Below are 60,948 nucleotides of genomic sequence, written 5' to 3'. Positions count from 1 at the left end.
CTGGGCCCTAAATGATAGAAATTTCAAAATTCGTAAAGAAAATTGTTACTGTGCAATTTTTTTCCAAAACTGAGTTTGATTTTGCTTATTTTAAGTTCTCATACAAAATGTCTATAACTGAAAAAATTAAAACTATTCATTTTTTTATTATTCTGGTTTTATTATAAACATCACAAGTTTGCAAAACACGAATTTTCAAAATGCATTATTAACAAAGCACAATCGTGCTATGCCATTTGTGGTTAACAATCATAAAAATAAACAAAATTTAAATATCTGTAACACAAAAAAATGGAAGTCGCAAAACAGGGCAACATTTATTAACTACGTTTGTGATTTAAAAAAAAACAATAATGTTGTTAACTGTTAAATCGTCTTCTAAATGACTGACTTTATAAACATGTTTAGAGAAAAAATATTATATCAAGATAATACATAAATTGTCTTTTAATGGAAGGATGTTACTTTTTCAATTGTACATAACTTAAAAAACAACACTGCATTATCCAGTGCATGGTTCAAAATAGCTATAGACTATGCAAGTAAAGAACATTATTATTTTTATTTAAAAAAAACTGAAAAGTAAAAATGTTTGTACAGCTTTGATTTTCCAGGTAATGAGTCATATGATTATAGAAATGTGCTTTAAATTCAGAGAAATTCATTATGTTTTACTTCCCTTGTATCATAGTTTATTATACAAAACATAAAATACTTAAACAGATTTTTATAAAGCCAGTTTGAAACAATAAAACAACATTTATTCAACAATGTAAAACCAGGACTGCATTAAATACATGTTATGAAGAAATGGGTTCTTTACCAATACATATGCATGGCAACATCTGAAACACCACTTACTCAGTCCTTACACTTCGAGTAATTATATTCTTCTTGTACATTTCTTGCAAATTACACTCGATGATAAATTTGGAGAACGTTCAACGCCTTCGTTTTTTTACACTTTCGTTCGTTCTTTTATTTGGGATAACTCTGTCCATGACCGAGAACTTCTTCACTTTCTGTCTCTCTTGAATTTTGTGTCGAAGGATGAGCAATGTCGAAGGACTGGCACCTGCTCCAAATTTCACGTGCTTCCTAGTCAGGACTCGAAACGATTGTTTTACAGCAGAATAGTTCATCTTCTCGTGATCCCCACGAGCATTTTCTTGTACGTGACTGAAGCGATCCAGGGTTGTATACCGTTGCGTGTTGGTAGGTAAGTAAGACACAGGATAGGCGCCTTTTGCTTCAAATGGTGTTCTTGTGAATGCTGTTGCTGAGCTACCTAGGTGTTTTTCTAAGACTTCTCGATCGTGAGACATTTCAGCGAAATGATCGTAAACGTTCCACGGATTGATAGCTGACGTAAGTTCGTGCAAACCTTTTAAACAGATATCTCTATCATTCAGCGTTTCTTTGGAGAACAGTGGCGATTCGTGTATTGGTAACGAATTAGAAATACCAGAGGAAAGTAGATTATGCAAGTTCGATGTCACTGAATCACGTTGTTCCCCTATTGTTTTTAAAACTACAGGCAAAGTTGCTAATGGTTTAGAAGGTAAATGCACTTCTTTGCTGAGAAAAAGTTTACGTTTATCTGAATGTCCCAAACAAGTTGGACTTTGTTTTTGCACTAATTCACTGGTGGTGGTGTCGTCATAGGAGTGACAGAAATTTTTAAGACTGTTGAAATTTCCCAAATTTTCTGATGTCATTTTAAAAATGTTCTTTACGCCTTCAACTGTTTTATTAACAGAAAGATCTTCTGCGGACATATTCACTTCCAAAGACTCTTCATCATTTCGCCAGTTTTCAAAGTGCAACGAATCATCAGCTGAACCAAGAAAAGATTTTTTTGCTTCTCTGTGATGCAAACCCGAAGAGGATTGGGAACTGGAGTCTCTTCTGCTGAATGAAGCTTTATTAGAAAAATTAGATGTGTTTTCTAAAACACTCGAATTTCTCTTACTAATTAGTGCATGGAACCTTGAATCACAAAAACAGGCAACGCGCATCTTTGAAGAAGTTTGGCAGTCGCATTTTTTTTCTTTAACGCAACTCCTTGCACTTAGTTTATCGACACACCAATCTTCAGTTTCGGTTATATAGTTTCTAATCGAAGATAGGTTCTGTGCAATGTTATAAACGGAGCTCAGAAGCGGAACGAGACACACCTGCCCATCAGAAAGTTCCATTAGAGAGAAATGTTCTTCGATACCATCAGACGCAATAGAATACTTATCAAAATGAGTAGTGTTGTGCATGGCAAAAGGAATGATTGAAAATTCCATTTGTTTTTTGTTGACCCTCGAATCGACTAAAATACAAGCTTTTCCGATTTCTCGAGACGAGAGTAGAGAAGACGAAGGTACAAAGCAAAAATTATCATGACTCATTTTTTCTTTATCTTCGTCCAATAGCTCAAAGTCTTCGATATTCCTAACTTGTTTCCCTTTTTCTAAGAAGTTGTCTGTGTTTCTAAGGCATCTTGTTCCACTCGTCTTTTCCATAATAGCTGCAGGAGGTTTGATACTTAAATCCATAGGTCCATTCTCCTCTCGGTTAGAAAAATCACTTTCTTTTTCCATCGTCTCTTGGTTCTACTAGTGACGAAACTTTGTACTGTGCAGATGACACATTAACCATGCTGTGTAATAATTTATATACCTCATCTTGGAACGACAGCCAATGAAAATTACTAATTTCCCTAACAAAAAAAATCTTATTAATGACCTCTTGTTGCCCAGGTTTTAGGTCTGGAGTTGAACGTGACAAATGAAAATATTTCGCCTACAAGAGCTAAAACAAGTCTTGTGTTCATACTCGAGACAGAACAGGTAACTTCGAAACACTTGTTGCAAACCTACTTTTTCCTGATCTTCAACATTTTAGTTTTTGGTTTTCACTGTCAGCGAACTCTCCAAGGTCACCCTAACGGATGTTAAGTTGGGAACAAAACTCGTGGCATGTACTGACAGAACAGGATGGGAACTAACACGACCAATTTTAACATATCTGATAAAGAAATGAATAAAGGAAACAAGTTATCCGTTTGATAATTTCTAAAGCTGTTAGTCATAAGAACCAGATGTTTTTTTTACATTCAGTCTGACCTGTTTGTGGCCACACCCTTTGTAATTCAGATAATCTGTAATAGAAGAATAAAACCAGCGTTTCTCACACTCAAGTTTAATTGAAAATTAACCAGTTTTAATGTCGCTTAATTTTTCACACGCACTTAATTTTGAAAAAAAAACAAAACATTTATTTGTTTTATTCCTATCTCGAAAATGAAACAAATATTGTAACCCAGAAACATTTTGACGAAAGAAATAACATATTTTCAGAGTGAAGATTCCGTTTCCATAATAAACACAACTGCAACACCTGAAAAAAAACAAAAAAAAACACGATGAAACCTATTCATTACACATATTTAACAAGAAAACAGTAAACAAAAACCAATAGAATGAAACAAAAACATTAAACAGTTTCACACCAAAAAATTAACGTCGTGACTCAAACCTCCAGTAATCTGAAACATCGTGAGTAATATCAGTTTTATTTGTGATATGTTACATATTATTACGTTGTTACATACCTTAAAATATTATGTAATATAACAGAACCACGAAAGGCAGCTGTTTTGAAAACCTTTTAGGAACCTAAAACATTTAGTTTGATTTACATTACATATTAAACTGTTTTGTTCTGTTTATTTATGAGTTTAAACGTAAAGGTACAAAATGGGTTATCTTCGCTTAGCCTTCTCTCCCTCTTCAAGTGTGTCAAAACTCTTTTTTTTTTAGAATGTAAGCCACAAATTTTAGATTTCTCTTACATGTGTCTCTCTATCGTAAAAAAAAACTTATTATTTCAAGTGCTATTTGTCTCTTTTTTTTTTCCTATCAATTTCAGATTTGTTATCAAATATTAAAACTTCCTTGTGTTTTAATGGTAAGGTGCAGAGATTATAGCACTAAATTTTGAGATTCGATTTCTTCGGTAATTACAGCACAGATAGCCCATTGTGCAAGTTTCTAAATCATAACAAATAAACAAAACTTTTTTGTGTTTATGGCAAAGTTATTAAGTATATCTGCCGCCTTTCCTAATTTTCAATTATTGAACGGAGTCAATCACAAACATCCTACCCATTAAATGGATTGAACAAACTATTATAACATAAACACAGATCATATTTCGGGGAATATTTTGTGGTATCGTACGGATTCGAACCCAGATCAGTAGCCTCTAATTCGTACCAGAAGTTCCACTAAACAACAAAAGAATATATTTTGTTTGAAATTCGCACAATGTTACTCGAGGGATCTTTGCGTTAGCCGTCCCTAATTTAGCAGGTAATCAATATCTACCATATCCAACTTTATGATCATTCTTTTACCTGCGAATAGTAGGATTCATCTTCACATTATAACGCTCCCACCCTGAAATGGTTAGTATGTTGGATAATGAAGGTTCGAACCTGCGAGTAGCAGACTACGAGTCGAGTGTTCTAACAAACAGGCTACGTCATTTCACAAAAGTTACAAAGTGTTTATCAAAATATAGAAAAGTATGTTTATTAGCTTAAAAAATGTAAAAAAATGTTTGAAATCTAACTGAAAGATAATGCAATACGACAACTCTCAATTTTCGGTAATTTTTTTTTTTTTTTTATGTGCAAGCCAAGAAACAAAACAAAAACCAACAATTAAATGACCGAAAAGTAAAATAATGGTACTAAGTCTAGCAAATACATACTTTTGTCAAATATTAAACAAGTTAAGGTATCATTAAACATATAATAGAATATTCAAATAGACGTTATGTTTCACGGTGCAGTGCTTTTACATGAAGATCATCAGGTTCGTTTATTATGTTTAATCTTTTCTAAAATTTTACGTCAAACACCACTCATACGAAGAAGAAATTAGAAGACATGTCTACAGAAGTAGGCTACGAGGAGTAATGAGAATACGTTGTCTATCATATTCAATGTAACTTCGTGAGTATCACAAGTGAAATAAGTTTGTTTCTTGTTTGTTTGTTTTGGAATTTCGTACTATCTGTGCTAGCCGACCCTAATTTAGCATTGTAAGACTAGAGGGAAGGCAGCTAGTCATCACCACCCACCGCCAACTCTTGGGCTACTCTTTTACCAACGAATAGTGGGATTGACCGTCACATTATAACGCCCCCACGGCTGGAAGGGTGAGCATGTTTGGCGCGACCGGGATGCGAACCCGCGACCCTCAGATTACGAGTCGTACGCCTTAACACGCTTGGCTATGCAGGGCCTTGTGAAATTAGTAAAAGAATTATTATCAACAGGCATGGCTGTTTAAACCCACAACATACCATATCTATAACACTATTCTTCACTCTCTTTAGATAATTCTTGAAACGTTGTTGTTCCTCATAAAAATAATAAAACAGAAAATGCCACTTCAGGTGGCAAACAAAACATAACTCCTGAAATTATTTTTATTGCTAGAAAAAGCCAAATGCTTGTTTGAACGGTATAATAAAACCCAAGATAAACTAGGTCAGAGTAATCTCTTTCTTACTGGTAAGGGCCCGGCATGGCCAAGCATGCTAAGGCGTTCGACTCGTAATCAGAGGGTCGCGGATTCGAATCTCAGTCGCACCAAACATGCTCGCCCTTTCAACCGTGAGGGCGTTATAATGTGACGGTCAATCCCACTATTCCTTGGTAAAAGAGTAGCCCAAGAGTTGGCGGTGGGTGGTGATGACTAGCTGCCTTCCCTCTAGTCTTACACTGCTAAATTAGGGGCGGCTAGCACAGATAGCCTTCAAATAGCTTTGTGCGAAATTCAAAAAACAAACAAACAATCTTACTGGCAAATATTCTCTAATAGTTTGTGCTCAGTTGTATACAAAATATTAAATAATTACTTGTTTAACACATTTGCAGCACTTTAGTAAACGCACCAAAGGTTAAATGGAAAAGAACACGCTATGTTTTATATAACCTATGATGTGATAGTTTTATAACAGCAACCATTAACTTTCTGTTCAGACCATATTAGCTGAAATCCGTTCTAACTAACCCTACTTAGAAGATATGCATAAGAAATAACTTAATCTGTTATATACAGAAGAATGAAAGAAATTACGCAAAGATAATGTAATGTTGTTGGTTATTAAGTGAAATGCATGAGTTATTACAGTCATGACTCTTACATTTTAAAAATTACTTCCTTTACACTGACACAGAATAAAAATAATTAATGGCTGTGATTAACTCTTTGTGACCATAACTTACACATCTAATTTTAAAGTGCGTACAAAAAGTAATTACTTTAATGAAACGTCAAAATATTTACAGATTTGTGCTTCAGTTAGTTAAATGTTTACTATTATTGTTCAGTTAGATGTGACCAATTAATACGACACGTAGCTAATGATATAATAAGGTAATAGGTTTATCTAAAACTAACTTTCAACATTTTCAGATTGAACCTATAATCTGCGCCTTCTGTAACTTAAGATAGTAACTGTTTGTTTGTTTGTTTTGAATTTTCGCGCAAAGCTACACGAGGGCTATCTGCGATAGCCATCCCTAATTTAGACTAGAGGGAAGGCAGCTAGTCATCACCATCCACTCTTGGGCTACTCTTTTTAATCAACGAGTAGTGGGATTCGCCGTAACATTATAACGCCCCCACGGCTGAAAGGACGAACATGTTTGGTGTGACGGGGATTCGAAAATAGTAACTGTCTCACAAGTCTTTCTTTACTATCTCTCCCGTGTAAGACAACGGCACATATATGAATTTGCAACGTTACAATTCGGCGGACACAGCAGATAGTCCGATGCGAAGAAAAATGCACTTTGTTTAGTGTAGCTTTAAGTTTTATTTAATGTTATTGAAATACTAATAGTTGTACAGCGTGCGTGTCAGAACAATACTAAAAAGTACCATAAAGCATGTATTACGTTATCATTGAGTGTAATAACGTCTTATAGTGAGTCTCAATGGTTAGCCCTTCTTAGGACTGAATAACATTCTTGTAATTTACCCATACACTCTCAAATAAGGTCGTATCTGTTACACTTAACATACATGACAGTCCAGTTGCTCTTTAAACAGTTTAGACCTTACTTGGAAATGTTTATATGTTTAATTCAGTAAATTTTATGCACAGACGATTAGAAAAGAACATTTGTTGGTCCGAGCTGTCTTATTACGCCAACGGGTTTTCCTCTTCAATCGTATGTACATAATTCTATGCACCATTCCAGAGAGCGTGCCTTTTTAAGGTATCTTATGCCTAACCACGTGGTATTCGGAACGTCATTACAGTTCTTCAATTAGCACGTTCTTTTTTTATATATTTTTATTGAACCAGTTGATGATCGTTCCAGCATGACACGTTTGTTTAGTCAGAAAAGCACAAACAAGGCGTAATCATGTACAATGTACGATGCTCCAATCATCTTATCTCGTCTAATTTGGTACAAGCATCACATAAAAGAAACAACAGTTTTTCAACAAAGTTCATTTGTAAGCTTTAAATGTATATCAATTTGTATTATAAATCTAATAATAAGAAATGTACTGAATAATACTTATAAATCTGTAACATGATTTAAATACGAGGTTATACGATTTTTATTATTATTTTACATTTACTTTATTAATTAATACAAAGGTTTTAATTGGCTTATATGTCTAGGACGTCATATAAAGGTTGAATGGCTTTTAACCAGTTATTAATGATAACTCAAAATCCACATGAAAATGATGTGGTCCCCTTTGAAAGACAAGAATGGCTCTCAACCAGTTATTAATGATAACTCAAAACCCACATGAAAATGTTGTGGTCCCCTTTGGAAGACATGAATGGCTCTCAACCAGTTATTGATGATAACTCAAAACCCACATGAAAATGTTGTGATTCCCTTTGAAAGACAAGAATGGCTCTCAACCAGTTATTGATGATAACTCAAAACCCACATGAAAATTCTGTGGTCCCCTTTGGAAGACACTTATAGAATATAAAGAAATTATAAAGTATAGTCTTTATTTTACTATAGTCAAATTAAAGACAACTATTTTAAAACGTCTAGCAGCTTCGTATGTTTCAGCTTACTAATATTGTAATAAATGGAATGTGATCTCTGTGTGTGTTTTCCTTATAGCACAGCCACATCAGGTTATCTGGTGTGTCCATCAAGGGGAGTCGAATCCCTGATTTTAGCGTTGTAAATCCATAGACTCACCGTTATTCCAGCGGGGGGCAGGAAGACGATATATAATACGTTAGTATTTTTTATATTTTGTATTAGCTTAAGAGACTTAATGTGCAATATTTATTAAGACAGTGAGAACTTAGAAAAATAATACATCTTGTACAAGCATTTACTGATTCACTATAACTTGAAATTTCATGGTATTTAAAATCTTGCAGTACGTTAGATTATCTTAAGACGTATAGATTGAAATTTTAGAGTACAATACTTGTTTATAAAGAGATTTGTTGTGAAGGAGAATACAATGCCAGATTTGTTAAAAACAGAAATAAAAACCGGTTTCCGTTTCTATTTTTGCAATCAAATTCAAGAATAAATTTTACATACATATAAGATCAAAATTGTGACTGCTACTGTTCCATGGCGTTTGGTGAAAATTTGTAGGGCACTGTCCATAATTTCTATAAAGGCACAGTGTTAGCATAGTTAGAGTTGTTTTAGGTAATTTAACAGTTAATGAAATAAACATTAAAATGGTTTTGAAACGCAACATTACAAGTTTTATCTGTTCAACTGTCCTTAAAACCTATTTTTTACGAGGGTAGAACGACCTTTATGTTGTGACTTTCGACAGAACATTTTAATCCTAAGTTTTCCAACATCCATAAGGTACATCAATATTTGGTTCATATAACTGACAGACAAACGATATTTGAAATGTTTTTGTTTTAACTGCTGATTCATAAGAACTCCCATTGCTCCTATATTTTAAACTGCTTGTCTTTCATTAATTATCTTAAATGCTTGTCATTCATTAATTATCTTAAGCTGCTTGTCTTTCATTAATTATCTTAAACTGCTTGTCATTCATTAATAAATTCACAATTTTTTCCTGATCTTTTTCTTTGAAATAAATTAAACTGTCACAGCCTGTAACCACATAAAATACTGGTGGTAAATTACACATCTGACGACTAAGGTGTTAGGATATAGCGTGTATTAGTGAGTATCATGGACTTTTATCTTAATTGCTGTTCTAAAACTATTCTAGTTCCATTACGACCTGTTGACATACTACGTATGCCTAAGATTATGGCATTACTGCCTGTGAAAATGAATTATTACATTTCAGTCTAAAACCCTATATACTGTTGTTGTTTGAAGCATCATACAATGAGTGGAGTGTATACTGTTCATGGACGACTTTTACATTTTCTTTCGTCACCATATCCTCCTGATAACACCACAAACTGTTTTTTTTTTTAAATACTTTCGTGAAAATAATTCACCATTTCGATGGAGCCAAAGTTATTGCAAATGTTTTTATTTTAGGAACTTAAGAGGGAGACATAAACCCTTCAAGCTTCCAATATTTCAAAGAGCTTTTATTATCCTATCTATCATTAACTGTATGAATACGGTCACCTTCACTATGGATATCTACATGACATCCAAGTACTGTTCTCGTACTTATAATTATCGATAAAGTAATTGTGCTCGAAAATGTTACATTTTACAATCATTGATAAACATAAACAAAGTTACATATTCAACTTTTTTTTCCTGGTTCATTTTTTTTTGCACTAAAGCTGAGAACAATAGTGTGTTTTTATCCGAAATGCATCAGTTAACTTTTTCAATGATGTACACATCTTATACTCAATATAAAAACAAAATATCTACAAGATATGATAAATGCATTTCTGCTACACCACATTTTCAAGAAAGAAAAGATGTTGAATTAAGGGTTACAAAAACAAAAGCATATATTGCAATCCCGATAATTAGCCGATCATCACACCTCGATTTTTGTAGAGCATCAGTGGCGCCCCATAGTGGCACAGCTTATTCTGCGAACTTGTTACAAGAAGCCGGGTTTCGATACCCAAGGTATTTATAACACAGATAGCCCCTTGTGTAGCTTTGTGTTTAAGAACAAACAAGAACAGAATCAGTGGCGTACAACAGCGACATCTGAAGACTTATTTGGTTACTTAATAAAATGTTCATTATTTTTTTTGGAAGCTAATAATATTTACTTTTATCTATACCAACAGGTTCAAGTTTTCAAGTTACTAGCTGTTAATAAGATTTGTCGTCACAGCCTTACCGGATGTACACTTTGTTTGTCAAATGCTTTTATAAAACATAATATACTGGTTATGAACAATAAAAATGTCTTCGTGTCCATAAATTTTAAAACATAAAGTTCAATATTATTATTTTTTTAAATTGTTTTATACCAAAGAAGACTGAACGTTAACGAAACTTAAAATATCGTTGGGTCTTTAAACGACTCAATATAATTAAATTATATTTAATGTGTCTTTTTTACCTATGTTTAATATGACTTACAGACAGACGTACACACCAGTAAACATATCATCCTGTACTTTATGTTTTCTTAAATGTAACCAGACGTTAATTGAATTTTTCACATTATATCTATATATATATCTTGGTATATCTTTCAACAATTTTTAGCGATAAAATCTTCCTCGAGTTTGGTGAAATAATAATAAATTTCTTAACTGTAAAAATATTCACATTAAAGTCACAAAATATTACATAGTGTACTGTTTTTTACAACCCCTTTTTATTAACATAGTCTGCGTTCAATAATTATTTATTAGTTTAATTCTGGTTCATTTGAATAAACTCTAATGTGTACAATCATGCAGTTTAACAGGAGATTAACAAAAGTATATTGAAATACGTCACGTATATTGCCGATGTTAATTTAGAGCTGAGCGATTATAATGCCCCCCGCTAGTACAGAGGTATATCTACGGATTTACAACGCTAAAATCAGGGTTTCAATTCCCCTCGGTGAGCTCAGCAGATAGCCCGATGTGGCTTTGCTACAAGAAAATACGCGTTTTTAGAGCTGAGCGATTATAATACTTTTGCGCCATCTCTTGGCACTAGTGAAAAATATTGATGGTTATTTATTTACTTTTAACCATATTCATCACGAAGTTTTAGTTCATTTTTAATAATAACTGTATATAGAAATTAAAATGTTGTGCACATGTAAGTTTCATATTCCTTGTACAGTTTGTTCTTCGCTTTATTTTCAAATTATTCAGATTTTGTTCTGATGTATTTATTATATATTTTTATGGAATTTACTCCAAGTAAATAGTCTCTTACTATTTATAATTCTACGTCTCATTTCCATGATTTTACAAGACGAGTTCTTTAATATATTTCATTTTGAATACGTCGTTCTGAAATGTGCAGATACTCATCAGTAATAGGTATGATTTGGCGAATAAATTGGTATTTTCTAGGCAACATTCTAAAATTATCCCAAGAACTCCCAACTTTATAAACAGATAAAGTATAATTAAAATATATTATGTAAACATCATTTAATGCAAGGAAACGTAATGATAAACTAGTATTTAAACGTTGAAACAGTAATAACTAATGTAAATTTCAATTTGAACAAATTCTTAAAGTGTAAATCAGATATAAACACTCTGTCTTTTATCTGTACTTTTGTTTCTATAAACAAAACTTAGGTTTGTCTAGCTAAGCATGTATTCTGAATAACATTTGGGTATTAATGTTATTGATACTAATTTCAGTAACCACGATACAGGGTAAAAAAACTGCCTTAGGCATCAAGAAAAGTTGACCTTTTATCATTTATTTCCCCACTTCCAAATTTACAAAATCTATAGAGTAGTTTATACAATTCTGAGTGCATAATACAAAATAATATTTTAACATTATAATAACGTATTCTATTAGTCAGCGAGTCCAGGGTGTTCACCAAGATGTTATTTTAATTTTACTATAATTACTAAACACGAATATCGAATACTGCTTGTGTGTGTTTTCTAATAGCAAATCCACATAAAGTTATCTGCTGTGTCCACCGAGAGGAATCGAACCCCTGATTTTAGCGTTGTAAATCTGCAGACTTACCGCTGTCCTAGAGCTAAACCTATCAAATAATAAAACAAAAAATGTTTGTGTGTGTGTGTTTTTCCTTATATCAAAGCCACATTGTACTATCTGCTGTGTCCACTGAGGGGAATTCAAACCCCGCTTTAGAGTTGTAAATCCGAAGACTTACCGCTGTACAGCGCTGGACATATCAAATGTTAAAACTAAAATGTTAAAGTACGTCTTATGTACGGTTTGTTAAGTCATTTTAATTGCTTAATTACAAGCTCTACTACTCAAGACGATAGTAATATACATATATCATTAACTTAAACCTTTCAAGTAGCAAATGTTAACTGCTCCAATATAGGTTAGCACAGCTCATAGTTCATTTTTGAATATCATATTTATTTTATAAAAATAAAATTATATAACAAATAATTCTTGAATATTTCGAATTGAAACTCGTTGTGTATGGACTAGGGATAACAATGACGGATTATGATAACAACGAGTATCTGCGTCTATCAGAACACATACAGGCAGACTTTACGTATTTCCTGAACACTCGCACACTTCGGAATACAAGACTATCGTATAAGTAATCCAAAAATGTCTGTTAACACAAAAAATTGAATTCAAAGCGAATATACAGGAAAAATAAGTTTGTTCAAACATCTTTGAATAAGATGACTACAGATGCTATAGCAAGCCCCTACCCAAGAAAGATCCTTGTAATACAGCAATACGCTATGAGACGTTTATTACGGAGTGTCAACCCGACATGGCCAGGTGGTTAAGGCACTGGATTCGTAATCCGAGGGTCGCGGGTTCGAATTCCCGTCTCATCAAACATGCTCGTCCTTTGAAACATTGTGATGCAATTACATGCAGTATCAGTTGTTTCAATTTCAAAATATATTTACCTGAAGCATAATTATATTTATAACAATTATAATTGGTAATTGTTAGGTTTGGTTAGAATCGTTGTAGTTTAATCAGACAAACTTGGTACCAATTAGCTCTATGACGTCATACATGTGCATGACGTCATATTTCATTTCGTTGAAGATTTGAACGCACGTCAGATGTGGCTTAATATTTTGTTATTTGGCTAACGAATTTCTGTTAAAAACAAAACAATTGTAAAGATAATAAGTTAACCCTTTTCCTTCAGAGAAATATATTATTCTAGCAGCTAAGCCTTTCTTCACAAATCTTTATTTGTGACTTCGTTATGGCAACACTGCCACTGTCAGCATGTCATTGTATGATGATGAAACTCAAGTGTTTTCATTAAAAAGCTAATTTGTGTCCGTGAAAATACTTTTGAAGTGCCAAAGGTACTAGAATACGTTTTTTTTTGGCAAATTAATAATTAGTTGTCACCCTTATAATGGATAAGTGGCTGAATATCAGTAGTAGATCTGATACAAGTTAAAATCTTCCTAGGCCTAATATGGATTTATTGGCACTATCGTCGCGTGCAAGCACTTCAACACAGATTGATGCAAGAAGTACCAAAACAATAAAGAAAAGAAAGTATGATGAAAGTTTTATTGAATATGGTTTTACATGGACAGATAATGAAGATGTGGGTTGTGTGTTGAATGTGGATCAGTGTTTACATCCAGCAAAGTTAAAACGACATCTAGAAACCAAACACTTCCATTAAAAAAATCAAACTTCTGAGTATTTCAAAACAAGTGTTTGCAATTAAATGCAAGGAAAGCTACATTTTGTTTGTTTGTCCATTAGGACAACAAAGATGCTCTTATTCAGTGATGTCGAGAAACCCACTTGTTGAGAAATTTATATGCAAAAACGGCTCGTTTGGGTTGAGAAAATATTTTACATAGAAGAGCGAACAACGTTTTGACCTTCTATGTAAAATATTTTCTCAACCCAAACGAGCCGTTTTTGCATATAAAGATGCTCTTATTGTTTTATATCGTGTTAGTTACTATATTGCAAAAGCAGGTGAAGTTCATACAGTTACAGAATATTTGATAAAACAATGTTCAAAAAATTTGTTAGAGTGCACAACTGATGAGAAATTTGTTAAAAACATTAACTCTATGCCCTTTCTGACAACTCGGTTTGTCGAAGAATCAAAGATATGTCAACAAATGAGTTTATGAGACGGGTAAAAGCGAGTCCAACGTTTTCGCTTCAGATGGATGAATCAACAGATGTCGCAGGTTATACGATGGTTTTTGTGTTTGTTCGCTATATTTACAAAGGTAGTTTTGAAGAAGACATGCTAATTTGTAAACCTTTGCTCACTGAAACAACAGGCGAAGAAATATTTAAACTGATCGATTTATTTATGGAAGAACATAAGACACAATGACAGCTTTGCTCAAGTATTTGCACTGATGGGGCTGCAGCTATGAGTGAAAAAGTTTCAGACACAATGGCACGTATAAAAGAGAAAAACCGGATATCGATAGTATCCACTGCTGTCTTCATCGTCGTATACTTGCAATGAAATGAATGCCAAAAGACTTAAAAGAGGCATCGGGTGGTGTCATAAAAATAGCTAATTTTATAAAATCAAGACCATTCAATGTGAGGATCTTTAGTTTACTTTGTGAGGATATGAGAAGTTTGCATAAAAATTTCCTGTTTTGTACTGAAGTCAGATGGCTTTCTCGAGGAAAGTGCTTGCTCGACTTTACGAACTGCGTGAGAAGATAGGTTTCTTTTTATCTGAATGCCATTTTTAATTTGCATACAAATTAAGAGACAAATGCTGGATACAGAAAGTAGCTTACCTTTTGGACGTATTTGCCTATCTAAATGAAGTGAATGCTCCAATGCAGGATAACAGGGTAACGTACTTCAATGTTCATAGTAAAATTGAAGCGCTTCAACGTAAGCTGAAACTTTAGGGTGAGTGTGCACTTATGGCAGAACTTGATTGCTTCAAAAATCTCAGTGGTTTTCTTCACTTATGAATGAGGCCTGGCATGGCCGAGCGCGTAAGGCGTGCGGCAGCTAAACATGCTCGCCCTCCCAGCCGTGGGGTGTATAATGTGACGGTCAATCCCACTATTCGTTGGTAAAAGAGTAGCCTTCGGTGGGTGGTGATGACTAGCTACCTTCCCTCTAGTCTTACACTGCTAAATTAGGGACGGCTAGCACAGATAGCCCTCGAGTAGCTTTGTGTGAAATTCCAAAACAAACAAACAAACACTTATGAATGAAATTTTCTTAAGTGACGATACAAAAGTTTGAGTCTTGCAGCACATATCTGATTTGTATACAACTATTGGGGAGTATTTCACTTCCCATTTATAAAATTATTGTGGATTCAAAATCCCTTTGTTGACGCTGCAAATACCAACGATTTGCCTTTGAAAGAAAAAGAACAGCTTAAATAAATTTCAACTGATTACACCCTAAAAATCAAATTTTAGAAGGAAGAAATTCAAATAGCCCTGGAATACCCTGAAATAAGTAACAGAGCTTTGAAATTTTTGATGCGTTTTCCAACGACATATTTTTGTGAGCAAACGTTTTCACTATATGCAGCTATAAAGACCAAACTGAGAAGCAGGTTAAATATTGAAGATGATTTACGCTTACAGGTAAGAACCATAACTCCAAATATTCAATTACTTTGTGAACAAAAGCAAGCCCATCCGAGCCACTAATAAATAAATAAGTACACTGATATAAATTTTGCAAGCAGAAATTTTAAAACAAGTTTGTTTGTTGTTTTGAATTTCGCGCAAAGCTACTCGAGAGCTATCTGCGCTAGCCGTTCTTAATTTAGCAGTGTAAGGCTAGATGGAAGGCAGCTAGTCATCACCACCCACCGCCAACTCCTGGGCTACTCTTTTACCAACGAATAGTGGGATTGAGCGTCACATTATAACGCACATGTTTGGTGCGACGGGGATTCGAAACCGCAACCCTCGGATTATGAGACGAACACCTTAACCCACCTGGCCGTGCCGGGCATTTTAAAACAAGTAGGTAGAGTAAAGATTTTTCTTTAAATATTGATGTTTTTAATTAATTTATATTCTAAAAGCTTGAAGTAAACTTTATCTGGTGCTAATGACTGATTGTTTTTATTTTAGTGTATTTTTTATTAAGGTTCACGATTTTTTTTTTTTCTGATGTAAATCTCCGCAGATCTAAAACGTTTGTGAACTCCTGATGTAAATGATGCCTAGGCTGACGCAATGTCATGATATACTTGTTTTCTTTTTATTCAGTTAATGCTTTAGGCCAGATGTGGAAACTATACAACACACATGTGTAGCCCAATATAATACCTGGACACTAATTTTACACCCAAAATAGTGCTAGTAAAACATCTTTACTTTGTTTACGATGTTTTTCCTTCGTGAGGCTATAATATATTTTTCACAAACGTAGCAGAAGCTGTTTGGGTGAGTTTCGCAATTTTAGATTTAACTTAAATTGTAGGCAGCCAGATTTTCAAATTATATTCTAAAATTTATAAAATAATTTATATTTACAGAACACGTTTTCAAAATATATTTAAAAGCAAAATTTTGCAAAATGTCATTTTATTCCCGGTATGATGCGAGGAGAAACATTGGATTCTTTTAGGTACGTGCCCAGAGAGAGGCGAAGTGACCAAGTGAGTGAGTAAAAATCATCTGAGAGAAAGAGTTATCTGACTTGTTTGACTTTGATCTTTTTTTATGTGCAGTTCAAGAAATTTCCGAATGCTCTAGCAGAGTAAGCACTGAAAACAAATAGTATATATGAGCATCACATTTATAATTTTACACCAGTGCAGTCATTGTTTAAGTTATCAAAATATTTTTCAACCCTCTGCTCAGTTAATTGGATGGAATTTCACGTAGTGCTGATAAAATATACAGATATTGCAATAACTAAAAATCTTAAGGCGATGAACAAATTACGAGTGCATATTTGAGTTTTCTCTAGTGTCACATTTGTGTTTTCCAGTGTAATCTCATAGAATAAAAGGAGGAAATGCTTATAGAAAGTTTGAACCTAACATTATGCTCACAAATCTCTTCAAAAAAGCAACACAGAATTATTCTGATTATATTCGTCTGAGATTCTGTTTGTTTCATAATAACTCTGAAACCAATTGTGCATTTTACCTCTTAATCCTATAGTGTAATGTTTTTTATTGTTTGTTTTTGAATTTCGCACAAGGCTACACGAGGGCTATCTGTACTAGCCGTCCCTAATTTAGCAGTGTAAGACTAGATTGAAGGCAGCTAGTCATCACCACCCACCGCCAACTCTTGGGCTACTCTTTGATTGACCGAAACATTATAACGCTCCTACGGCAGAAAGGGCGAGCATGTTTAACGTAACGGGAATTCAAACCCGCAACCTTCAGCTTACGAATCTAGCGCCTTAACCACCTGGTAATTACAGGTCCTTTATTAAATGAACTTGTTAGTCAACGGTACAAAACCCTTGTGCTACTTCAATTGACCAACATTCTTATAATTCTTCCACAACCCAAAATTGCTTAACTGCAAACAGTCCCACCAATTTAATCATGAAGTCACGTCCAGTCCTTCTGAGGGTAATGAATACAGAGGATCAAGTTCATTTAAGAGCCTCTAAACTTCTTCTCTTGTTAAAAAATTTAGCCATGAATATATCAGCAGAGATCTTGATTTTAATAAGCTGCCCATTCACGATTGGATGTGTTATATATCTCTTTAGTTCATGAAGTTTATTTCTTGGGATGATGAACGAAAGGTCTGCCCTGTTATTATCCATGCAAATGGACTAGATTCATTTATTTATTTTTTTTTAAATTCGCGCAAAGCTACACGAGAGCTATCTGGTCCAGCCGTCCCTAATTTGGCAGTGTGAGACTAGAGGGAAGGCAGCTAGTCATAACCACCTACCGCCAACTCTTGGACTACTCTTTTACCAACGAATAGTGAGATTGACCGGTCAATTATAACGCCCTCACAGCTGAAAGGGCGAGCACGTTTGCTGTGACAGGGATTCGAACTCGCGATTCTCGGATTACGAGTCGAGTGCCTTTACCACCTGGCCATGCCGGACCCAACTAGATTCATCATCACCATTACCAACGTAGAATTTATGCACCGATTACGATATGCAGAATAATTGGTGCTTTATCAAGGTGTATGAGGTACCTCAATAATTAATTGACTATTTAGCATTAATATTCGTTGAATAATTTAATCAGTTTCATGATTGTTTGAAAGTGAAATTGTTTTGAATTTCGCACAAAGCTACTCGAGGGCTATCTGCGTTAGCCGTCACTAATTTAGCAGTGTAAGACTAGAGGGAAGGCAGCTAGTCATCACCACCCACCGCCAACTCTTGGCTACTCTTATTACCAACGAATAGTGGGATTGACCGTAACAATATAACGCCCCTACGGCTGAAAGGGCGGGCATGTTTGGTGCGACCAGGTTTCGAACCCGCGACCCTCGGATTACGAGCGAGTCGAACGCCTTAACACACTTGGTCAGGATGACGAAATAATTTGAAACAAGCGATCTTTACGATATTAAGTCACCCTTAAACTCCAAAATTCAACAAAATAAAAACAAAAGTAAGGTAATTTTCAGAAACCTACTTACGTTAGATGAATTTTAATATCTGGAAACAGTTTCCGATGGGATACTGACGGTCAGTAAATACAAGAATTAAAATGTTATTATATTTTGTTTGAAATACACACAGACGTCCTGGTGCATCAGCGCTCCTATAACTGAGCAATAGGTGTGACAGCTGGTATATTACATTTCTGCAGATTTACCTATACGCCTATATGCGGTCACGTGCCGCCAGTCTATATTTGTTATACCACGGCTGTATTTTCATTGTAACAAAATTCTGAGATAACAGATAAATAAAAGTATTGCAAAGTAGTAATTGACAGTATCTGTCAGTGCCGTTAATAGTATCACAATAACAGTGGAAGAGACAAATATAGATGCTGTTTGTTGAATTTCACGCAAAACTACTGGAAGGCTGTCTATGCTAACCGTCCATAATTTTGAAGGCTGCTAACTTGTGAGCTAGATTAACCAAATACTGAGTTTGATAGTCGCGGTCCCAGGGTGTTTTTCTTTTCTTTTTATGGCGTTAAAGGGATGCGATTGATTCTTTGTTTAATGTTAAGCCCAAAGCTACAGAATGAGCTATTTATGCCCCGCCCACCATGGATGTCTAAATTCGGTTTCTGGAGCTGTAAGTCCATTGGCATACATACCTCTGTGAACCAGGGAATATCAGATCAACAGTTTTATATTCTAAATATTGGGTCACACGCAGCCCGAAATTAACTGCAAAAAAATATAAATAGATGTATTTTGGATGAGTATATATGAATTTCCAAAAAGTAAACACCTTCACTGTTTCATTTTCTCAATACATAATACCTTTCCATGCAATGAATATAACTATCAGATTATTGGAAGGTTTAGTCTCACGTTATTTCAATCTTCCAGCTGCCATCCGGCACTCATTGGATTATTTGTTTGTTTGTTTTTAATACATACTCGCAAAAGTAATTCTAGCCAAAAAAATATTTAAATTCTAGAACTTTAAATGAGCAAATAAATGAATGTATAAATACAGAATAAAATAGTTTTGTGAAAATGTCTCTCTAATAACTTCAAGACATTCGACTACCTGTCTCTCTTTCTGTCCGTCTCTCTTATTTTAACAACAATGTTACACTTATCTAACTACATTTATAACTCTGATTCAGAAATTATTTACTGACAAAAAATTATGCATATCAAAAGGTAGCCATTCCTACTTTTATAATGGTTCATTATGGAGTAGACAGCCAGTCAACAACACCCACCACCAAGTTTTGTGCCAGTCTTGACGGAACAAAGAGTGGGAGTTGACCGTGACTCCTATGAAACGTTCACAGCCCAAAGGTTCGGAGCGCACTTGTTTTTCCAGTAGTGGAATGCAATCTTAGGATCCTCAAATCCACAACCCAGTACTCGAAACATTGGACAACACTATGTCTGTAAAGGTTTTGTTTGTGTTTTTGAATTTCGTGCAAAGCTACTCGAGGGCTATCTGCGCTAGTCGTCCGTAGTTTAGGAGTGTAAGACAAGAGGGAAGGCAGCTAGTCATCACCACCAACTCTTGGGCTACTCTTTTACCAACGAATAGAGAGATTGACCGTCACATTATAACACTCCCACGGTTGAAAGGACGAACATGTTTGGTGCGACGGGGATTCGAACCCACGACCCTCAGATTACGAGTCTAGTTTTTTTTTCTCTTTATTCATCCCTCCTCAAAGAGGGGGTATAAACAAAAATACATAAAATAAAACACTAGTTAAATAATTAGCATATGGAGAGAAAACACTGCAAGATACCACCTTGTTAAAAAATTACAACAAAAGATATAAAATGAATTAAAAATATAAAAGAAGTAATGGTTAGCGGTAAGTATCTAAATCAAATTACATAACATTTTAATTAAATTTTTTCTTTTAAATAATTTCACTCAAGCCTACACGAGGGCTACATACGCATAATCGACCCTAATTTGGAAATGAGATAACTTGTTGCTCTTGTAGTTTCATTGCAAACCTTACAGCAATGTGCCATCTGCATTTTGATCACTGTGGAAGTTCGAACTCCGTATTTTAGCGTCGTAAGTATGTAAATTCACCATTGATCCGCCAGGGAACTGGAACTAATAAACCAGAGGGATAACACCCATCAACTGGTCTTGGGTTACTATTGTATGACCCATTGGAATCTGACAGTCGTTCTCACATATCACTTTCACGACTTTGAAGTGAGAAGCTCTTTTTTTTTTTTTTGTCTTTTCGGCCACGAGACACAAATCCTGAACCCTTTAATTCGCAATTCAGTCAATCTGACAGTTAGGCTTAGCGTATACTGCAAACAACTTTTCTGTTATGAAATAAAATGGAATGAGGTCACTTTTGTTTTGTTTTAAAAAATGTTTGTTTGGGTTGAAGTCAAGAAAAGATGTTTCACGGCAAGAAGACATATAAAAAATATTCTCTTGTTACTTATCATGTTTTCTCTTTCTCTATTTATGAAGGAAAACAACTACTTTGAATATTTTAATTAGCCTCACAAACTTATATTTTAAAGGTCAGAAAATCTGAAGTGATCATTTTGGTAAACGTGTTTGAATGCTATGTTTTACTTTTGAGTTAAGCAGAAGGGAAAGGTTGAATCGTATCCCGAGGCAATTTTTAGAAATGCAGTCACGTAATCAGTAATTTAATCGCGCATGCGCTTAAGTAACAGGTGGTTTTAAACGCACGTTACATGATTCACAGTCGCAGCACTTCATGAAGCACTTAAGTTGTATTTTGGCCCAAACATATGCTGCCGACTTACAAAGTGGGAGATTTATTGTGTTCTAGTCATGAATATATTTGTGTGTATGTGTGTGTGTGTGAAAGCCGATGAAAAAGACGACGACTTGGAAGCATGTGTCTTATTATGTTCAAGCTTCGTAACATGTGATGATACAGGTTTATTGTTTAATATTTTTGTAGGCGGCACGGCGGAAATAAAAGCTTCTTTGTATATGTAAAAATGGCTGGTATGGGTTGAGAAAACACTATGTAGAGGAGCAAACAACGTTTCGACCTTCTTCAGTCATCGTCATGTTCACAAAATGAAAAAGGTCGAAACGTTGTTCGCTCCTCTACATACAAATTTTCTCAACCCATACCAGCCATTTTTACATATATATTTTTCTTTACAAGTAGGTTTCTCATCAACACGGAAAAGCTTCTTTCTTTTTGTTTTGTTTGTTTTTTTAATGTCTTGGAGAAGCTACACGAGGGTTATCTCCGCCATGCGTTCCTAATTTGGCAGTGTAACACTAGAGGGGGAAGTAAAAGCATTTGTAGGTAAACGAAACAATGCCTGTATCCATGAGTGTATCCAAAACTTCCAAGTCTTACTTTCACGTGTATTGCAGCTGAGACTGACAAGAGAGAAAATCTTATCCAAGTCTGTATTAGCAAATATGATACATCAGATTTTCATATGTACATAAATTTAGCTACGACTTGAACATTTTGGTTCTCTTTCAGTATTTTACACTTCACAACAACTACTAATGATCTACTAAACCAAAATCTAAACTATCATGATATATAACACACAATGTTTTAACTTTTACGATCTCTAACATAACAATATTTTAACGTTCATGATCTATCACATAACTATATTTTAACGTTCATCATCAAGAACATAACAATATTTTAACTATCACGATCTATGATATTACAATATTTTAACTGCGTTTTTTTTAATTTTTGGCGGAAAATTCAATGTTGATGATAAAGATGACCTAGGAAGGTCGAAACGTTGTTCTCTCCTTATCAATAAAAGTGTTAATACCTATCCATACCAGCCGTTCTGAGATACATTTTTATTTCAAGTGGGTTTTTCGTCATCAAGAATGTAATAAATTGTCACATGGATGGTTTTTTTTTTATTACTCAACATACCAGAACAACATTAAAGAAATTAACCCTTGGTAAACTATCTCTAGCATATCCTAGATTACGAACAGTTCCTAGCGTAACAGCAGTTTACAAGTGAAACTCTTTTTAGCTGTTCAAGATATCAGATTACTATATTTCTCCCCTACTTATAATAAAGACCTGTTCCGGTGCGGTTTGACTTCAGTCATATGATAACGTGTGGCTGGATAGCAACTAGTCTATGGTAATGCAGTTATTAGATGATTTAAAATCGAGCTATTTCTCACATACTAACCAAAGTCTCTTCCATTAAAGGATAAATCATTTAGTTTCCAGTTACTGAGACTGTTTTTTTTTTCTTAATCAAACTATCTGGCTTAAGAAAGACAATCTCCACCCAGGAGTAACAAAGGTTTTAAATCTAACCGAATATTTCGTTAGACAACCAGAGACACTCAGAAATAGTTGCTTCTCTTCAGCCGTACACGTGGAATTACAGTATTAATTCTACTTGGATTAAAAGTCGTCCCAGTATTTGTCTGTCTGTCTGTCTGTTTGTTTGTTTTGAATTTCGCACAAAGCTACTCAAGAGCTATCTGTGCTAGCCGTCCCTAATTTAGCAGTGTAAGACTAGAGGGAAGGCAGCTAGTCATCACCACCCACCGCCAACTGTGACACTGGAGGGAGAGGCAAGAATAATGGAGATATCAGCTAAACATTTGGACTTGAAGAAAACAAAAACTCTGAGCTATTATACAGCCGCTTTGCCGCGGCTAAAAAAAAACGTTATTCGGTCATACCAGTTACAAAAAATATGATTTATTTAAAAACTCATCAGTCATATTAAAGGCAAATAATTATTCCTGATATTGGGATATATTCTTACCTTCAATAGTTGAAAATTTTCGTGGATCAAGTTATTCAAAACACAGCAAATGACAAAACAACACACATCACGCAGTTCTTATGTGTTTCGTTCCGTTAGAAAAATATCCTTAATTTTCCATCAAATGTTTTCAGCATTTCTAATCTCTTAAACTATATATGTTTTTCATTTGTCTTTACGGATTATTTTTGTTACATATCTATTAAGTATATCTAGTTAACTACACATATGCTAAGCAACCAGCCAGATATATTATATAAAATTTTAGTTCTTTGTAAACATGCAGTTGCATATTGATTGAGGCCCGGCAGAGCCAGGTGGTTAGGGCGCTCGACTCGTCATCCGAGGGTCACGGGTTCAAATCCCCGTTGCACCACATATGCTCGCCCTTTCAGCCGTAGGGGCGTTATAATGTGACGATCAATTCCACTATTCGTTGTAAAAGAGTAGCCCAAGACTTGGCGGTGGGTGGTGAAGACTAGCTGCCTTCCCTCTAGTCTTAAACTGATAAATTAGGGTCGGCTAGCGCAGATAGCCCTCGAGTAGCTTTACGCGAAATTCTAAAGAAACTGAAACTGGTTTCAATATAAAGAAAAATATATATTTCTGCTTCATTTATAAAGAAACATAAAAAGGAGTATTTTTGTTTTCTAATGTTGATGCACAAAAATAACAGCCATAGGTTTTGTTGTTTAAAGCGTAAGGTTACCATTTTGTGTGCGTGTTTGTATATATATTACAGTCTTAATGAATGTGTGTTCGTAGAACGTGCTCAATGGTTAGCTTGGCGGATAAATATTTAAATTTAAAAACCTCACTATTCAGTCATACAAACACTTGGCTGTAGGTGCTGTTTCTCGCTGCCTTACCTTTAACCTTACGGTCAAAATTAGGGACGTCTAGTGCAATTAGTCAGTCCTTCAGTAGCTTTGTATAAATACACCAGACAGACAAACAGGTAGTAACGTTCAGTATTTAGTAATACGTCGAGGTAAAAAAAATTCGAAATTTATTCTACTTTTCCAATTGGTAAACACGTTCGATATTTACTTGGGTGTTTTAAACCGTCAAAGTTAACATTTAAATGTAACTAACGCTCTTATTAGTGAAGTAAAAAAAAACCGGTTGGTTTATTTAGTAAAACTGTGACATAAAGGGACATTTAATATTGAAATATTACTTGGGTTCTTTGTCCTATTATTAGACCGTATAATAAAAGAAACAAAAATGGGGTAAATTACAATTGCTCGCTCACACAGTTCTGTTCATGTTAGTACATAACGTACATAATTTCTCGGTGAACATGCGTAAACAGTATGTTTCACATTGTTCTGAAAAAATATTTATTTTTCACTTTTTTTTTTCTTTTGACTCTTCTCACAATAGGAAAGAACAATTTTGCTTACCTTTTATGTGAAATGACAGCCTGCATCCATGAGTACGTATATAATGTTTACCATAGTTTCAGCTGGAAACTATTTATAAAATATTTTGCTTGATCCTGTTGAGTATAAGTGTTCGTATTTGTATTTTCTCATAGCAAAGCCACATCGGGCTATCTGCTCAGCCCACCGAGGGAAATCGAACCCTTGATTTTAGCGTTGTAATAAGTGTTAGTAAAAAGCAAGATTAAAAATGCAAAGAAACTAAGCCTAAGGAACATAATAAAGAACACTGTGTTAAAAATACATTAAGCCTAATATTACTGTCTTGTGACAAATAAAAAACGTCGTTCTCACCATAACATGCTCGCCCTCCCAGCCGTGGGTCGTTATATGTTACGGTCAATTCCACTATTCGTTGGTAAAACAGTAGCCCAAGAGTTGGCGGTGGGTGGTGATGACTAGCTACCTTCCCTCTAGTCTTACACTGCTAAATTAGGGAGGGCTAGAGCAGACAGACCTCTAGTAGCTTTGTGCGAAATTAAAAAAATAAAAAACAAACAAACACTCTCTCTTTCTTAACCTGAAGATGACCTAGGAAGGTCGAAACATTGTTCTCTTCTTATCAGTAAAAGTGTTAATACCCATACCAGCCGTTCTGAGATATATTTTTATTTCAAGTGGGTTTCTCGTTATCAAGAAGGTGTTGTTAAGCCTTTTCATTTCTTAATATATTATATATAGTTTATTAATCATAACGTTTTCAAACTATGGCCTATCGTGTGCTAAAGTTACATGTTAATACCTCTAATTAACTAATTTCAAATTTCTTGTTTAATACATTCAGGTTTATAGGTTCATCGTTTTCAACCACTGACACCCAATTTACCATCCTAATCGATTACCACTTTGTGCTACCATCCCATATTCACAATTTTAATGTCACTACCTTAGTCTACCGTGTGATGAATTTTCAATATCAATATCACAAGCTTATAGTTTTGAATTACAGTTAAATTAAATAACTGCTTTGTATCACCTCAGAAACTTAACGTGTTCAATTGATATTTTTATTTGCTTCATTCCAACTGTAAACTTCTGAGTTTAAACATCTTTAAACATCCTCACCATAACAGTTGTTATTCTACCATATGACTTATATAATGCTGTTACAACCATTATCATATTTGTTTATCACGTTTGTCCTGATAATGTCTGGTATTGAGTGAACCGCCTATTTGGCAATCGATATTGTGGATGAAGTATGAACAGAATAGTATTATACACGTTTCTTCTTGAAAAACGTCCAAGGGCTTGAATAAATAATTTACTGTTTAATGTATAGTAGCTGTAACACTAATGCTCTGTGATAAATATAAGTGACAAGTAACATTTCACTGTTGTTTCCTATTTGCATTTGAAACGAATTTATTTATACGAAATCATATCATTTCTGACAATAGGCCCGGCACGGCCAGGTGGTTAAGACGATTGGGTCGTAATGTGAGGGTCGCGGGTTCGATTCCCCAGTCACACCAAACATGCTCGCCTTTTCAGCCATGGGGGCGTTACAGTGTGATGGTCAATCCCACTATTCGTTGGTAAAAGAGTAGCCCAAGAGTTGGCGGTGGGTGGTAATGGCTAGCTGCCTTCCCTCTAGTCTTACAGTGCCAACTTGGAGATAGCTAGCGCAGATAGCCCTCGTGTAGTTTTGCGCGAAGTTCAAAAAAACAAACAAATCTGAAAACAGTCTACGACAAGCGAGTTACTCAAATGGCTATAACAAACTATATATATACACATTAATTAAAGCAATGATGTATAATAATGGTAGCGAAAGTGACGACTCAAACGTTTAGCAAGTTACTATGTGTACAAGTAAGGGCACACCGAATTAAAGCCAGAAATATTAGCAACTATATCAAAATAAATGCAACTTATCGCTTTTCTATAAAACAGTTTTATTTTTAACGATATATAGTTAAAGATTGTATTTAATAATTTGACATTTTTTATATTATATTTCTTTTAATGTGGAGATAATAAGCAGTTCTTTATATTACATAAAAAATTATAACATATATAAGCCTCCCGCTAGTACAGCGGATTTACAACGCTAAAATCAAGGGTTCGATTCCCCTTGGTGGGCTCAGAAGATAGCCCGATGTGGATTTGCTATAAGACAAACACACAGACACATATAAATAAAGGCCCGGCATGGCCAAGCGTGTTAAGGCGTGCAACTCGTAATCTGAGGGTCGCGGGTTCGTATCCCCGTCGCGCCAAACATGCTCGCCCTTTCAGCCATGGGGGCGATATAATGTGACGGTCAATCCCACTATTCGTTGGTAAAAGAGTAGCCCAAGAGTTGGGCGGTGGGTAGTGATGACTAGCTGCCTTCCCTCTAGTCTTATACTAATAAGCCCCCCGCTAGTACAGCGGTATGTCTCCGATTTACAACGCTAAAATCAGGGGTTCGTTCCCTCGGTGGGCTGAGCAGATAGCCCTTTGTGGCTTTGCTATACGAAAGACACACACATACACTGATAAATTAGGGACGGCTAGCGCAGATAGCCTTCGACTTGCTTTATGCGAAATTCAAAAAACAAACAAACATGTAAATAAAATATATAAGTTATTCTTTAGTTCTACTTGAACCTAATCTTGCTACGTTCTTGAATTGCATGGCTCGATGCTGAGGTGTCAAGAATTCGATATTTTAAGGCAAGGTCACGATCACAGATAAGTCTATATGAATTATATAGTGAAAGCTATAATTCTGTCATGGTTGTTTCTCATATGTGAACACATTTAACCAATTAGAAATAACTCTCTTGAATTCAAAGTAGTATTGTTTCATTACACTTAATAGTTGAATTTTTAACAATAACGTAAAGGTAGAAATCTTAAATTCGTGAAGTTTCACGTTTTTTTTTTTTTATCTCCGCAGCAGTTTTTACATAATTACAGGACTTTCTATTAAGTTTTAAAGAAAAATAATTTGAAAACTTTTATTCTTCAATATTTATTTACGTTTTATACAATATTGGTTTCTCCTTCAATACTTGTAAGAACTCAAGGAATCAATATTCTGAAAAGCATTTTGTATTCATACGCTACAAGTGTTCTATGGTTTAGTTTCTTGCAGACATAATAATGCGCTAGAAAAATCATCTTAAAACTACTGCAAGTTAGTTTATAGTCGAAGAATAATTTACAACTACATTTTGATAAAAAAAGTTTAGGATTAAGTGTGTCTTCGTGAGTCACAAGGAAATTGTATATTTTTGGTGTCTAGTTATCGAGTTAATTTGCATTAAATAAAATACAGGTTTGACGTTTGAAAGAAGTGATTATTTTTTTACATACACATACATATTGAAGTTCAACTTGGACCAACTACGCCTTCTTTATGCGAAGAATCACCAAGCAATTAAACTAGTTTATAATAATGTTATTTGTGTCATTGTTCTCTGACTGGTTCATAGGATCTATTATTAATGTATGATTCTTTCCATTTTAAAGTTTGAAGACGTTAGACGGAAAAAGCTCTGAGTAAAATATTTTGTGAATAATTAACGCAGTGATATCTGTCAAGGCATCTCAAAGACCACATTGATATGTTTAGTATTTAAGGGGTATAAAACTGACCTGTTATTTATTAATGTGCTAATTTCAAATCCAGAAGCTTTAAAGCAATATGACTAGACGTACGTTCACCGTTTATGATGTTTTCGGAATAGCACAAGTCTCTACAATGAGCTATCTGCGCTTTATACATCGAGGGGAATCAAACTCCGACTTTTAGCGTTGTAAATCTGGAAACTTAGAGTTGATCGACTGGGAGTTCTGATAATAATAATGCAGTTTGATATATTTTATGTAATATATATAAAAAGTTGGAACCTTAACCACACGCATACACCTCGGTATGAACGTAATTTTAATAATATATATATATTTTTTTAATTTTGAAAATAATGGTTTGACACTGGCATTAATTTTAAAAGGAAAAAAAGAGAAATTATTAAAAACGAGCAGTGGTGGGCAGAGCACTGATAGCCCATTGTGTAGCCTTGTGCTTAATTAGAAACACGGGCATTAACACTTTTATTAATAAAGCCGAGAACAACGTTCAGGTTAACAAAGAGAACCTACGAAGGTCAAAACGTTGTATTCTGCTTTATTAGTAAAAGTATTAACACTAATACCAGCCGCCCTGATATATATTTTTACTTCAAATGGGTTTCTCGTCATCACGTAATACATCACATGGATGGTTTGTTTTTTTGGAATTTCGCACAAAGCTACTCGAGGGCTATCTGTGCTAGCCGTCCCTAATTTAGCAGTGTAAGACAAGAGGGAAGGCAGCTAGTCATCACCACCCACCGCCAACTCTTGGGCTACTCTTTTACAAACAAATAGTGGGATTGACCGTAACATTATAACGCCTCCACGGCTAGGAGGGCGAGCATGTTTGGCGCGACGGGGATGCGAACCCGCGACCTTCCGATTACGAGTCGCACGCCTTAACACGCTTGGCCATGCTGGGCCCACATGGATGGACAGGTATCTATTATATCACATGTACCACTATTGTTCTTAATATCTCTTAATTTTATGAGTAGGAAAGTAAATAGTGATACGACATTACAAAACAGCCATGGAAAAAAAAATAAAAACATATCATGATTAGAATAGAACAACTGTGTATAGAATACAACTGTGTGCAGAACAAATTAAACATGTCAAGCATGCTATAACTGACCTTTAAAAACCATTTTGATTCAATGATTTGTCCAGCTATCTTCAGTAACACGATTAATTTTGGAAAGCAAGTTAATGTTCTTTTCAGAAAACAACATCGCTTTACAGAAACGTAGGACTTATGTAGTAGTAATGTCGAAACGATGTATCTGAATTACATGGTCGGTTGTCTTTTGACAATCAAGAAATAGGTTAACGCCATCTTTCAGATATTATTTTATTTCAACTTACCTTATCTCGTCCCAATTTCCTCGCTTTTGTATAGTTCTCAGTTTGATAGTTTTGATAGTACAAAACTCATTCAACTCGTACAAACACTGGTTCGAAGAAACTAGTTATTAGAGCTAGGCTTGGATAAGAACATCTTATTTGTAAGACTGCTGAACAGACAATGTAAAGTTTTGGAAGTTGTCAGTACACCGGGATAACTGCATGGTTTATCATGTTGAGAGGCATTACCTCATATAAAGGCCAATAAACTGGTGTAAACTCGTCCCTTCTAACAAAGCAAATTTTTCGTCATGTTACTTGATGTGACTCTCAAGGTTGATTTAAATCATTTTATGTGTGTCATTCTACGCAACAACATGCACAGTCCAAGTCGTCTTCCATCACTAACATGGCACCAGCCTGAATGGCACTTTGGGTGCACTTGAACTAAATGATTAGAACGAATAGCACCTAGAATTTAGGTATAGCTGTTAGTAATTTTGAGCTACTGATCAGGTGAAAGACAGCAGGTGAGAAGCACTTCTTGTTACAAAATGGTATCGTACTTTTTAAACAGAACAACGGGTTTGACTGTCACTCTTATAAAATGTTTACATCTGAAAGTACAGAGCGTGTTCAGCGATATCACGTCTCGAACTCGGGCACTTCATTCATAAATCTTTTGTCTTGAGCTGAAGTATCTTTATCAGTTTGTTTGTTTTTATAAAAAAAACAATATTAATTTTAGCACAAGAATTAGGAATTATCTACACGTTTCGATCGCTTGTTTTTTTTCCAAGTCATGAATAAATAAAATTGGAGAACACAAATACAGTGACTTAGTAAGAAGAAGAAAACTTACTGATATTATTTATATTAATAAGAAAATCTTTACAATAATAATTAACTTCTTCAACGTTGAAAAGTGTCTAAAGTAACCCCTGAATAACCATACTGTGCTATCACAAGGAAGTGCGCGCAACAGAGTAAGACTTTAGAAAAGAAATGTTATTTTAAATAATAATAATAATATCACACCAGCATTTTATTAGTAAAACTATCAGTTACACCAACGTCGATATAACTTAGTTTTAATTTCTCTTTAGATTTTGACCATGAATTTTATTACGATGACGACAATATAATGATAACACTAATGAATATTCTTACTTTGTAATTGTTGGGATGAATGAATTTCTCCAAGTGTTTTAGCTTCTAGAAGTTGGCATGTACGTAATTCCTACTTATATTTTGAACCCTAAATATGTCACTACTTATGGATAGTACATTGGAAATATCCAGCCGTTTGTACTAGCAAGGTTATTCAGGACACGAAAATAAACAAAATTCTGTTTGTAGCTCAAGTTTTAAGTGTTAGCTGCCGATATTCGTAGATTCGATTCATCACCCATGGGTGTGCCATCATCTGTAGCTCATTATTGTTGTTTAAAAGAGTTAAGCCTTCTTTGTCACTCTACATTCAGAACACAGTTTCTGGTACGAATGATAATTAATATAAATCCACCTCTTCTGTTAAGCTTCTTATTGATACAGACTCTATTCGACGACTATAGTACACAAAACATTGTGTGATAATGTAAATACATTCGCTGTGTTCATTGCGTGAGATTCTCGTGCGCACGCGTGGGTGTGTCGCGTGCCACAGCTTTAAGCTGGCCATTAACGAAGACTCACTTCATAAATTGGTGATGTTAAATTGCTGTCTTCCCTCTTGTCTTACACTGCTAAATTAGGCATGGCTAGTCCAGATAGCCCTCGCGTAGCTTTGCGCGAATTATAAAAAAACAACAACAACAAAAAACTGTCATTATTAAATCTTCTGAGACACGCAAACGACGAAACATTTCAGAATAATTTGTGGCTGAATTCACCCATCGCGGAAAAATTTTTCTCAATTAACATAATATCGAATAACCTGGCAGAAGTTCGTTATATTTGTTTCTAAAGTTAGCTCCAGGAAGTTGGATTGCGCTAGCTATACAAGATTCGAGTCCTCTAATAGACTATTGACTATTTCGTCCTGTGTAAACTTCGAGGTCAAAGACACTGTTAAACTGGAGACACGTTACCTCCTGTAGTTTGTTTTGTTTTCTTTAGAAAAGTATATATCCTTACACTTGAAAACATATTGTAGTTCTTATAAAATTAGCTTTCCAGTATCCCTATAAAGTCGTGCAAAGCCCATAACGACATTGACTCTAAACTATTTCGAAGAGATGATTAAAGAATATGATTTTTTGGCATTTTCAACCTACGCGAAATAAAACAAACAAAATAGTTTGTTTGTTTTTGTTTTTTTGAATTTCGCGCAAAGCTACTCGAGGGCTATCTGTGCCAGCCGTCCCTAATTTAGCAGTGTAAGACTAGAGGAAAGGCAGCTAGTTATCACCACCCACCGCCAACTCTTGGGCTACTCTTTTACCAACGAATAGTTGGATTGACTGTGACATTATAACGCACCCACGTCTGGGAGAGCGGGCATGTTTGGTGAGACCGGGATTCGAACCCGCGACCTTCAGATTACGAGTCGCACGCCTTAACACGCTTGGCCATGCCGGGCCACAAACAAAATAACCACCATTCAACAACCACTATTAATTATTTTTGCAAACACCGGAATGAAATAAATCCCAAAAATAATAATAAAATTCGCGTGTTCAGAATTTCTAAAGCGCATGAAATTGAGAGTAAATGTAAATCAACAATCAATAAATGTTTATGAATGTAAACAATTTTCCTACTATAATAAAAATTCCTCTATTCAAAATTCGTAATGGTATAAACATTTTTAAATTTTATTTCAACCAATATTGTGATAAGCTAAGACAGAGTCTCAACGTTCGTATAATCCGACTAACCCTCTTTTTAACAGAAGTCTTATGTTCGTTAACAGGTAATTTTTATATAAACGCTTTTCCCCCAACTAAAGTACCCTTGAACTGCAGCCTCGTGTAATTTTCGCGCAAGTAACCGTGGGATTTGACTGTACTTGGTATTTTAATTAACTTTGCGGTGGCGGCGTGAATACAGGGTATATGGTTACAAATGTTACATGATATTTACGTTTATGAGAAACTAGTATTTTAGGAGGAAGCCTTCTGGCACGTTTGCTTTTGAATTTCGCGCAAAGCTACTCGAAGGCTATCTACGCTAGTCGTCCTTAATTTAGCAATGTAAGACTAGAGGAAAGGCAGCTAGTCATTACCACCCACCGCCGACTCTTGGGATACTCTTTTTCAATGTATAGTGGGATTGACCGTCATATCATCACGTACCCACGGCTGAAAAGGTGAGAGTGTTTGGTGTGACGGGGATTCGAACCCGCGACCCTCAGATTACGAGTCGCACGCCTTAACCCACCTGGCTATGCCGGGCCTTGAGAAATATACAAACCTGCACACTTTTATTATTACATTCTGTGACCTTTTGCTATTTTTAACATTGATAAAAATACTATTGTTGTTGTTATTGTGTTTTGAAATATTGTTTCATATGATAACATATTGTTGAAGTTGTAGAAATGAACTGCATTTTACGCTGAGAATGGACGTCTGGAACTTATTCCCTATTCGTGTAGCGTCCAGGGGCACAGCACTATCTCTGAGGGCTTGCAATGCTAGAAACCTCTAGAAAGCACACACTGTAGCTTTGCGCTTATCAATAAAAAAACAAAAAGGCCATATATTCATGTCTAAACATTCAACCCACAGTAATCGACTATTGAGACACCTTGTAGCTCCATACAGTAAAAACAACGAAACAATAAAATGAGATATTTTTTTAAAAAAATACAACCATTGTATAAGCTAATTAAAATGTTCAAACAAAACATTTTATTTTTTAATACGCTTTCGTACAACGTTTCAACTTCAACATCTGCCTACGTTCTTTTGCACGTGTGCTTAACACATCTGTAGTGTGTGTTATCTACTTTTATTCCGATCACGTACACACGCGCAAATGGGTAACTCTTTTTTTTTTTTTTATTTGTCTGTATTTCTCTTCCGTCTAAAGTCATTAACATGACCAAGGAAGGAAATGTATCTCCATTCGATGAATTGCTAGAGCGTTAGACAAAGAGAGATTTATTGTTTCTTTACGCTAAGTAACAACAGGCCTAGAAACTAACTATAAACATCAAGTTACCGTTCAGTTAATACGACCAAAAATAATTTACGAAGCATAAATATCTTAATGTTGTCTGTGAAGTAGAGATTTATTAAGAAATTAACTAATTTGTAAGGTACAGCCGTACACATGGTAATCTTACAACTACATAACGTATTTGGGAATAAAACAAAAGATTGTTTGTTTCCTCACAAAGTTAAACAAGAGCTATCTGCGCTAGCCGTTCATAATTTAACATTTTAAGACTAGAGGGAAGGCAGCTGGTCATCACCACTCACTGCGGACTCTTAGGCTACTCTTTTACCAACGAATAGTGGGATTCACCGCACATTATATCGTCCCCACGGCTGAAAGGGCGAGCATGTTTAGGGCGACGGGGATTCGAACCCGCAATACTCAGACTACGCGTCGAACGCCTTAATCCACCTGGCCATGCCGGGCCGATAATATTTATGACTGAATTTTCTGTTTTCCCACTATTTGGCGAGATAAGAATGTCTCGAAGTTTTATCACTCATGCTACTGAACAGCTGTCTTCTCTGTAGACAATCAGAAATAAGGACCACTGTACGCCGATAGCTCACCGATGATACTGAACAGCTGACTTCTCTGTAGTCTATCAGAAATAAGAACAACTGTTCGCCGATAGTCAATCTTGCAGCTTTGCTCCAAAATTCTGAAACAAACAAACAGTTAGACACAGAATTAGAAAAAAGAAAACGTACAGGTACGAGGGCTGTTGAAAAAATACGCGGACTGACGTCATAAAACAAAATGTACTTTATTTAGAAGTTACAGGTCTGGGACCCCTTCAAAGTACTCTCCTCCCCAACGCACACACTTATCCCAACGGTGTTTCCACTTGTTGAAACAGTCCTGATACGCTTCTTTAGTAATGTCCTCCAGCTCCTTAGTCTCATTTGGCTTAATCTTGGGAATCGTCTCAAATCTTCTTTCTTTCAAGGGTCTTTTGAGTTTGGGGAACAAGAAAAAATCGCAAGGAGCAAGGTCAGGTGAGTAGGGGTGGGGAAGAACAGTGATCGAGTGTTTGGCCAAAACTCACGAGTTCTGAGGCACAAATTTCGCAGCAACGCGGTGCATCTTCAATTTTTCGGTCAAAATCTCGTAACAAGATCCAACTGATACCCCACACTCTTCAGCAAGCTCCCTGACAGTCAGGCGTCGATTTGCCCGCACCAGGGTGTTGATTTTGTCGACGTGTGGGTCATCAGTTGACGTGGAAGGACGTCCAGGACGCTCATCATCTTCAATGGACTGTCGACCATCCTTAAAATGTTCATGCCACTTGAAACATGCCGTACGCTTCATAGCAACATCACCGTAAGCCGTGTTAAGCATAGCAAAAGTTTCAGTCGCAGATTTTCCAAGTTTAACACAAAATTTCACAGCAAGTCGTTGCTCCTTCAGGTCATTCATTCTGAAATTCGCCAAACGAAAAAATCGCACTTCACTTAAAACCGCGTAGCTAATACACAAATAAAGATATCTGCAATCGGGAAATGGCGTCGTAATCAGCTGATCTGTGCGAACCTAGCAACACCAAGCGGATTCCTCTGGAACCAACTGGAGCCGCGCAATTCAAACAGTCCGCGTATTTTTTGAACAGATCTCGTATATAGTCCTGTTGTTAACTTAATGTTACTTTATGTTACAATCTAGTCAATACTAGTAATGTTATGTAACCGTGTTGTTAACTTAATGTTACTTTATGTTACAATCTAGTCAATACTAGTAATGTTATGTAGCTCTGTTATTAACTTAATGTTACTTTATGTTACAATCTAGTTAATACTAGTATTGTTATGTAACCCTGTTGTTAACTTAACGTTACTTTATGTTACAATCTAGTCAGTACTAGTAATGTTATGTCACCCTATTAACTTGCAGTCACCTGTTAAATGTCGAATTTCGACATTTTCTTAAAATAGAAATAGGGTAAGACGTATGAAACACCTAGGATATATATGAGAAAAGTTTAGTGCATTTCTCATAAAGTATACGTATTATGTTACACGAGTCCAAATTGGTATTGTTGTTGTATTACGTGTGTCTTAATAGGTATTGTTGTTATAATACAGGTGTTTTAATAGGTATTGCTGTTATGTTACACGTGTTCCAATACGTATTGTTGTTCTCTGACATGTGTCTTAACAGGTATGATTGTTGTGTTGCATGCGTCCCAACAGCTACTTATGGAAACATGTGATATATATATGTACATTTTGAACATCTTATAATCAGTGTACCTGTCTACCAGTTCCGTTCAAACATACGTTGGGATTAATCAGTATGATCCCATAATAATGAAAGGGCTAATTCAGTTTTAGAAAAGCTTAATAATACTACGTATCACATAACTGATAATTTGAGGATCTTCCACGTTTTATCTTATTTCTTTATTGTTATTTAAACACAAATTATAAACTAGATAAATCTTATTTTTATGTTCTGTATTAAATTTATTGTAATATAGCTAGAACTACTATATTTGTCTTTATTTGTCGCAAGTTTTCATTCAGTTATATTCTCCACTTCGTTCGAACTATTTATTCGTCAGCACAGATAAAACGGAAATCTTTAATTTGTATAAATATGGATATTAGTTATCAAAAAGAATTACCCATGAACCAGGTGTAAGTAGATAACTCAGGTCTTTTGTAACAAACAGCGATCTCTTAGGTCTCAGTACCCTCAAAGAAATATGAATTGAACCTTTTGACACCTGTAAATACATTTGCATTTTGATACTAATTTATACATTAGAAACAACTGATAAATTAGAATATCAATGATACACATTAACTTTGTATTTTTATAAAACAAAACTAGTAGATTGTTCGAAAAATAATGGCGGACTTAAAATTTTAACTGTAATAAGAAACAAAAACACTCAAAAGCAGCTCAGGAACTCAGTAAATCTCCACACTTTTGCTGACGAGAAACAAGGTCATTTATGCCATGACGATAAAACTCTAAAGTCCTAGAACTAAAATATTATTTAAAGCCATTCTCAGCTGCTACTCTGTGGTTGAACCTTTTGTCCTGTAAACAGTTGTCCAAATGCTTGTAAAAGTGGTGGTCAGTGGGCAACAGGTCTGGGGAGTAAGGAGGATGAGGCAATGTTTCATAATCCAATTCGTTGAACTTTTGGAGCGTCATTTGAGGAACATGTGGCCGAACATTATCATGAAGCCAGGTTGGTCCTCTATGACTGACTAATGCTGGCATGTTTTTATGCAACTTTCCATAAATATATTTCAGTTCTTGACAGTAAACTTCCACAGTGATATTCTGGTTTTGGTTGAGCAAACTATAATGGATAATACTGGCCACAGACCATCTTACAGTGACCATAATCTTATGTTGGTGAAACTTTGGCTTTGGGAAGTGTTTTAGAGCCTCGTCGTGGTTGAGCCATTGCGCAGATCGTTTTCTGTTGTTGTAAAGGATCCACTTTTCGTCGTAAGTGACAATTCAATCAAGAAATGGGCCGCTTCTGTTGCGCAAAATCAGCACAGAGCACAGTAGAAAACGGCAGTTTTTCTGATTTTCACTGAGTTCGTGTGGAACGCACTTGTCAAGCTTTTCCACTTTGCTCGAGATGGCCCAAAATTGTGGAAATGCCAACACCCAATCCTTATGTCATTTCTCGAACAGTTTGGCGTGGGTTTCTTTCCACTAATGCTCTCATTTGGTCGTTTTCAACAGTAGAAGGACGTCCTCTGCTCTCCTTCTCTTCAAGACTCACATCTCAATTAAGAAACCTTTGGAGCCAGTGCTGTGCTGTACGTTTGGAGGTAGTTCCTTCGCCTCATGCTTGGTTGTTTGTGTAAGCTGTTTGTGATGTATTGTGTCCAAGTTTGAATTCATGGAAGAAAGTGATGCGCATCTTGTTATTTTCCATCACTAATTGTAAGAGTCTGAAAAATTGGAAAGTTTTAGATAGAATAAAAACACTAATAAATAGAAGAAAACTTTAATGTTTCAATGATGTATATATACATATGAAGTGGTAAAAATAGACAGGTTTCTTATCCCTATAAATAACCACCTAGTAAAACTCTTTTCGTTGCACACATCTGTCTGGTTTATAATCAACTCAAAATCTAAGTTACCTCAAGTGGCAGACAAGGCGTAGCAGATAATAACATATAAAGTTAAGGATCAAACAGCTGTTAAAACTACAAAAATGTTGTCTCATTATGAGCCTTTGTCCCAAACACTGGGCCCGGCATAGCCACGTGTTTAAGACACTCGACTCGTAATCCAAGGGTCGAGGGCTCAAATCCCCGTCGCACCAAACATGCTCGCCCTTTCAGTCGTGGGGCGTTCTAATGTGACGGTCAATTCCACTATTCGTTCATGAGAGAGTAGCCCAAGAGTTGTGGGTGGATGGGGAGAAGTAGCTGTCTTCCCTCTAATCTTACACTGCTAAATTAGGGACGGCTAATGCTGATAGTTGTCGTGTAGCTTTGCGCGAAATTCAAACCAAGCCCAAATAGTGTTGTGTGTGTGTTTTTTTTATATAGCAAAGCCACATTGGACTATCTTCTGAGTCTATCGAGGAAAATCGAACGTCTGATGTTAGCATCGTAAATCCGTAGATTTACCGCTGTACCAGGACGAAAATCAATATGCACAACTGTATTATTACATCAATCAACAGACCAGCCAACCACAATACTTTTATGTATCAGGTCATCACTTAAATAATGTCCGGTTTTAGGTTCAGAAAATGAGAAAGGATTTCGAAAGCTTTTAATTTTATTTAATCAATAATGTATGTTCCATTATTATTAATTACTTCCTGTCAACAATTCACAAGCTTATGAATGCCACTTCTATAAAATTCTTGGAGTTTAGAGGAAAAGAATGTACATAGGGCAATTTGACATCTTCATGTGTTCCAAGCTCTTTTCCATCAAGATAGTTCTGCAAACTTCGGAATATATGATGACCAGATAAGGCAAGGTCTGGAGATTAATGAGGATGTGGAAGTTTTCCCAGTCTAACTTTTTAATCTTTGAAGATGTGTTTCTTACTATATGGGGCCGTGCATTATCCTGGTGTAACACAACACCTTTACGACTGATTAAAGCAGGCCTCATTTCTTTCAGTGCAACATTCAAGCGCTCTAACTGTTGGCAATAGAAGTCTGATGTAATTTTTACATTGAGTGGACGCAACTCAAACTGGATCACACCAACAATATCCTGCCAAACGCTTAACAAGAATTTCCTCGGGTGGAGGTCCATTTTGGGCTGTGCTTTAGCCACATTACCTGCACTGAGCCATTGTCTGCAGCGCTTAATATTTTTATAATATATCCTTTTTCCGTCTCCAGTAACTAACATGTCCAAAAAAGGTGAATTACGTTCACGGGAGTGCAGAGAAGTAGAAATGTCCACTCTTGCTTTAAGATTGGCTTCTGTCAAATCATGGAAAACCCATTTTCTAAGTTTTGACACTTTTACAAACTATTGTTGATGACGGTCAACTGTTGAATTGGTTGAATTGAATTAAGTTTCTGTGCTAGTTCTTCAACTGTTACAGCACAATCTTCATCAAGTGCTGCTAGCAGGAAGTCATCATTAAACTCAGTAGGACGACCTGAACGTGACGCATCAGTTAAGCTGTCGTCACCTGATCTGAACTTCTGAAACCACCGACATTTTCTTTCATTGAGAGACTCCATATTATAAACACCTTGAATGTTTCTTGTAGTTTCTGCTGCACTATTGTCTTTTTTAAACTAGTAAAGCACATTATATGCCTAATGTGCTCCTCAGACACATCCATCTTCATAAGGGTTTATTTGATTAATGATCTGAAAAAGTGGAGTTGAGGTCAGTTTCTTTTATATGTCTGAATATTTTTATACACGTCCTACTGCATATTTTAGTTGTTAAAGCCTTCTACAAAGACAGAAATGATGATGCACTTTCTGTATTAAATGTTTGGGCATTACTTATGGGATGACCTGATATTTACCTAATTCAAAAATCTATTTAAATACTGTAGTTATGTTAAGTTGTTCAACTCATAACATGATCAAGTAATTAAAATTACGTTTAAAATGTTTTTTTATAATAGAAATATATTTTTAACTTTGCATTACGTTGGCATTTATGTTTATCATTAATAATAAAAACAATCATGAAAGCGGACAAGTAAGTTGAATGTGTTTAATGGAAGTCGAGACATAACTGATATATTTACACTGGTATATTCACACTGCTCATAAAAAACGTACGAACAAGTTTCATTTCAATTAACACAGACTTTATATGATACTTTACGAGTTTAAAACAGGCAATAACACCATGCAACACAAATTTTGTTCCTTGATAGTATGTATTATTTCTCAATTGCTTGTGCTATAAAAGTACAGAAAGTGGCCATTATTCCCTTCAAACTTTGCTTTTGTGACCTGGATAATGAAATTTAGAAATTAACATATTTTGTATGTAAAAATGGGCAAATTTGCACATTTTCATTTACATAAGGTTGGAATAAAACAACATATGAATCAAGATTTGCATGTGTTTATACTAAAGTTATTCAAAAATGTTTAGAAGTAAGTAGTTTTTCGAGATTTGCAATTTTAATGTAAATCACTTTCACGTATCAGCCCCCAAATAGTCTCCCATCATGTTTTCGTTATACGTTCATAGGTCACAAAAGCAAAGTTTGAAGAGAAAAATATGTTTTTTCTATTTACTTTAGGCATAAGCAACTGGGAAATAACACTTTCTGTCCAGGAACAAAGAAAAGTAAAAATTTTTGTTACATAGTGTTATTAAAGCAGTTAATATGCTCGTCAGAGGGGTTAGTTTTTGTTGTGTATTTAATACTTTAGCTAAACGTGAAATAGAGAAATTCACGTAAATAAATATACACCCATTCAATAATCCAAACATACTACTAATGGATTACATGGTATTAAAATGAGACAAATGGTACTGTGGTACTAAGTCATACAAGCGACTCCACAGTTGAAAGTTATATTAGTTTAATTAAAGTAGGTAAATATCGGAAGATATTATAGCCTACTACTTAAGTTAAGGTGTGGAATAAAACATAACAAGGGTCATCCGAGAGTAAGTCCTAATTTCTTCTATTGTAGTTAGTGTCCCTTCTCCTCTTGGAAGGAGGAAGGATTATCCTGAACATATTGGTTCCTAATGTTAATATTTGTCTCCTAATGATAAAATATTAGTTTTTTGTGATGTTGTGACGAACAGCAAGACGTAAAACATGTCTAAAAATGTGCTTCAAGTTAAGCATTGATCCGAATTGTTGTGGCTATTTTTGCTTAGACATCCACCTATGTATATTTAAACTTCCCATCTACAAAAGTCTACGTTTTCACTTAAATTAGTGTTTGTTTTGGTTGTTTTACATTTCGCTCAAAGCTACAAGTGTCGCTAGCCGTCCCTAATTTAGCAGTGTAAGACTAGGGAAAAGCAATATGTCATCACCACCCACCACAAACTTTTGGGCTAATCTTTTACCAACGAATAGTGAAATTGACCGTCACATTAACAAGCTCCCTTCCTCACACACAGAGAGCTGAAAGGGAGAGCACATTGGCGTGATCTAACTTAGTGAACACGATCTAACTTAATAAACACATTGGCGTGATCTAACTTAGTGAACACATTGGTGTGATCTAACTTAGTGAACAATATCGTTCTCTTCGTCACAATAAATCTTGTATAATTCTATTAAGAAAAACAAAACCTGACTGTTAGATTCCTCCAGTATTTTCTAACCCTTTAATTTCTGGGGACCCCGAATAACTTACGTTATTAATTAAAAGTTAAGCATCACACATCGATGCTAAGGTTTAGTTAAAACTTTTAATGGTGAGTCTGATGCTCAGGTTCAATTAAAACTTTTAGTTGTGATTCTGATGTTCAGGTTCAATTAACACTTTAATGGTGAGTCTGATGCTTAGGTTCAAGTAACACTTTAATGGCGAGTCTGGTGCTCAGGTTCAATTAACACTTTTAATGGTGAGTCTGATGCTCAGGTTCAACTAACACTTTTCGTGGTGAGTATGAAGCTTAGGTTCAATTTAGAACTATCAGTAGTGAGTCTGATGCTTAGGTTCAAATAATATTTTTAATGGTGAGTCTGATGCTCAGGTTTAAATAAAATTTTTAGTTGTGAGTCTGATGCTTAGGTTCAATTAACACTTTTAATGGTGAGTCTGATGCTCACGTTCAATTAAAAGTTTTAGTGTTGAGTCCGAATGATCTAAGATGTTTGAATCGAGGGTTACATTAATAAAGAAAGGCATTAATCACATTTTTGAAAAAAAAACAACAAAAATATTAAGGTTTCTTAGTTTTCGGACTGCGGTTCTCGATCTGTTACCTGGAGATAAAAATGCTCCGTTGTAACATATATCTAACTGTCGATTTGAAATATGTGATTAGAGTATCTCATGCGTTGGCGGTGAGTGGTATTGAGTAACTGTCATTCCTCTAAATTATCACTTCAAAAGTATGAATGGCTAGAGGTAGATAGCCCTCGAATATCTTTCCGGAAAATTAACAAACAAACAGGCATCTCAGCTCTCACAGAAATACTTTCCCACTACACGGTTGAGTATGAACTTTTTATTTTTTTTTAAAAAACAATTAACAAGAAATGTAGCTGATATAATTACTTTAAGATGTCTAACTTCAACGAATTAAGTAATTACATAATTCTGGCTTTTGAAGAGTCTAAAAATTGCTAATGGAGAGACATCTAATTAAACAAACCACTGGTGGTTTATAAAAGTATATTATAGTTCACACGAGAAAGTTGGGTCGGTCCCAAGAAATATGTTGAAGTTCAATGAGGTTACTAATTAACCGGAAATACAAAAAAAAAAAAACAAAAAAAAAACGAAAAAAATGTTACAGAATTTTCATACACTCCCAGATGACAGGTCTTGTGTATAATTAGACGTTGCCATGAGAACTTAGTTAGGTGCAATCATTTTTAAATTATTTATGTAGTACCGGACATGTTAAATATACAGATGTCATTGTTGTTGAGTTGAATTAAGCACACGGTTACACAATGGGCTATTTATGTTCTGCCCACCACGGTATCGAAACCCCGTTGTTAGCGTATAAATCCGCAGACATACCGCTGAGTCACTGGGGGACCGCAGATGTCATCTGGTAGTTTTATTTAACCAATGAAGTTAAAATGGTTTCCTGCATTTCAATATCATATTTTACCCCTTACTGAATGGAGATTTTTAAAAAAAGTAAAAAATTAGTTTTACAGGTAAAAAAGTTCATATTTTAGGTAAAATTACGAGCACTGTCAATTTAAAAAAAAAATATTTTTATGTTGATATTCGTTTTTTATGAATGGAAAACGAAAATATCGAGCCATATTTTACATTAATAGATGAAACAATTACTTCAAATTGTTCGTTATCCTAAACATTTACGAGAAAGAAAAAGATTGACTCATATTAATCCTGTAAATTTATGTATGATTTGGTTTTTAAAGCTAGCCATCATGTTAAGGCCTGGCATGGCCTAGCGCGTTAAGGCGTGCGCTTCGCAATCCGAGTGTCGTGGGTTCGCGCCCGAGTCGAGCCAAACATGCTCGCCCTCCCAGCCGTGGGGGCGTTATAAGTGACGGTCAATCCCACTATTTGTTGGTAAAAGAGTAGCCCAAGAGTTGGCGGTGGGTGGTGATGACTAGCTGCCTTCCCTCTAGTCTTACACTACTAAATTAGGGACGGCTAGCACAGATAGCCCTCGAGTAGCTTTGTGCGAAATTCCAAAACAAACAAACAAAAAGCCATCATGTTAGAATTGAAACAGCACCAGCATGACTACTCTCACTGAAATATTGTCACTAGTTACCTTCTATCAGAAACATGCGAATTTACTTTACAATATCTTCTTTATAATAGTTTACCAAATATAAAAATCTGGCTGGCTACGTGATATTGCATAGATTAATTCTCAGACTTCACAAGCACAAACATACTTGAAATGTGACAATTTGTTTCTGGGATGTGCTGCCATCTAGTCGTAAAATACTACACTGATAAAACACGGTTCGTATTTCAACTACTAACTTCCACATTAAGATTAAAAAGACACACAAAAAATGATATTTTTGACACACTGAACGGTATTTTTTATTCTTAATTATAGTGGTTCCAAAAATCTTAGTTTTGTGCTTTTGTACTCTTAATGTAGTAGCAAAATATGACTAAAAACTCACAATAATTTTCTTGTTTAAATATAACAAATTAATATTAATAAAATAACAAGTGGCCTCTAACTAATCAGCTTCTTTTGAAATGTGCTTTTTTTAAATTACCATTTATTATGTCCTCTGTAATTTTTATATCGTTAACTGTGTAATGGAACACGAAAAGGATAATCCATATTAAATAAATACATTCTTAAGCAATAGATGGCACCTCAGGGTAAAAGATGTTTAATTCAAAGAAAGTTTCAGTTTAAAAAAGCCGTAAATAACGTTCACTCAAATGTTAATATTGATCATAAAAAATGACTTCCAGCACTTAAATTGTGAATTGAGAAATGAATACGATAAATACATACACAGAAACACATTAATATGTTTCTTATTATTCCACTAATGCTGATATCTATGTTCTGTTATAACTGTAAATAAATCACAACATAGAGATAGTGAAACATTAGGTTCTATACGTGGAGATAGAAGCTCTATTTAGTGAAACACCTGACTCTAAACTCTGTAAACAAACCACAATATAGAGATAATAAAACATTAAGATAGTGAAATATTAGGTTCTTTGGATGGAGATAGAAACTCTACTTAGTGAAACAACTAACTCTAAACTCTGTAAATAAATAATACCATAGAGATAATAAAAATTATGTTCTACATGTGGAGAAAGAAAACTCTATTTAATGAAACATGTCTCATTTTGATGCGATATATAGTTGTTATTGACTTATTTCTTGAAATGAAATGAACACTTCACAAAAATATGTTTGTTATATCACGCCTAACTGTAATGAGACTTTGATCAGGAACTTCCTCATGTGATACTAAAATATCACATGCAAAGTTTCATCTAAGTCAGAATTAAAGTGTGGGAAGAGATTTGTGGACAAATGGACATTAGTTTTATATATATATGACATTTTACCGTTAGTGCAATAGTAGTTACAGGTGGTAACGAATTACGTGTTAATTTATAGAACAGCGGCATTATAGAAATATTCGAAAGAAAATTCAGTTTATTGAAAAATTACGTTCGTGATATAGAAATGTGCATTAAAGTTCAGGTTTGATATCATACAGAAAGTACAATGATGAAGTGTGAATATAATAACATTTTATACAACTGAGTGCACGTCAGAATCATTGAATTAACAGATACGTTTCCAGTTGTTATTTGTTTCTTTACAAGGAAATAGACGAATAGGAAAGGAATCGGAGTAACAGTCAGCGCCAGTTTCCTTCCTCATGAATATTTATATGATTACAGAGTAAAACTTGTAAAAATTAATGAAAATAATGTATACGTGTATATAATATAAAATTAGTTTTAAACAAAAACACTGTACAAACAAAGTCACGCGGGCTGTATTACAGCTTGTGTCTTGGTGGCTTTGTTTTTGAGGAAGTGTTTTTGTTCATGGCTTATTTGATGTTACAATTATGTTGTTTTTATTATAGATTTGGCCTTACTGCTTGTAACTTCTATCCTTTTGGACGTAAGTGTTAACTGCTAAGATAATATAAATTTTAAATTATATTATATAGAAATATTTACATAGTTTGTGATAAAAGACTTTCTAACCACAGAAAGCAAGAGAAATCATTGCAATAAAGTTTAAATAACAGTTTCATAGATTAACTGTGTGGTTAATAAATCTAAAAGTTTTTAAAACATGATGACAAAAACATTGATTGCATCTGACGTCTTCATATGAAGAACGGGTACCATCATAATCACAATAACACAATGACTCCGTTAAATATTATTCAACAATCTAAAAGAGTCTATGAAATTTTTAATTTACTTTTAGTTACCCAAATGATTATTTTTCTCATTATTTTTGATAAGAGTAGGAGGGATCAATGACATCCAATTTATATACCAAACTGCCAAATAGCCAATTCGTCAATCTTTTCTTCAAGGATAAAACTCAATTCTATAACTGTTAGAAAACAACGTGTTAATGGGTATGCTGAACATGTGACGTAGAACATTCATGGGTCTGCTGAAGCTGTAACGTGAAACATTCATGGGCCTGCTGAAGGTATGGCGTAGAACCTCAATGGGTTTGCTGAACGTATGACGTAGAATATTAATGGGTCTGTTGAAGCTGTGACGTAAAACATTAATGGTTTGCTGAAGCTGTGATGTAAAGCATTGATGGATTTGCTAAAGCTGTCACGTAAAATATTCATGGGTCTACAAAGGTGTGACGTAGAACATTAATGGGCCTGCTAAAGCTGTGACGTAGAACATTAATGGGTCTGTTGAACGTATGACGTAGAATATTAATGGGTCTGCTGAAGCTGTGACGTAGAACATTAATGAGTCTGCTAAAGCTGTGACGTAAAACAGTAATGGGTCTGCTGAAGGAATGACGTAGAACATTAGTGAGTCTGCTGAACGTATGACGTAGAATATTAATGGGTCTGCTGAAGCTGTGACATTGAACACTAATGGGTCTGCTGAAGGTGTGACGTAGCACATTAAGGGGTCTGCTGAAGGTATGACGTGGAACATCTAGGCACGTATTAGATATTGAGCAGTGATCTTGATAGTATTTTGTATGTGATATTATGTGGACGTGTGGTAATTTGAGAAACCTTAATGTTCTATTAATTACCTGACTGTTTACCAATTTATAGAGATATTTTGTTAACATTAAAGCCTTTTTAAGTCTATACTGAATGAATCTTTCACACAGGTCCTGGATGCCTCGGATCTATGTTTTAAAGGCCACGTTATTTTTTTAAATAAAATTTAATGTTCTTATGCAACAGTTTCATTCATTTACTGTAAACAACCTTTTTGTCTCCTATATTTCTTGTCAGGTATTTAATAAGCACCTTATTCACAGTTTCTGCCAATGGATGGACTTCCTTAAATGTGTTTGAGCTTTTAGTATTCAAAACTATTTGTTGTTGCTGTCAGTGGGAATTCCATAAAGGTTTGCAATTACTCTATATTGCCAAATTAATTTACTAAATCAAAATTAATAAAACTGAACACTGTATCACTACTAAGAGTCCAGAGGACTATCTGCTTTAATCGTCCCTAATTCGGAACTGATAGGCTGGAGAGAAGGCAGCTAATCAATACTATCCACCTAAATGTTTGGGATACCCTTATCTGCCCGAATAGTGAGATTTAAATATAACACTTGTTACTCACTGACGATTCGTTCCCTCAATGGCACAGCGCTAGAAACAGGGTTTCGATACCTGTGGTGAGAAGATAACAGATAGTCCATTGTGTAGCTTTGTACGGATCATGATTTTGTTTTCGATACGGGACTGGGACGCGGAATTGCAGATTTGTAGTTTGGCTCTGTACATTTATTTAGAACTTACTTTTAATTATAATCTAAACAGTTGATTTTTTGACCAAGAATAATAAACAAATTTTGCATATTTTTCATTAGATTCTCAAAAGAAAGGAGGAAGACGGGTGTGATTTCTTTTAGTGATTGGCGTTACTGGCTGTGTATCAGAAATTATAATCTGAACAAGGACTGTATTTACAACTATGACTTCGATGGCAATTTAACTCATGTGTCGCTTAAAATGCCATTCAGGTTGCGAGTAAAATGTCATAGTGTATATATGAAAAAAAAATTACAAGAACATGACACTGTACTTACTTTTATTTCAAACTATTGTTTCCTCGAAAGGGGACTGAAGGACTCAATAAAATGGTGCTACATAGAGAACGCTTGACGTTGCGGTTTGTACTGTGGTGACGCTAGTAAAACGTGCGCATGCCATGAGTCTCGAGAAGAATTATGCACACTGTATTCTACAATACAGCATAAAATAAGCGTAGAGTCATTTGACTACATGACCGGGCATGGCCAGGTGGTTAAGGCGCTCGACTCGTAATCTGAGGGTCGCGGGTTCGAATACCCGTTACACCAAATATGTTTGCTGTTTCAGTCCTGGTAGCGCTATAATATTACACTCAATGCCACTATTCGTTTGTAAAGAGTAGCCCAAGAGTTGGCGGTGGGTGGTGAAGGCTATCTGCGATAGCCGTCGTATAGCTTTGCACGAAATTAAAAAACAACATTGTTTACCAATGTAAAAAATGGAAAATATATTAATATGTAACATGATAAAATCATTAAGCGAATGTTATATATATTTCGATACCTTAAATTATACTTTTGAATTTAAGACTTTAGAAATGCTCCCCCGATGGTTCATCGGTAATTTTATGAACTTATTACAGTAAAAGTTGGGTTTTATTACCCACAGTAGGCAGAGCACAGGTAGTCAGTCCATTGTGTAGCTTTGGGTTCAGCAACTAACAAACAAGCACTTATAATACTGATAAATTTAACTTTTCAATCAACGTATTGTACTTATACGTTTAAGTGCCCAGTTTATGATGGGAAATGCGTGGAATAAGAGAACAACTTATCACACGTATGAACTTACACACGTATCGGAATACAATCCTGACCCTTCTATAAATCATTTTCACGAGTTTCTGTCTGAAAGTAATGACAGTAAAACAAGAGTTACTTGGTTTTCCTTTTTCTAGACTGTGAAATAAACCTTTATCTGGAAATTTAACGTGAATCAGAAGTGATTTGAAATGTAAGAAATCGTATTATATACGATTATATCATTAATATGTTTAAAGAAATGCCAAATTATTTATTTTAATACTTTGAAAACGTTTTATTCTTTTCAGTTTAGAATTTAAAGTTAATTAGTTGTATCACTGCGATACAAAAAAATAACAGATGTAACATGATAGAGTGGAATAATTATATATTTTACTGTGGAACAGCTTTTACATTTGAACGAACTAAAAACAAATATTATGACTTTCTTATTTCTGTATTGATGACTGTTTGAAGTGGCTATAAATTATTAACACACCAATTGATTGATTGTTTGGAATTAAGCACAAAGCTGTCTGTTTATCTCCCCATCCCGGGTATCGAAACCCGCTTATTAGGAGGAGAGTTTGAAGATATAACGCTGTACCACTGGGGGGGAGGTATTAACCAAAATATGAATGTTCTTAAGTGCTAATTATATTAATAATGAGTAAATAAAATGCTATTTTTAGACAGATTCTCCTGTGAATATTCTTGTAGTTAAAAGTATATTTCATTTAAAGTCTATTTAAATAACGTGTTTATTGTATATGAAAAATATTTTTAGTAAATATCTGCTCATCCGAAGCGTGTAAATATATAATCCTGAAAGGAAATTTCAATTATACAATTTTTAAAATAATTTCATTTTCATTGAGTATTCAAACACTAGGTGGCGAAACAATATAGGCCTAATCAAACAACAACAAAAACAGCATTCACCTCAGTACTTAATAAATAAACATGCTCGAAATTTTTAAAACTCATAAAATATAAGGAATACTGCAACAATTTATTGTTATTTTACACCCTTAAGTTCTGTCTGTTAAATAATTAATATTATTATTAGGCTGGCTATTACGTACCTATTTTTGTTACTCCAAGTTTTAAGGTGTTTGGTAACTGATCAGTTACTATGTGTTAAGTTCATCAAGTGTCGATATTACCATAAATTTATATTATTATTTTTATCATTTATTAGTTTACCTAACATTGCACACTATATTTCATTAGAAGTATAAAAATTGGTTTATCTTATAAAATAAATGCTACCTTAATATAATCTGAAATTATATTATTAAAGTCGCTTAGCAACACTAATATTCGAAACAAAGGTCAAAACACGTCGTAAAAAAAATTAAAAAAAAAACGTTAGCCTTCTAATCGTAGTCTTTAGTTTTCATATGAAACACACTTATGTACATATATACAAAAATATAGATAACTAATTGTGTAAAAAGGAACATACTAATTTTCTAAGATAGTTAAGGGAAACATAATCTGTTTCAAAATGGTTAATAGATGAATAAATATAATAATATTTATCTATATATTCATAACGATGTATTAATTTTCACTGAAAATAATATTAACAAAATATACAATATTTATGTTAATAACCTAAGGAAAATTAAAGTACTGGAAGTGATAATATAAACACCAAACTTTATTTCAATTTGTTTACATACTTAGTCTGCAATAATCTCTATAATCCTTGTAAATAGTACCTTCCATTGAATAAAAACACCCGTAATTAGTTGGTTTCTCGGGGTCAATGTAAGATTTGCACTCATTTCCGAAACGTTTAACTGAAATTGACATAAATTTTATGCCCTTACTCGACTCAGTTGAGACTGGAACATCTGTGGAAGATCAACAAGTTTAGAAGCGACCACTGTCGCTTTCTAGCTCCATTTCTTTAGTTCCCCGCTAATACAGCGGTATGTCTCCGGATTTACAACGCTAAAATCAGGGGTTTGATTCCTTTCGGTGGGCTGAGCAGATAGCCCTTTGTGGCTTTGCTATAAGAAAAAACACACGAAATACTTATAACTTTAATAACTCTCTTGTGATTGTGCTGACCACTATGTTGAAAGAATTGTGCTCGCATTATTTTAACCAGCGTGGGGCAACATAAGAATGTGTCGTTGTTATATTAGCATCTCTGTTGATCAGTATTTGGTAAATGAACATACTCCACGAGTATATACATCCGAAATCAATAAAGTATAGTGTCCTATTTGACGTTAAACTTGTAGAGTGTCTATATCCATATACGTGATCGGTACTATATAGTAACATAAACTTGTAATTGATAGCTTATAATACTGACGACCGTGACATATTTGATAAGTTTCTGCTGATGGTTGGAAGATCATTGTAATTCAGTAAAATCAGCACGACATTGCCAGGTGATTAGGGCGCTCGACTCGTAATTTGAAGGTTGCAGGTTAGAATCCCCGTCATGCCAAAAATGCAAATTATAATGTGACATTCAATCCCATTATTCGTTGGTAAAAGAGTAGCCCAAGAGTTGGCAATGGGTGGTGATGACTAGCTGCCTTCCCTATAGTCTTACACTACTAAATTGGGGACGACTAGCGCAGATAGCCCTCGAGTAGCTTTGCTCGAAATTCAAAACAAACCAAACCAAACTCAGCTATGAAAAAGTCCCCCAGTGGCACAGCGGTATGTCTTAAGATTTGCAATGCTAAAAATCTAGTTTCTATGCCCGTGGTGGACAGAGCACAGATTATCCTTTATGTAAAATTATGTTTGAATATCAAGAAATAATGATCTCAAGAAAAAAAATGATTTCATATCGTCCTCTATTGGAAAATTAGTAAACTAAAACAAAAAACATTGTTTGTGTTTTCTTACAGGAAGTTTGGTGTGTGTGTATGTGTGTGTGCGTTTTCTTACAGCAAAGCTTCATCGGGCAATCTACTGAGTCCACCAAGGGGAATCGCACCCCTGAATTTAACGTTGTAAATACGTAGACTTACCGCTGTGCCAGCGGAGTACAAAAAAAATGTTTGTTCAAAGATTTGCTCTGCCATTGTAGAACAACCTTCGAATGTACGAAAGTAAATCTGTTGTTTATATGTAGGTTAGACCTCAGTGTTCAGAAATGTTAAAACATTTCTGACATTCTGTAATGAGATATATAGTGACAGACTATCACTCATGTCGATTTCATTTTTCAAGAATTCGTGTAGCTTTACGCGAAAATGAAAAATTTTTTTTTAACGAATCACTGACGTGTGAATTGATAGAAATATGCCTCGTCTTCCATTTTAAATATATGCCGTGACATATGCAAAAAAAAACAATCTCGTACAAAAACATCGACGCAAGGTTGTCATAGATATACTGCTATTTGTTTGATTTGTTTTGAACTTCGCGCAAAACTACTCGAGGACTATTTCCACTGGCCGTCCCTAATTTCGCAGTGTAAGACTAGAGGGAAGGCAGATAGTCCTCACCACCCACCGCCAACTCTTGGGCTACTCTTTAGCCAACGAAAAGTGGGATTGACCTTCATATTATAACGCTCCCATGCCTGAAAGGGCGAGTATGTTTGATGTGACGGGATTCGAACCGGCGACCCTCATTTTACGAATCGCACGCCTTAACACGGCCATGCCGGGCCTCGTGTGTTATTAACATAAGTTGTAGTTTAACAGCTTTCCACTTTCCGTAGCTTAAACTGTGGTAATCTAAATTAACATATATTTTCAGTGGATGAGCATTACTGAGCTCTTAATTCACACGACACATTTAAAGGTAATACAGTAAAAAAATACACGAGGCATAAAATTTTCAATTTTGATTGGATTTCTTTTTTTTCGCACTTAAAGTTCGGAAATTTCATTTGATAGAAAGATATAGTCTTACTTCATTGATTCTTTTTAAAATTAAATTTGGAAGAATGATTTATCTTCACAATCTATAGCTAAATGTCAAATCATATTGGGTCTAAATATACACATGTATTCAACAAAACTGCTCAATTTTGAACAGTTTTGCACACGCCTACACGAAAAATCACGTGATATATCGGTTTGAATTTTTTTCTAGTTTCATTTTTGTTTGTTTGTTTGTTTTGAATCTTGCGCAAAGCTACAAGATGTCTATCAGCGCTAACCGTCTCTCAGTTAGCAGGACTAGTGGGAATGCAGCTAGTTATCACCACTTACCGCCAACTGCCGCATAATCGGGTTGACCGTCACATTATAACACCCCACTATTGAAATTACGAACACGTTTGGTGTGACAGTAATTCAAAACCGTAACCCTCATGTTACGAGTCCGTCGCCCTAAGCAACTGACCTTTCTCATAACTAATAATACTGGTGGATCAACTCTTTTATACTTACCAGCAACAACTGAACTAATAATACTGGTGGATAATTTTTTTTATCAATCCCAGCAATAACTGAACTAATAATACTGGTGGATCAACTCTTTTATACTTACCAGCAACAACTGAACTAATAATACTGGTGGATCAACTCTTTTATACTTACCAGCAACAACTGAACTAATAATACTGGTGGATCAACTCTTTTATACTTACCAGCAACAACTGAACTAATAATACTGGTGGATCAACTCTTTTATACTTACCAGCAATAACTGAACTAATACTTACCAGCAACAACTGAACTAATAATACTGGTGGATCAACTCTTTTATACTTACCAGCAACAACTGAACTAATAATACTGGTGGATCAACTCTTTTATACTTACCAGCAACAACTGAACTAATAATACTGGTGGATAAACTTTTTTTTATATTTACCAGCAACAACTGAACTAATAATACTGGTGGATCAACTTTTTTATACATACCAGCAACAACTGAACTAATAATACTGGTGGATCAACTCTTTTATACTTACCAGCAACAACTGAACTAATAATACTGGTGGATCAACTCTTTTATACTTACCAGCAACAACTGAACTAATAATACTGGTGGATCAACTCTTTTATACTTACCAGCAACAACTGAACTAATAATACTGGTGGATCAACTCTTTTATACTTACCAGCAACAACTGAACTAATAATACTGGTGGATCAACTCTTTTATACTTACCAGCAACAACTGAACTAATAATACTGGTGGATCAACTCTTTTATACTTACCAGCAACAACTGAACTAATAATACTGGTGGATCAACTTTTTTATACTTACCAGCAACAACTGAACTAATAATACTGGTGGATCAACTCTTTTATACTTACCAGCAACAACTGAACTAATAATACTGGTGGATCAACTCTTTTATACTTACCAGCAACAACTGAACTAATAATACTGGTGGATCAACTCTTTTATACTTACCAGCAACAACTGAACTAATAATACTGGTGGATCAACTCTTTTATACTTACCAGCAACAACTGAACTAATAATACTGGTGGATCAACTCTTTTATACTTACCAGCAACAACTGAACTAATAATACTGGTGGATAAACTTTTTTTATACTTACCAGCAACAACTGAACTAATAATACTGGTGGATCAACTCTTTTATACTTACCAGCAACAACTGAACTAATAATACTGGTGGATCAACTCTTTTATACTTTTATACTTACCAGCAACAACTGAACTAATAATACTGGTGGATCAACTCTTTTATACTTACCAGCAACAACTGAACTAATAATACTGGTGGATCAACTCTTTTATACTTACCAGCAACAACTGAACTAATAATACTGGTGGATCAACTCTTTTATACTTACCAGCAACAACTGAACTAATAATACTGGTGGATCAACTCTTTTATACTTACCAGCAACAACTGAACTAATAATACTGGTGGATCAACTCAATAACTGAACTTAATACTGGTGGATCAACTCTTTTTACCAGCAACAACTGAACTAATAATACTGGTGGATCAACTCTTTTATACTTACCAGCAACAACTGAACTAATAATACTGGTGGATCAACTCTTTTATACTAACCAGCAACAACTGAACAAATAATACTGGTGGATCAACTGTTTTATACTTTTCAGCAACAACTGAACTAATAATACTGGTGGATAAACTTTTTTTATATTTACCAGCAACAACTGAATTAATAATACTGGTGGATCAACTTTTATACTTACCAGCAACAACTGAACTAATAATACTGGTGGATAAACTTTTTATACTTACCAGCAACAACTGAACTAATAATACTGGTGGATAAACTTTTTTTTATACTTACCAGCAACAACTGAACTAATAATACTGGTGGATCAACTCTTTTATACTTACCAGCAACAACTGAACTAATAATACTGGTGGATCAACTCTTTTATACTTACCAGCAACAACTGAACTAATAATACTGGTGGATCAACTCTTTTATACTTACCAGCAACAACTGAACTAATAATACTGGTGGATCAACTCTTTTATACTTACCAGCAACAACTGAACTAATAATACTGGTGGATCAACTCTTTTATACTTACCAGCAACAACTGAACTAATAATACTGGTGGATCAACTCTTTTATACTTACCAGCAATAACTGAACTAATAATACTGGTGGATCAACTCTTTTATACTTACCAGCAACAACTGAACTAATAATACTGGTGGATCAACTCTTTTATACTTACCAGCAATAACTGAACTAATAATACTGGTGGATCAACTCTTTTATACTTACCAGCAACAACTGAACTAATAATACTGGTGGATCAACTCTTTTATACTTACCAGCAACAACTGAACTAATAATACTGGTGGATCAACTCTTTTATACTTACCAGCAACAACTGAACTAATAATACTGGTGGATCAACTCTTTTATACTTACCAGCAACAACTGAACTAATAATACTGGTGGATCAACTCTTTTATACTTACCAGCAACAACTGAACTAATAATACTGGTGGATCAACTCTTTTATACTTACCAGCAACAACTGAACTAATAATACTGGTGGATCAACTCTTTTATACTTACCAGCAACAACTGAACTAATAATACTGGTGGATAAACTTTTTTTTATATTTACCAGCAACAACTGAACTAATAATACTGGTGGATCAACTTTTTTTATACTTACCAGCAACAACTGAACTAATAATACTGGTGGATCAACTTTTTTTATACTTACCAGCAACAACTGAACTAATAATACTGGTGGATCAACTCTTTTATACTTACCAGCAACAACTGAACTAATAATACTGGTGGATCAACTCTTTTATACTTACCAGCAACAACTGAACTAATAATACTGGTGGATCAACTCTTTTATACTTACCAGCAACAACTGAACTAATAATACTGGTGGATCAACTCTTTTATACTTACCAGCAACAACTGAACTAATAATACTGGTGGATCAACTCTTTTATACTTACCAGCAACAACTGAACTAATAATACTGGTGGATAAACTTTTTTTATACTTACCAGCAACAACTGAACTAATAATACTGGTGGATCAACTCTTTTATACTTACCAGCAACAACTGAACTAATAATACTGGTGGATCAACTCTTTTATACTTACCAGCAACAACTGAACTAATAATACTGGTGGATCAACTCTTTTATACTTACCAGCAACAACTGAACTAATAATACTGGTGGATCAACTCTTTTATACTTACCAGCAACAACTGAACTAATAATACTGGTGGATCAACTCTTTTATACTTACCAGCAACAACTGAACTAATAATACTGGTGGATCAACTCTTTTATACTTACCAGCAACAACTGAACTAATAATACTGGTGGATCAACTCTTTTATACTTACCAGCAACAACTGAACTAATAATACTGGTGGATCAACTCTTTTATACTTACCAGCAACAACTGAACTAATAATACTGGTGGATCAACTCTTTTATACTTACCAGCAACAACTGAACTAATAATACTGGTGGATCAACTCTTTTATACTTACCAGCAACAACTGAACTAATAATACTGGTGGATCAACTCTTTTATACTTACCAGCAACAACTGAACTAATAATACTGGTGGATCAACTCTTTTATACTTACCAGCAACAACTGAACTAATAATACTGGTGGATCAACTCTTTTATACTTACCAGCAACAACTGAACTAATAATACTGGTGGATCAACTTTTTTATACTTACCAGCAACAACTGAACTAATAATACTGGTGGATCAACTCTTTTATACTTACCAGCAACAACTGAACTAATAATACTGGTGGATCAACTCTTTTATACATACCAGCAACAACTGAACTAATAATACTGGTGGATCAACTCTTTTATACTTACCAGCAACAACTGAACTAATAATACTGGTGGATAAACTTTTTTTTATATTTACCAGCAACAACTGAACTAATAATACTGGTGGATCAACTCTTTTATACTTACCAGCAACAACTGAACTAATAATACTGGTGGATCAACTCTTTTATACTTACCAGCAACAACTGAACTAATAATACTGGTGGATCAACTCTTTTATACTTACCAGCAACAACTGAACTAATAATACTGGTGGATCAACTCTTTTATACTTACCAGCAACAACTGAACTAATAATACTGGTGGATCAACTCTTTTATACTTACCAGCAACAACTGAACTAATAATACTGGTGGATCAACTCTTTTATACTTACCAGCAACAACTGAACTAATAATACTGGTGGATCAACTCTTTTATACTTACCAGCAACAACTGAACTAATAATACTGGTGGATCAACTCTTTTCTTTACCAGCAACAACTGAATAATAATACTGGTGGATCAACAACTTACCAGAACTGAACTAATAATACTGGTGGATCAACTCTTTTATACTTACCAGCAACAACTGAACTAATAATACTGGTGGATCAACTCTTTTATACTTACCAGCAACAACTGAACTAATAATACTGGTGGATCAACTCTTTTATACTTACCAGCAACAACTGAACTAATAATACTGGTGGATCAACTCTTTTATACTTACCAGCAACAACTGAACTAATAATACTGGTGGATCAACTCTTTTATACTTACCAGCAACAACTGAACTAATAATACTGGTGGATCAACTCTTTTATACTTACCAGCAACAACTGAACTAATAATACTGGTGGATCAACTCTTTTATACTTACCAGCAACAACTGAACTAATAATACTGGTGGATCAACTCTTTTATACTTACCAGCAACAACTGAACTAATAATACTGGTGGATCAACTCTTTTATACTTACCAGCAACAACTGAACTAATAATACTGGTGGATCAACTCTGAACTTTTATACTCTTTTATTACCAGCAACAACTGAACTAATAATACTGGTGGATCAACTCTTTTATACTTACCAGCAACAACTGAACTAATAATACTGGTGGATCAACTTTTTTATACTTACCAGCAACAACTGAACTAATAATACTGGTGGATCAACTCTTTTATACTTACCAGCAACAACTGAACTAATAATACTGGTGGATCAACTCTTTTATACTTACCAGCAACAACTGAACTAATAATACTGGTGGATCAACTCTTTTATACTTACCAGCAACAACTGAACTAATAATACTGGTGGATCAACTCTTTTATACTTACCAGCAACAACTGAACTAATAATACTGGTGGATCAACTCTTTTATACTTACCAGCAACAACTGAACTAATAATACTGGTGGATCAACTCTTTTATACTTACCAGCAACAACTGAACTAATAATACTGGTGGATCAACTCTTTTATACTTACCAGCAACAACTGAACTAATAATACTGGTGGATCAACTCTTTTATACTTACCAGCAATAACTGAACTAATAATACTGGTGGATCAACTCTTTTATACTTACCAGCAACAACTGAACTAATAATACTGGTGGATCAACTCTTTTATACTTACCAGCAACAACTGAACTAATAATACTGGTGGATCAACTCTTTTATACTTACCAGCAACAACTGAACTAATAATACTGGTGGATCAACTCTTTTATACTTACCAGCAACAACTGAACTAATAATACTGGTGGATCAACTCTTTTATACTTACCAGCAACAACTGAACTAATAATACTGGTGGATCAACTCTTTTATACTTACCAGCAACAACTGAACTAATAATACTGGTGGATCAACTCTTTTATACTTACCAGCAACAACTGAACTAATAATACTGGTGGATCAACTCTTTTATACTTACCAGCAACAACTGAACTAATAATACTGGTGGATAAACTTTTTTTATACTTACCAGCAACAACTGAACTAATAATACTGGTGGATCAACTCTTTTATACTTACCAGCAACAACTGAACTAATAATACTGGTGGATCAACTTTTTTATACTTACCAGCAACAACTGAACTAATAATACTGGTGGATCAACTCTTTTATACTTACCAGCAACAACTGAACTAATAATACTGGTGGATCAACTCTTTTATACTTACCAGCAACAACTGAACTAATAATACTGGTGGATCAACTCTTTTATACTTACCAGCAACAACTGAACTAATAATACTGGTGGATCAACTCTTTTATACTTACCAGCAACAACTGAACTAATAATACTGGTGGATCAACTCTTTTATACTTACCAGCAACAACTGAACTAATAATACTGGTGGATCAACTCTTTTATACTTACCAGCAACAACTGAACTAATAATACTGGTGGATAAACTTTTTTTTATACTTACCAGCAACAACTGAACTAATAATACTGGTGGATCAACTCTTTTATACTTACCAGCAACAACTGAACTAATAATACTGGTGGATCAACTCTTTTATACTTACCAGCAACAACTGAACTAATAATACTGGTGGATCAACTCTTTTATACTTACCAGCAACAACTGAACTAATAATACTGGTGGATCAACTCTTTTATACTTACCAGCAACAACTGAACTAATAATACTGGTGGATAAACTTATTTTTATACTTACTTACCAGCAACAACTGAACTAATAATACTGGTGGATCAACTCTTTTATACTTACCAGCAACAACTGAACTAATAATACTGGTGGATCAACTCTTTTATACTTACCAGCAACAACTGAACTAATAATACTGGTGGATCAACTCTTTTATACTTACCAGCAACAACTGAACTAATAATACTGGTGGATCAACTCTTTTATACTTACCAGCAACAACTGAACTAATAATACTGGTGGATCAACTCTTTTATACTTACCAGCAATAACTGAACTAATAATACTGGTGGATCAACTCTTTTATACTAATACCAGCAACAACTGAACTGATAATACTGGTGGATCAACTCTTTTATACATACAAGCAACAACTGAACTAATTATACTGGTGGATCAACTCTTTTATACTTACCAGCAACAACTGAACTAATAATACTGGTGGATCAACTCTTTTATACTTACCAGCAACAACTGAACTAATAATACTGGTGGATCAACTCTTTTATACTTACCAGCAACAACTGAACTAATAATACTGGTGGATCAACTCTTTTATACTTACCAGCAACAACTGAACTAATAATACTGGTGGATCAACTCTTTTATACTTACCAGCAACAACTGAACTAATAATACTGGTGGATCAACTCTTTTATACTTACCAGCAACAACTGAACTAATAATACTGGTGGATCAACTCTTTTATACTTACCAGCAACAACTGAACTAATAATACTGGTGGATCAACTCTTTTATACTTACCAGCAACAACTGAACTAATAATACTGGTGGATCAACTCTTTTATACTTACCAGCAACAACTGAACTAATAATACTGGTGGATCAACTTTTTTATACTTACCAGCAACAACTGAACTAATAATACTGGTGGATCAACTCTTTTATACTTACCAGCAACAACTGAACTAATAATACTGGTGGATCAACTCTTTTATACTTACCAGCAACAACTGAACTAATAATACTGGTGGATAAACTTTTTTTTTATATTTACCAGCAACAACTGAACTAATAATACTGGTGGATCAACTCTTTTATACTTACCAGCAACAACTGAACTAATAATACTGGTGGATCAACTCTTTTATACTTACCAGCAACAACTGAACTAATAATACTGGTGGATCAACTCTTTTATACTTACCAGCAACAACTGAACTAATAATACTGGTGGATCAACTTTTTTATACTTACCAGCAACAACTGAACTAATAATACTGGTGGATCAACTCTTTTATACTTACCAGCAACAACTGAACTAATAATACTGGTGGATCAACTCTTTTATACTTACCAGCAACAACTGAACTAATAATACTGGTGGATCAACTT

General features: G+C 34.7%; 2 protein-coding genes across 2 annotated transcripts; both read right to left on the bottom strand.

Moving 5' to 3' along the window:
• Positions 1-273: 273 nt before the first annotated feature.
• Positions 274-31,432, bottom strand: LOC143244521 (uncharacterized). The gene is made up of 2 exons (XM_076489363.1): positions 31,014-31,432; positions 274-3,390 (listed from the first exon to the last, which is right to left on the bottom strand). Exon 2 carries the CDS (start codon positions 2,589-2,591, stop codon positions 942-944), a length of 1,650 nt encoding a protein of 549 aa, XP_076345478.1. The 5' UTR covers positions 2,592-3,390; positions 31,014-31,432; the 3' UTR covers positions 274-941.
• A 5,575-nt stretch (positions 31,433-37,007) lies between these two features.
• Positions 37,008-37,367, bottom strand: LOC143232236 (histone-lysine N-methyltransferase SETMAR-like). Its single transcript, XM_076467403.1, has one exon. The coding sequence runs from the start codon at positions 37,365-37,367 to the stop codon at positions 37,008-37,010; it is 360 nt and encodes a 119-aa protein (XP_076323518.1).
• Positions 37,368-60,948: the final 23,581 nt, after the last annotated feature.

Source organism: Tachypleus tridentatus, chromosome 1 (assembly GCF_004210375.1).
Source record: "Tachypleus tridentatus isolate NWPU-2018 chromosome 1, ASM421037v1, whole genome shotgun sequence".
NCBI classification, from domain to species: Eukaryota; Metazoa; Arthropoda; class Merostomata; order Xiphosura; family Limulidae; genus Tachypleus; species Tachypleus tridentatus.
This window is presented reverse-complemented; position numbering and strand designations above follow the sequence as displayed.

Coding starts and splice junctions, on each gene's coding strand:
- LOC143244521 (XM_076489363.1), bottom strand. CDS start 2,591: ATGGAAAAAGAAAGTGATTTTTCTAACCGAGAGGAGAATGGACCTATG.
- LOC143232236 (XM_076467403.1), bottom strand. CDS start 37,367: ATGGTCACTGTAAGATGGTCTGTGGCCAGTATTATCCATTATAGTTTG.